The 72089-nt window shown below is 43.7% G+C and overlaps 1 protein-coding gene across 9 annotated transcripts; it reads right to left on the bottom strand.

Moving 5' to 3' along the window:
* Positions 1 to 20819: 20819 nt before the first annotated feature.
* LOC147627807 (serine/threonine-protein phosphatase BSL3-like) lies at positions 20820 to 60705 on the bottom strand. 9 transcript variants are annotated; one of them, XR_015268331.1, is made up of 22 exons: positions 59318 to 60567; positions 59122 to 59182; positions 30956 to 31034; positions 30789 to 30868; positions 30611 to 30705; positions 30413 to 30512; positions 30160 to 30229; positions 29795 to 29896; positions 29588 to 29669; positions 29088 to 29258; positions 24063 to 24261; positions 23711 to 23951; positions 23449 to 23619; positions 23120 to 23358; positions 22944 to 23028; positions 22773 to 22871; positions 22453 to 22652; positions 22294 to 22369; positions 22039 to 22174; positions 21808 to 21947; positions 21330 to 21523; positions 20820 to 21235 (listed from the first exon to the last, which is right to left on the bottom strand). XR_015268331.1 is itself a non-coding variant. In XM_086814778.1 (22 exons), the coding sequence occupies exons 2-22, from the start codon at positions 59793 to 59795 to the stop codon at positions 21440 to 21442; spliced, it is 2988 nt and encodes a 995-aa protein (XP_086670904.1). In that variant the 5' UTR covers positions 59796 to 60477; positions 60605 to 60705; the 3' UTR covers positions 20820 to 21439. The 9 variants fall into 9 exon arrangements, 4 of the variants coding, with proteins under 4 accessions (XP_086670904.1, XP_086670906.1, XP_086670905.1 ...); XR_015268333.1 differs by having other exon boundaries at positions 21330 to 21520; XR_015268336.1 differs by having other exon boundaries at positions 22039 to 22170.
* Between the last annotated feature and the right edge of the window lie 11384 nt (positions 60706 to 72089).

The following is a 72089-nucleotide window of genomic DNA, read 5'->3' as shown; positions in this document are numbered from 1 at the left end:
AGGGGCGGCAAAGAGGCAAGGGAAGGGAAGGGGGGCGACAAGCGGGGAGACTCAAGGAAGAGAGAGAGGGGGGGAAGGGGAGGGTTAGGGCCTAACCCTTACCCCCTTCTACCAGGCCCACTGGCTGTTGACCGAGAGGGAGGTGTGATGAGACTTAGGAGAGGCAGCCCCAAAAGAGGCGGCCAAGAAGGGGAGGGAGGGAAAGGTGATAGAGAATACACACACACACACACACACACACATATACATATATATATACATACATATATATATACATATACATATACATATACATATACATACATACATACATACATACATACATACATACATACATACATACATACATATATATATATATATATATATATATATATATATATATATATATATATATATATATATATACATATACATATACATATACATATACATACATACATACATACATACATACATACACACACACACACACACACACACACACACACACACACACACACATATACATATACATATACATACATACATACATACATACATACATACATACATACATACATATATATATATATATATATATATATATATATATATATATATATATACACACACACACACACACACACATATATATATATACACACATACACGTATATACATATATACATATACATATATGTATATTGTTAGATCACCGTAACACCACTACGCGCGTTACCACAAGAGGGGACGGCCTCTGGCTCACCACCCAGCCATAGAGGAAGAATGAGGATTGCCCCTCATCTCCTAGGCTATATAGTGTGTGGCCTGCCATCCACACTAGCCTGGCTGCCCATGACTCCGCATGGGCGTCCTCTCCCACTGAACCCCGGATGGCCACGTCCTCGGTGCTCCGGTCGAGGCGTTGACACTAAAGCCCCGTCTGGCCATGCGGTCTGCCGCCGTCGGTCTCACAGGCGTTACAGCCTACGTGACATTACTTCCCCCTTAAGAAGAGTTTTCGTCCTCGAAAACAAACTGGGGAAACCTCTTGGAAATTGCACTACGGCGTTCCCAAGTAGCTGCCTCCTCATCCCTGTCTGTCCATTTAACAAGTACCTCCTGGTACACTTTATGTCGGGTTTGTCTATCACGATACTCTATAATCTTTTTAGGTTCATGTGGTATCTTTGGTGGCTCTATCAAGTCCACCAAAATCTCTGGAGAAACTGCGTTCTCAAACCCGTGAGAACTGATTTCTTCAGTTTACTGACATGGAAGACAGATGGACTTGATAACTCTCCGGTAACTCAAATTTATATGCTACGTCCCCAATCTTCTTAAGGATTTTAAAAGGACCACAATATCTCATCGGAGAAAGTTTATCACACTTTCCCGTTTTCATGGTTTCTGACTGCGCAGGAACCTTAAGGAATACAAAGTCACCTTTTGCAAAGGTCACCTTTCTACGTCCTTTATCCGCATAAGTTTTAGCGCGATCCTGAGTGCTACGAATGCTCTCACGTGCGGCTCTGAGCATATCATTCATATCTTCAAGGAAATCCTTGACAGATTGAATCTTCTCCTTTTCTAGGCCTACAGCCATCGGAGATCTCGGCTGGAATCCATACATTAACATGAATGGTGTAAATCCAGTCACTAAGTGTTTGGAGCTGTTATAGGCAAACTCCAATAAGGGCAAGTACTCTTCCCAATTAGATTGCTTCTTACTAACATAAGAACGTAACATATCCTCTAGAATTTGGTTAACTCTTTCAGTTTGACCATCAGACCTCGGATGATCCTTGTAGAGTAAGTACCCGTCGTCAATGGAGTAATTAGCATATTTCTCCCCTCGACGAAGTTTATCACTCCCCTTTGAAGCCGTGGTAGTCAAAGGTGATAAAGGGCCTATGTCAGAGCTCTCCGGCTCCAAACTATACCCAAAAGACACGGCTAGTCTCTCCGGACTAACTCTCGCTTCCCTTCCCGCTGCACCTTCGGCCAGTCTCTCCAGACTAGCAATCCGTGCCAACGAGGGAGGTGGTCGCGTCTGTGAAGAAGTGCGTACGTGTATAGCGTGCCAGACCTCTGTAAAAGATGGATCATGCTCACATAAACCACGTAGTGAGTCCAAGAAATCATTCTTGAAGACTGTGAAACTAAGTTCATTAATATGTGGCATGCGACTAAGTGCATCTGCCACCACATTATACTTACCTTTCTGGTAATGTATCTGAAGGTCAAACTCCTGTAGAATCTCCGCCCACCGAGCTTTTCTACCCTTCAGCTCATTTTGATTTGAAAGCCATTTTAGACTTTCATGGTCCATCCGGACCTCAAAAGAAGCACCATATAAATAGTGTCTCCACTTTTTCAGTGCATGAACTATCGCTAGTAACTCTCGCTCATAAGCCGAGTAGTTACGCTGTGCACGATCTAACTTTTTACTCTCAAATGCAATTCGGCGTCCCCTTTGCATAAGTACGGCCCCAATGGCCTCATTACTAGCGTCTGTTTCCAAGACAAACGGCTCATTTGGATCGACAATAGTCAAAACAGGTGCAGCTGCTATGGTCACCTTGAGCTTATCAAAGCTGTTCTGTTGGGCTTCCCCCCAATTAATGTTTTTAGTTTTTGACCGTAACTGGTCAGTCAATGGGACTGCGATCTTCGCGTAGTCCTTCACATACTGTCGGTAGAACCCCGACATGCCAAGAAAAATCTGCAGTTCCTTGAGATTCTTCGGCGCGCTGGCCATTTAAGAATAGCCTCTACTTTTTCTAGCTCCATCCGCGTACCATCGGCGGATATAATATGGCCAAGGTCATGAATTTTTGTTTCAAAAAAATTCACATTTGCTCTTCTTTGCAAATAGTTTGTGCTCTCACAACAACCCAAACACTAGACGCAAATGCTCTGTGTTCTTTTCGTGTCTTATTGTACAAAAGAATATCATCTAGGAAAACTACTACGAATTTTCTCAGATATGGACGTAAAATGCTGTCCATCAGCGTCATAAACATCGCTGGAGCATTGGTTAGCCCAAATGGCATAACCAAAAACTCAAAATGCCTGAAACAGGTCCTAAATGCTCTCTTCGCAACATCTTCTGCTTTAATTCTAACCTGATGATACCCTGATCTCAGGCCTACTTTTGTGAAGTATCTCGATCCATAGAGTTGATCAAACAACTCATCCATGCGTGGCATTGGATACTTGTTCTTAATCGTTATCTGATTAAGAGCCCTATAGTCTATGCACATCCGCATAGATCCGTCTTTCTTCTTTACCAGAAGAATAGGCGATGCCCACAGACTTGAACTAGGCCGAATGAAGCCTTTGTTCAAATATTCCGTCAATTGTTTTTCCACCTCCTGTGCCTCAAAGTGGCTTAATAAGAAGGTTTGCTTATAGGTTTTGATCCTGGCATAACTTTGATGCCATGGTCTACTTCTCTAGATGGTGGTAAGCCATTTGGCAAATCATCAGGAAAAACATCCTGAAATTCCTCTAATAAATTCATTAAAGTATCTACGTACTTTTTCTTTAATGTCTCTTTCACCTTGGATTTTTTCTTGTTTGAATCGCATGCCAAACAGGGTTTTCAAACATTGGGTCTCGTCCAAGGCTATTTTGTTTTCCTTGTTTGTCTACGCAAACATCATTTACAGTTTCATCTATGAAAACAGAATTTAAAAGAGAGTAACAAGTATATACCTCTACTATCTGGTCTCTGCGGACCGCTGTGCACAGCTCCATGGAGGAAATAAGTGGTGTGGCGGGGACAGTACGATCTCCCTGTAGGGTAATGACTCTACCTCCATGCTCAAAACATAGCGTATTATGTAGGTAATTCCGAGCTAGCCATACAGCCACTCCCTGTCTAGATATATGTCTGCTCTGGCTAAGTGCATGACCTGAAAGTCAAGCAGAGCCTCGTAGTCCTGCATAGATAATGGGACCCCCAATACTACGGTATTCCATACCGTTTTGTCATACCCGTTGGCTAGGCCAACAGTATACTCATGATCGCTCCGGGTCTCAGTCAACCCCAACTTCTTGACTAACGAGTAGTTCAAGAAGTTGTGGCTAGCTCCATCATCGATAAAAACTGTGACTCTATGGCCACCTATGGTGCCATACATGCGCACCATGTCATACGGACCTATAGTAGGCTGCCACATCGCTGGTGTCACTGAACAAGCGTGATGCTCATCACAATGACACACTGTCACCTCTCTGAACTCTACGAAACTGAGAGGGAGTTTCTGCACTGTATGCAACTGCCTAGAGGATTTACCATCTTTTTTGGGCTCGTTGCCACTCGTGCTGGCTTTAGGCTTTGGACACTCAGCCTTCGTGTGCCCTACATCATTGCAATTAAAGCATCGATTTTTCTTTCGCGCTTTAATATACTGCTCTTTCTTTTGGATTTCGCTCTCTTTTCTTCTTGGATGGTCGCGGTTTTTTTTTGACCAATGACCACCCTGTCCTTCTTGGTCCATCCTATCCCCCTGCTTATCACTGCGGAACCCTTTTCTTTTAAGTCCTGACCTCCTCTTCTCACTACCCTCGGCCCTGCTAGAACCACCACGCGCACTATGGCACTTGATGTCATCAAATATCTGTGCATACTTAATTGCCTCTGCTAAGTCTTTAGGCTGTAAGGGCTCTACGTACTCAAGGTAATCACCTTTGAGGCCTCTTTTAAAGCCTCGCAATGTTTGGAATGCATCGATCCCCTTTAGCTTGAGTACTATCTCCCTATAGTCTGAGATGTACCGAGTCAGGGATTTGTTCTCCATCGAGCACTTGTCCCATAACTCCCAGCTTCTCTCCGCCTCATAACAGGCAAAAACTCTTTTCAAAACATCGTTTCAAACTCCGTCCAAGTGGCAGGACGAGTTGTCAAACTCATCCACCACTTGTACGCTTTGCCGGTTAATGAGAGGCTAGCCTCTACGGGCTGTATCCGGCTAGGCTGCTATTGCAGCGCGTGCAAGTCTGACCACTTCGCTAGAAACATGTTGACCGAGTCCTTGTTTCTCTCCTTCTCCTCGCCACCAAAACTAGGCGGCTTCAAGTCTTTCAATAACGACGAAGCCAGAGCTCGGGTACCACGAGGAGTCGAAAAACTAGCCGAGGCGACTGTCAGTGCATCTAACCGTGTGGAAATGCTCTGTGTAGCATCGTGACTAAGTCAGCCTGGACTTTATCCATATTATTCAATTTTGCATTAAGATATTTAAAAAGTCCACTAGAGAGCTCCGTCTCTGTTAGGACGTCGGCAGGGTCCAATAGGTCATAATCATCGTCATCATATTCCAAGAGGTCCTCCTCGGTCCCCTCGGTGACGTCGGTGTTCATGTCATCTGGCTCATCGGCCAGAAAGGGGTCATCTGCTCTATTGCGACCATTCGCTGCGGGCTCGCTGGGTCCTAAGGCGGTGTCAACAGACGAGGAGGGCGCTCGCGGATCACGCGTGATTGACAAGAGTACTCCGGACCGGACAGCGATCGGGCACATACGGCCTGACAATTCGGTCAGGGTCAAACCCGCGACCGAGGAAAAGAGACCTAAAAACCCTAGAGAAGTAGAAGGCGGTGGGGACACACTACGCCTAGCAGACATCTTTAATTCTTGCACAAAAGACAATGCGAGAACTCGAAAATTACCAAAAAAATGCTAATAAAATGAGCAGTGGTGGAGAGAGAATAGTCACCCCCCTTATGGTCGCCTGCGACTGTCGTCGACTGTCGATTTGTGTTGCGCTACGAGCCTCTACAAGCGTCGCTACTCCGGGATGCTCCGATCCGAGAGAAAGATGCCTGAACTCATAAAAAAAATTAATCTCCTCGGGATCCTGTGCCTGAACCACCTAGGCTTATCCCTTTACCTCTGGGATTATCCCTCCACTGCCGGGAGAGAGGTGTTCGTTTGGTTTTTTTAAATAAAATAAAATAGAAATATAAAATATATAAAAATGGCTGGCCGCCGGCTGTGCTGGCTTTGGGTGGCCGCCTGCTGCGCTGGCCGGCTGGCCGCCGTCGCGCTGGTGTGGCTGGCCGCCGCTACGCTGGCCGGATATGGTCTGGCCGCCGTCGGCGCACTTCACAACCCCAAACAGCGACCTTCAGCTCCACAGCTCAATGACCTTACTACTAGCACCGAGGCCACACAATTTGACAAGCTCTAGCCGCCTCTCTCTTCACAGCCGTTCTCTCACTCAAAGTCGACACCATTCTCTACATTAGACGAAAAGCTTATCTTTCGCAGACAAGCTCCAAAGCAAAAACAACGACATTGCTTACCTGCAATGGAGCGATTTGGTGTGTGCGACGTAGAGAGAGAGAGAGAGAGAGAGAGAGAGAGAGAGAGAGAGAGAGAGAGAGAGAGAGAGAGAGAGAGAGAGAGAGAGAGAGAGAGAGAATTCTTCCTTCCAGCTATGGCCACCTCCTTATTGTGGAGATAAGGATAAGAGTTTTTTGAATGGTTGAAAACCATTGAGTGGGCTCCGATCCCCGGTCACACACGGACCCTGACCCAATCGAAACTCACGCTTTGATACCAGTGTTAGATCACCGTAACACCACTACCGCCGTTACCACAAGAGGGGACGACCTCTGGCTCACCACCCAGCCATAGAGGAAGAATGAGGATTGCCCCTCATCCCCCAGGCTATATAGTGTGTGGCCTGCCGTCCACACTAGCCTGGCCGCCCATGACTCCGCATGGGCGTCCTCTCCCACTGAACCCCAGATGGCCACGTCCTCGGCGCTCCGGCCGAGGCGTTGATGCTAAAGCCCTGTCTGGCCATCCAGTCTGCCGTCGATCAACAGGCGTTACAGCCTACGTGACATATATATATATATATATATATATATATATATATATATATATATATATATATATATATATATATATATACATATATGTATATATATACATATGTGTGTGTGTGTGTGTATACACACACACACACATGTATATATATACGTATACATATATGTATATATATAAATATAACCATATAACTATATATAAATACATGTGTGTGTGTGTGTGTGTGTGTGTGTGTATATAAACACACACACACACACACACATATGGCGGGGAAAGGGAGGGAGTGAGGGGCAGCGGGACCGGTGGTGGCTGGTCCCCCCCCCCCCTTAGGCCTCCTCCCTGCACCTTAGAAGGGTGAGGTGAGAGGTGGGGTATAAGGGGGAGCCCTACCCCTTCCTCTTCCGAATAGGGCATAACCCGCTAGAAATTGGGTCCCTCCAAGGAGATAGGCAGGAAGGGACAGGAAAGAAGAGAAAGGGGAGGGGAGAGCAAGTAAACAAAAACACAAATCAAAAAAAGAGGAGAAAGGGATGTGTATGTTTGTAAAGTAACATACAACAAACTGAGAAAGCCCAGAGTGAAGAACAAAAAAGGAATTTAAGTTTTAAAAAAATAGATCCAAACAAATAAAGAAAGAATTGAAATGTAATATATTATAATTGATGATAACAAAAACATCCTTTCAATCATTGTAAGTGATGTCATCCTTATAAAAGTCTAAAATTTGCTTTTAATGAGAATATTTGATATTAAATGCATAGATAACTCTAACACATTTATTATTTTTATTGTAAATATAAATTATTTTTTATATGAATTTCAAAAATTTATTGAATCTATTTTGTAATCTTATCATATATTGGTTTGTGGTGATCAATCTGTAGTTTTTCTAAATTTCCACCAATTGTTGTAACCTTTTTAGTCTCATAGGTCATTTTGGCCTTTTGAAGACGTTAATATATCATTTCATTTCATCATCTCTCTCTCTCTCTCTCTCTCTCTCTCTCTCTCTCTCTCTCTCTCTCTCTCTCTCTCTCTCTCTCTCTCTCTCTCTCTCGGGTGGGAGGGGCGACCAGCAGCCCATCGAGAGGGAGGGAGGGCCCTCCCTGCCCTCCTAGCTGAGAGGGCTGGGAGCATTAGTCGAAGCCCTGCCTCCCTCCCAACAATGAGTCTTGGCAGGGGCCAACCGGCCAGTCTCCCTCTGCCGAGCAGCCCTCCCTTCTTGCCCACTAAGAGGGACCACCATCAAGCCATTCCCCGCCCCATCGTGGCAGATTGGGCTAGGGAGAGGTGGGTGTAGGGAGGGAAGAGGGGGTGTGGGAGGGAGGGTTGTTCAACTAGCTGGGAGGGAGGGATGGTCGGGCCCCTCCCTACGCTGGTGGTGGGAGGGGCGAGGCAAGCGGAGAGAGGGGGGCAAAGGGGTGGAGGAGAAGTGCGAGAGAGGCAGGCAAAGAGGGGGAAAAGGGGCGAGGGGGATGGGGGGTGGCAAGCAAGCAAAGAGGGGGTGGGAGAGGTAACACTAACCCCTCTCGAGCCTGAATATGGTCATTAACGTTCAAGCGATCCCCAAATATGGCCAATGACCATATTCAAGGGGGTTACCCTAAGACCCCCACCCCACCCACCCAACCCAAAATATTTGAGGTGTGTTGGGGGGATTAGCGTTAGGCCATAAGCCTCTCCCCCCCTCTCCCATTCCCCCCCCACCCCCCTTTTCTCCCCACTCTCCCCCCCCACCCCCACCCCCGTTTTTGATAGTACTTTACAAACATACACATCTCCTTCTCCTCTTTTTTTATTTGTGTTTTTCTTTATTGAGATGGAGAATACAACATTTCATATTTTTGTTAGGGTTTAAAATCTGATCCTATTGTTAGGACTGTGCAAAGGCATTTTTATATTTCCAAACGTGGCGATTATGTTAAAAATTTATCCAACCAATCTAGTTTAAAATTAAAGGCATTTGTAATCAAACCAAAGGAGGATAGTGTAGATCATCTTATACCAATCCAACCAATCTAGTTTAAAATTAAAGGCATTTGTAATCAAACCAAAGGAGGATAGTGTAGATCATCTTATACCAATCCAATCAACGAGAGAAACCATATTGTATCTTTTGATAAGGATCTAAAAATAGAATCTTGTTGTACAGACCACGAAGGTTTTCATGTAGCACTTCTTGCAGTGGTAGGTGACTCAAGATTTTTCTTGGTTTCACGTGGAAATGAGAGAGAGCTAGAAATTGAGAGGAATACCTTGGAGCTGCAGTTGGAAAAAGCCCATAGCCACTCCATACCTATGGGCTTTCATATAAGGACCTTTGCGTTACCGAAATTTGTGGATACCTTGTGATTCCATTAGTAGGGGAGTCGAATAATAATATAATATGCAACCCAAATCAACCAATAATTGATCTCACAATAGAAGAATCTCCTACATTCTCTAACGCATATATAGAGACACCCTATCTCATAAGAGTGTGGTGAAATACTTACTCTCTATGGAATCTCATATACTAGATGTTTTTTGTAAAATGTTATTAGCATGCACACTTATTGAAAAAATGGATGAGATTCCACAAATTTACAATGGCAATGTGGCTTTTGAGTTATTTAGGGTACTTGATCCTTCATCTTCATCGCCAATGCAAGAAATGAAGGAAGCACAATGGTTATTATTGGTTGAAACCTATGGAGAGTCATGTAAAGTTTCTCAGAATAGTCTAAAAGAGTTATTGGTGGAGGTTTGTTTAAGTGCATTTATGCCTTGTGTGTGGAAGTAGGACTATGAATGGAACACTTAATAGAACATCATGTGGAAAAAGACTTGGACCAACTAACTTGGGAGCTCCATCTTTCTAGTAGAGAGAGAGAGAGAGAGAGATCTATTGATCCAGGTGCTTGATCATATTTAAAGTGGGTGGTGCCCCACTGCTGTAGATGAGACCTGTTGGATTAAGGATTGGACTTGGATCAATGGTGTTAAGCTAGTAAATGGCAAAACCAAAGATATTTACTCTGTGATGAAAAGAGGGGAAGACAATGCTAAATACTGTGATGAAAAGAGGGGAAGGTAATGTTGAATACTGTTGGGGAGTGAGATGGACTTCTGATGTTTGGAAGAAGAGATGGAAGCTGCTGTGGGAGAGTCAGATCCCAAGAAGATTTCAAGTGTTTTTGTGGAGGATTAGCATGTGGGCCCTTCCTATTGGATCTAAATTGCTTCAAAAAAATATTTCTAGTGGAAGCTGTCCCAGGTGCAGCTCTGCATTTCTGCATTGGAGGTTGGTAAACATGCTTTTTGGGAGTGTCCAGCCATCAAAGGAGCCTGGGGCAGGATTGCTAAATGGGTTGAGAAATGTTTGGGAATTCAGCTTACTGGGGGGATTCAATTCTTGGTAATTGGACCTTCAATGATGAAAATGCAAGGTTATTGTTTAACATAATCAGAGCATGTTGTTTGTGGGAAATCTGGAGCATTGGAATGCTATTATTTTCATAAGGTTTCCCTTGTTGGTATTGACGTGATAGATGTAATGCATAAATGTGTTTGCATATGCTGGTCTATATGTAATTTGAATAAGTTGAGAGGAGATGGGCTGGATCAACTCCTACTACTGAATCTACAAAGGAGCATTACCTAATTTATGCCTTACTCTGGATGGGACCTTAAATGTAAAATGGAGGGTTCTTAACCCTTGGTTTATATTTTATAGGAGAGATTTTATGAAGGTTGGAAATGCAGACTGCCCAGATTTGGGCCTAGAACAACCAGAAGATGGTACCTCAAGGAAAAACAGATTGATTATACCTTTGTTGCATTCATAGAGGACCAGATTTGGGCCTAGAACAACCAGAAGATGGTACCTCAAGGAAAAACAGATTGATTATACCTTTGTTGCATTCATAGAGGACCCAGTGGGAACCACATGCCCACAGTAAAAAATTGGTCAAAGAAAGGGGGTAGATTGGAAAAACAATCCCCACCAAGGGGTTGCACCATAGAGGCAATGATGGAGGCTTGCATTATGTTGGGCTATCAGATTTCTTGGGAGAAGTCTAGCTTTCTATTGGAAGAGGAGAGATTGTCTTTACTTTGTAAACTCTTAAATGAAGTCAAGTGTGAAAAATAGAGGACCGTAGAGAGGAGATTTTAGATGTATATGACTTAAAAGTGTACTTGACTTTTTTCAGCACATATATATAAATATGTACTATTGATCCAAAAAAAGAATTTTATATTTTTTAAAATAATAGGAAAGCTCACACAAAAGCTTCCCTTGCTTGGTTTAACATCGGATGGATATGGCTCTCTAGCTTGCTTCTACTATAAGCGTAGACCTATATGCACGAGCATGTGATGCTATAGTGTACTATTGTATGCCCAATGACCTACATGTGAATAGACAAATGATACATGAAGGGGAACATTTGCATGAGGTCCAAAGAGGCACACCAAGGCAAGCACTGCAAAAGATAAGAATACTTGAACAAAAGGCAATGTTGGAGGTTGCCTACAACCGGTCCAAGGAAGATTCAAATGGATATCACAAAACAACTAGTATTAGATGCGATTTCTAGAAAGCATATAAGAGGTGAATCAAATATTAACAATATGGAGTTATCACAATTATTAGAATACATGCATCCCCTGGTTCGATGTCAAAGGTAGTTACAATAACATACAAGAAAATAAATTGGAAGTTCGTGTGAGTGGTCATGTCTTTTTCATTAGGAACAAAGTTCAATATATACTCAATAATTTTCAAGATGAGCACAAGTAACTTTGCCGTCAGTGGCATTGTGCATTGAGCAAAGAAGAGGCACTTTCAAAGTATAATTACATTAGATCATAGCGAATGAATGGAAAAGTTCCCGATGGAAACTTACCAACCATGGATTGTTGGCTTAGTTGGTGGCATATAAGATACTCCCATTGGAGGAAGCACCTTGTAGGGGTAAGTAGTACTTTTATTTTCACAACATGGAGCCTACACTTTGAATCCTCATATGTTAATCTTTTTTTATAGGATGTGGATGATGCCGCTTTGTTACAGATGCCAACCACCAATCTAGTTGAAACTAAACATGCAAGATAGTTTGTAAGGAAAGGACTTCAAGGGAATCATCAGTATCTAATACAGCTATTTCAAATCTCGCTAATTCCCTCTTGCAATCCACAAAATTCAATGGATCTTCTTGAAGCTCTAAGAGAGTACTCTAAGAATATGTAAACACTTGGGCAAGATACAAAATATATGCGCACCAAGATGATAAGGTACTTATTGTAGTTTGATATCATCTTGGACAATCTAGTGAATGCCTTTACCTTTAGAACCATACTTTATAATGTTACTTAATAAGGTTTCATAGATTAAATACATCTTACCTTAAGTATGATGTATTTTGATGGAAAACTAGTGTTGGGGCCACTTAGTGTCATCTACAATAGCCATCTATAGCCTGGCCTATGCACCCCATTGTGCATAACCTCTAGCGTTAGATTAGGGTATTACATCCCCTCAAATGTCATTTACAGCTTGACTATGTACCCCATTGTGCACAACCTTGAGTGTCATCATTGTATTATATTATACAAATACACATAATCGGGAGGAGGAAGATTTTATACTGCTTGTTGAAGTTCCCCCAAAACAAGATACATGCATGGTATCGGAGGGAAGTCTTGAAATAGAACCTAGTGGAGACAATTGGTTGGAGCCTTACACAAAAAACTTATGTGCATTTTTTAGAATCATCCAAACACATTATGCTAGCCCAATGTTGTACATATGGGTGTACGTTATGATACTATTAGGAATTAGGTTTAGGGTTTTCTCATAGAAGGCAGGCTTTAGAGGGTTGAAGAGTTGAAAAGATATATAGCTTGTGAAGAAGAAAACATCATTTTGCATACAATAAAATATTCTTGCTTATTAAATATAGCAACAACAGTCCAAAGCATATCATTTCGTATAGAAGTAGCAAGTAAACTAGTAATAAAATCCATAAAAAGTTCTTTCCAAGTACCATTAGGAATAGGCAATGGCATGAGTGAGCCATGCTATTTCCCATGATACTCATTGAAAAATAAGGTATTTAGAGATGAATTTGGAAACATCATTATTCACATTAGACAAATAAAAATCATCTATTATTGATTTCAAAGTAGTAATTATATCTCTATGACTGATGTAAGAAGGATTATGCAATTGACTATGTTCTATAGGACCATAAAACCATAATTCAACCAATATATATATCTCTATGACTGATGTAAGAAGGATTATGCAATTGACTATGTTCTATAGGACCATAAAACCATAATTCAACCAATATATATATCTCTATGACTGATGTAAGAAGGATTATGCAATTGACTATGTTCTATAGGACCATAAAACCATAATTCAACCAAAATTGGTTGGGTTTGTTTTGTGACTATTTACATAGCCTTTTAGTACTCTCTAAAGGTTATGTCTAGAGCCGTCAAGATCCCAATTCGGGTGCCGTTTTCTATCCTAACCGACAAGGTCAATCGCAAGTAAAAATCCTAATTCAGTGTAATAGCCTGCTAGGGCTAGCTACTTTTTTGTAGTGTTTATCTCCTCAAAAAGATTAGACTTGCATCTGTAGGTTACAAATTGTATGATCTAGAAGAATCAACAATCTTATAGTTTATCCTTCTATAACATGGAGGTAATCACATTATCTCATTGTTTTATATGTTGATGATCTCATTGGTGGCAAAATGGAAATTTAATAAAGAAACAGTTAGCAAGGGAATATGATCTTGGAGAACTTCTTAGCATTGAAGTGAGAATATGAGATGCATATAAGTATTCCTTCACAACAAAAGTATGTTTTTTATCTTTTGAAGAGGTTCAATTGTTGATGTAACTTGTGGAATGTGGTAAATATGATTGTCAATCCATAATTATCAATTGTTTTAGAAACAAAATTTGATTAAATGGTATTGAAAAAAATAATTGGATGAATCACATATACAAATTAAATAATTGGCAAAGTAATGAACAAGATTGAGAAGACCCAAACCGCTTGTATTACTATGAAAGATAAATGCAATGTGAATTAAGCTCACATTGTGAATACACTCTCTTAATTTCTCTAATTGACCTTATAACACTTTGAATTACATTGGAGTTATGTAATTCTCCACACAATTAATTGTTGCCTAAAATTATTGAATTAATTGCTAAGGCAAATTACATAGTTAATGTCTCCTTGACCTTGATGTTAGTGTTGATGATAATAGTTCTTATTATCCTCTACAACTTTGTAGTTTTTCTCAAAGCCAAATTCACCAACAATTTTGAGCTATCAGCTCACTATCGTCTATGGGTGCCTTTTATGCAATTTAGAGAAAGCTAAAAAATAGGAGTTTCCTCCCCTTGATTGAGGTGGTCATGGAATTTTGGCATTAAAATAGTTATGAGTGACCCTTACATGCTATGTGAAACTAATGCAGAAGCGATTGGAAATAATTGGGCCTTATTCCTAATATAGTAAGAAATTATCATGTAATTTGGCATTAAATTAAATGTGAGTGACCCTTACATGCTATGTAAAACTAATGCAGAAATGATTGGACCTTATTCAAATGCCCTATCATCTGCCTAATGTACCATGCAACTATCTAGTGAAAATGGCCAAACTTTAACACACTCTCTCAAGTACAAAACTGAACTTGCTCAAGACCAAGCTTCTTCCTAAGCATGATTAACTTGTTAGCTGAGGGGATTTATTAAGATATTTGCAAGTTGTTGATAAGTAAACCAAACCAAGTCCTCCTGTATCCATAGATTTTTGTTTGGTAAAGTGAGTGTATCTCAATATGTTTTGGCATAGCATGTAAAACTGGGTTGTTGGCTATAGATATGCTAAAAAGATTATATTGCAAAACACTTCAATAGGTTCTTCAATATGAATATGAATATCTATAATGCTCTTCTCAATCGTACAATTTATTGCTCCTCTATATTCATCTATAGTGAAACTATGGGTTACTTCTTGCTTCACCAAACTGATCATGCCACTTCCAAGTTAACAACAATAGCCCAAGATAGACCTTTTATCTTACCTAATGAACATTTGTATATGCAATTAACTTCATAGGAGAGTTAGATACATAAACAATCCATAATGAACTGTCTTTCTAAGGTACGTAAGAATTCTCTTAGCTAAACCAACATTACCTGGGTGCATGCATAGATTGAGTCACAACACTCAAAGAAAATGATAAATCTAGTCTTGTGATTGTGAGATAAACATCCAACCAATTGCATATACAACACTCACTAAGAATGATAAATTTGGCCATGTGATGTGAGATAAATCAACCATCCAACCCAATTGCTTATACCTTAATTAAAGGAAGGTAACTCCTATTTTTCAACTTACTATGTAACTAGCTAAAGATGAGCTACTAGCTCAAAATTGGTTACGTAGACCTCACTAGGCCAGCCACTCCTAATTCCTTCAACAATAACTTCCATCATCATCCGTAAACAAAAGAAACCTAATCAAATGAATTAACTAATGAAATGAATTGGATGAATCATAAACAATAATTAAATAATTGACAAAGTATTGGTGGACAAGATTGAGAAGACCCAAACTGCTTATATTACTGTGAAAATATAAGTGCAATTAAAAGTGTCACTAAGCTCACACCAAGGAGACTTGACTCAATCCCCAACTCATGAAGTGACTTGATTCAATCCGAGCTCACAAAGTTGTGAATACACTCTCGTACCTGCTCTAATTATCACATGACACATTGAATTTATATATTTCTCCATACAATTGATTGGAGCCAATTCTCCATATAATTGATTAGAGCCAATTTTGCCTAAAATTACTACATGACTGGTGTTAACTATGGAGTAAATATCTACTTGATCTTCATACTAAGAGTGTTGATGATTTTGTTGGCCAGTAGTTCATATTATTCTCTATGTCTTTCTAGTTTTTCTTAGAGTCAGATTCACCACCAAGATAATAAGTGGTGACTAGCTCAATTGTGTCAACTAAGGCTCTCCACACAGCTACGTGGTCTTCTCAAGAAAACTCTAGCTCAAGATGAGTGGGTTTCACCATTATATTGATTTTAGCTGCTCCTTAAAGGTCAGCTTTGTTTACATAGATTTTTCACACCTCTTCCACTTGATGGGGCCACCAGCTTGGTCCAACAAGGAGTGATTTTGTTTTAGTCAATTTTCCACTGTTTATTAATATATGTTCATGTGAAGCAATGGCCTTGACGTAGCAAAGCCAATGAAGCTCCATTTCCATGGATCACACTTCTTACGCCTTCTATGTGGTTTCCACTTCCTTGGATGAGTATTCGTGGGGATAGTGTTGAAGTTAATTCTTACGAAGAAGGAATTTTACTAGATGAGTCACTAGCTATCCATGGTTTGAAGTCATTGTTAGCTTCCAAAAGGAAATGCTACACTTACCATCATAAACATGGTTTGAGGTCACTAGCTTCGAAAAGGGAATGCTACACTTAGCATCAGATGTTCTCTATCCAATCCATTCTAACAAACCTTGTTCCAAGCTTCTGTGGAGAGTGTCCATGGTTTCCAAGACACAAATCAAATCTTCAAAATGGTTTCTAAGACACAAATCATTAGGCTATGGGAGTAGCTAATAGTCTCCTCACTATCCAATACCTCTTGCAAGATCTATAGATGTTGATCGAAGTAGTTTGGGTGGTTATATCTATGAGAAGGTCTCAACTAATTGGGTACGTCTTTTGTGATCTTAAGTCTATTTTCAAGGCATAGTCAGAGTTTAAGTGCAAGGTGCATGAGTGTAAGTGTGAGAATTGTGAATCTACGCAAGTTTGTGGAGAACAAGGCACAAGCCCCCTCCACTTTCCTCCACAATTCTCACACTCGCACAAGTGCAAGTGTGATAATTGGGAATCCACCCAAATATGTGGATTAAGGCAAGCCCCCTCCACTCTTCACCAAGAACCGCAACAAGGAACAAGAAATTGTGAATCCACCCAAGTTTTTGGATTAAGGAAAGCCCCCTCCACTCTCCTCCAAGAACCACGACAAGGAACAAGGAATTGGGAATTCCTTTTCCCTAATGTATTGTAAGAAAATACAATAAACAAAAGAAAAATGTTCACAATACAAAGCACTGAATTGCAAAAAGAAGTGGAGAGTAAACAATATTACTATTTGAAAACTTTAATTACACTGAATTGATGGTTGTTTGCCACAAGCTGCAATGAAACCTAGAAGCTCACAAAGTACCATGGATACATGAGAGTCCAAGAAAGCACACACAAGCATGAAAACAAGAACATCAACAAGAGGGAAGAGAGCTCCCAAGTTAAAAATATCATGTAAATGTCTATTGAGCTCTAAGATTATATACAACTTAAGTTATGGACGTTCACACTTATCCATTGCCCAAAGCTCACTTAATCTCTAGTGTATTCTCTAATGTTTAATTCAACAAATAAGGCCTAGGTGCATACTTGGAAAATACCGCCATCATGGGCAGTATTCAACCTCTAGTGTAGTCTCTAACTCCTAATTCAATAAAGAAGGCCTAGTTGCATACTTAGGAAATACCGCCATCACACGGGCGTCTAGTAGTCTTGTATATTTACCCATTTACATGAAGATTTGAGCCAAAAGCAACTTTCCATCAAGTTTATGGATTTCCATCTTTGAGCATTGGAACCTTGTAGACCATCAATCCCCATCTAATCAACATATTTGACCTTAGTATTATTCCTTTTCATTAAAGCGAGTGCTCTACCGTGAGTTAGAGAATGCCCATGTGCTTAATCCTTTTGATAAAACCTTCCACACACATTGCTCATGTGGTGGATGGTCCGTTTGTGCTATTATTAGCAATCTATACAAAGCACTTAATATCTATTGTAGTATTCAAGTTCTATGTAGTGAGGATTTACTTTAGAAAAAAACAAAACTTTACAAATTCGTGCTTTTTTTCCCCCTTTCACAAAAGTTATAAATAGCACACATTTCTATTTAGGCTTAGCTATTACATTTTAAAAAGTGAGGTTTAGAGACCATGCTTGTTAGCAATTGATTTAGAAGGAAAAAAAACATGTTATTAAAAGAAATGTAACAATTTGCAAACTAATCTATAAAGCACAAAAACACCTAGACAATATTTTAAGCATTACGTAGATCTACGAGCCAATATTTATCATATTTATAGAGAATAGTCACTATTTATTTGCATTTTAGAAGTTTGAAAGGTTAACATTTGCATTTTAGAAGTTTGAAAGGTTAACATTTGGATGATGTAGCATATCAACTTATATCCACAAAACAATGACAAGATCACTATCATAACAAATGTGATATAAACACATATGCAAGCTCAATGCTTGCACTTAAGTTATGTTCAACTTTCATGTACTTTTTCAAAGAGTGTATCAAGGTTCATCATAAAGAAGAATTCTCTATAAGAATCGCCCAAAATTTTGTCTTTAATCCCTAATCATTTAGCTATTAAAAATAGTGAAAAACTTGCGTCATTTGGAGCAACACACACAATTCAATGTTGTGATAATAAAATGGCAAAAAAACACACATGTGACAAAACTTATGACACACCCAACGCAAGAAGGATTAAAAGAAGTATAATGTATTTTAGACAACCAACTCAATCATACATGATACACTTGACATGAAGCTTAGGTAGATTGTCCTTTATTATATATATGGATGCCCTTGACTTCAACCAAAGCATCTAGTTATGAACATAGATTAAAAAAACATTTCATCAATGGAGGTACTTACTTTCAAAAGCACAAGTCAAAAGTTGGAGCAAAGAGGAAACTAACGTTCATAATTTCTATCATAATTTTAAAAATACTAAGTCTTGTGATGTTGTCCATCTTCACCCAAGGATGTATATAGCTTGCCAATTCTATTACTAACACCTCATCCTCTTCCTTGACACATGGAAACCCAAGTGCCACTATACCATACATTTATGTCTTTTTAAGTGGTTATCGTCAAGAAACCCAAGTTATCTATGAAGAATCTTCACATGCTACCTTTTGCATCATGTCTTATACCTTGAATCCTATCACAAAATAATATTTGATTTGTAGTAAGAGAAACATACCAAACTCTATAACGTACATTCTTGGTAACAAAAACAAGGCCCAAAAGATGAAAAAACAAAGCTTGCCCAAGTCGTTTTTTTAAGCCCTTCATTTAAATCAATCTTACATGATTCAAAGGCTCTTATTAGCCAAATAACTTGGAGGATTTCATGTTGTGATGAGTTCCATAATCCAAACTTTCTTTATATGCTACTCTTTACAATAAAAATAATGACCTCCATTTAAGTTCTATTTACATCAACAAGTTCATCTCTTTATGCTCAATTTTTCTAAATTTGGTGCTATGATGAGTTCCATAACCCAAACTGTCTTTATATGTTGCTCTTTATAGTAAAAATAATGATTATGAGTTCTATTTACATCAACAAGTTCATCTCTTTATGCTCAATGTGATGAGTGTTTTTATAGTTTCTTAATGGACTAAGATATGAAGGCTCTAGTAGCATTTTCAAGACGTACCTAGATGTAATTACATGATTGAAATCTTGTGCTAAGTGATATGATTTACAAGCATACAATAGGAACTTAATATTTATACTTGGTATAATTCTTACTTCAATTTTAGGGAGATGCAAATTCGTGCAAACCTTGTTGAATGGTTGTTTAGTATCCATCCTCGTTTCTAATCTTGCTTGATTTGGAGATGATTGAATTAGAAGGTACTTAAGGTTTCTCGTTCCAATGTGAGATGATTGAATTAGAAGGTACTTAAGGTTTCTCGTTCCAATGTGAGATTTTTAGTGTCTATACTATTCAAGCTTTCTATGTAGGCTATAGTTTTGTACAAAGCTTGCAAATTTATGAAAATATAGATTTTTAAGCTGTACGTCTTTGACTAGACTTAACATATTCTAGCTTGTAGAAATAACTTTGAAATTTACGAAAATATAGATTTGAAGCTCTAAGCCTTTGACTAGGCTTATTCTACATCTTTGAGTAAGCTTGATACACATGCAAACATGTACACAAAAATATAGGTTCACAAGCTATTGATCTTTGACTACACCTAGTGCATATGCTAGCAATTCCAAATATTATTTTCTATGATATAATGACTTGAAAAAAAAATAGTGTAGCATCTAGATTTTTGGTAGACACTAGATGTTGGGTTTCGAGTGAATAAGGCGATATGGTACCCCTTCACTTGTTGAGAGAAAATAGGATGCCTTATTTTGAGCCTTTTTCTTCTAATATTTTATATTTCTTTTTAGTAATATATGCCACCCTGAGGAAATTTGACATTAGTGAAACAATCACACAACAAAAAATATATATTTTCTCTAACCTCTAAATATGGACATTTTTTTGTCATGTCAGGTCATGACCCAAACTGGCATTGAAAAAGCAAAGAGACTTGAAACCTCATGTGGTGCATGTTACATGTTTTAACACATTATCCACTTCACTCCAAATGCCACATCATTCTTACATGTCATCGAAACATCCACCATGTGAACTGACATAATCATGGAGTGGTGAGACACATATAGGCATGTATGTCATGTCAACAACCTACCCTTCCATGTAGTTACCATGTCATCACCACCCATGCACGGATGCATCCATTCATAGTTTTTGCATGCTTATATTTTTTTGAAAAGAAACCTACATATTTAATTTATAGATAAATCTATGCTATTAAAAAATAGTTTTTTTATTAATGTTATGCACACAAGTGCACACACACACACACGCACACGCACACGCACACATAAATATATAATTTCAAGGTATACTTTATTATTCTTATAATTTAAAAATAGTATTTTTAAATTAGAGCTATAAATCAGTATTTATTCTTTTATTTTAAACTTCTACAAATCTAATGAAATTACGAATTTTAGTTCAAAAAATAAAAATATATATAATATTAAAAACTAATGAAAGATTTTGTGTAATTTTTTAAAGAAATTATACACAGGCCAATGCAAAGGCAGACACACCTTCCCTTACCACCATGTTTCGGATCAAGCGGCCGTTTGGTATCACGATACATAGCTCCTCCATGTACACAGAGAACTTCCTCTGAGCTCCTCCTTTTATTTTGAAAACAAGTTCATGGACATTATTGTGCAATGACCTCCTCATTAACTCCCAAAGCACTGAAGAAAGACCAAATACAACAGCAGACAAGACATCCCCACTTGATAGGTTAGCTGCCGGATCCTTCATTTCAGAGACTGAACCACAAAAGTTGTACCATGTGTGGCACCAGACTGACGTTTTGGGCTCTCACTATAAAAGAAGAACGGGACTGACAAATCCAAATGAGGGAATCAGAACCAATATATTGACCAACACTGCCAAGATATCTCCTGTGGCATCTTACTATCAGATTAAACCCATACCTTCACAACCCAATACTAAAAATAATCGATGCCATGGTCACCAACCAGCAACTTGTAATCATCCAAAGTCACTTGGATACTATAATGTACAGAACTCAAAAACCACCACTTTAGATCCAAGCCAAAGAGCTGCGATCATTAGCCGTATGAGGCCGTCCTCGCGTTGGTGTTGGTGGTCTTTGCACATTCAGCTGCTGAAAGTTTTTTAATCAAGCATGGAATATAATGAAAATCGTCTCAAAAGATTCACCATCATCCTTGGTAATAGCTCAAAATACCCTCCTACATTATCATTGGTGATCTCAAAACAAGAACAAAGGGTGTTTGTGTGTGTATGTGTAGGTAGATACCTGCACGTGTTTTGGTATTTTTCTCAGGGAAGAGGGATTATTTATTTATTTATTTTTGGGAGGGGGTTGGGGGGGGGATTGATGTTACTCTTAAGAGCACACGTTAGTAAAGATGAAGTGTTTTTTACCTGCATCCAAGTCTCCTCAGTAAATCCATCCGCAGGCAATTCTTGAGACCCCACAATAGGGGGAATAGGATGAATAAGCTTTGGCACAACCACCAAATCTCTACCCAAAACAAGCAGTGCTCCCGCATTGTTGGCAGTTCCTGAACGAAAGGTATCGAAGTTGGCTAACAATTTATCCACGCAACGGATGTTGAAATATAACAAAAGCAGCTATCAAAAGCTTCTACTTACCACAGTAATTGGTAGCAGAAAAGAGTGTTATTAGATGGCCTTGAGCAAAACGCTCAAATCCATCCATCACACACTCGTGAGCCCTCACAATCAACTGCAAGTTGTTATTCTTACAAAAAGCAATCACGCGATCTGGCTGTAGACAGAATACAATAATAGATTATAAATACAAGTTAAAAAGAAGGGACCAAGTACCTTTTTAAAGTGAGTACTGCTAGATGATTGTTTCCCTAGTAAAGCAGATTTTATACACACCCCAAATGTGACCAAGCCAGGACCTCGGGCATTTGGCCGGAGCCCTTCAACGCTATCATTTTCTGTTGGGTCAGACCTGATAAAAAAAGTGATTCAGTTCCTTGCAGCATCTCCCAAAACAGGATGACAAAGGCTAGCACTAACGAGCAAGTATGTTACCATAGAAGATCCATTAGAACAACAGATCCACCATCCATGGTAATTGGTCGCTGTAAGCTCTCAATTTGAGATACATAGTTGATTGATCTACCAATCCCACCATGCATGCAAATGATTCGTTGCTCTATCAGTGCTGCTAGAGGCAGCCAGTTGAAGAGCTGATTGAAACGATGCCATGCCCATATGCCATCTCTCTCACCCTGTTTGTATAAGAATCCATCCACCAAGAGACACAAAAGAGCTCAATATAACATCTGTTTCATACCCAAAGACCATTGCATAATTCAAGTAAAGCTAAAGTAGGTGGCTTAATGAAATACCATTCGCTCAATGCATTCAATGCGAAATCCAAAAAGGGCATTGATGTCAGCTGCTTCATGATTACCACGAATCAGATGTACATGCTCAGGGTGCTCAATCTGCCATGAGACATCCAATGAGATAACGGAGCACTCTTTACAACTTCCTTTAACAGCAGTGGATAGTCTTACCTTCAAAGCTAGTAGCAAAGTGATTGTTTCCAAGCTATGCTGCCCCCTGTCCACATAGTCCCCTAAAAAAAGGTAGTCAATATACCTGGAATAGGGACCACTGGTTAAATGTCCATGCATGGGAGGTGTGAGAGTGGTCGATCTTCAAAAAAAGCAAGTTGTTCAAAAGAGCTCACGTTATATCCCCTGCTGTAGAGGGGTGCCCATACTCATCAAAAAGCCGCATCAAGTCTCCAAATTGACCATGCAAATCTCCGAAAATTTTTAGAGGTGCTCGTAGCTTCAATACTGTAGGCTCCCGTTGAAAAATTTGTTGAACTGTGTCACAGAGCTCTGCAACATCATTGGCATCTAAAAAGAATTGCCGCCTAACAGGGGGTTTCCAACAACGGGGCAATAACAAGTGAGAGATTATCTGCAAGTCCAAGGCAGAGAAATTATACATTCATTTCTGCAAAGTCGATCCTTAACCACTCAAAGAAACAAAAAGAGGTATGGTGGGCACCTTCTTATGCAAGCCCCTAGTGGACATCTGCCTGTCCAGTAACCGTCTTGCAGCAATACCACTATCTGCAGTTCCATAGCTTACTCGGCGACCCTCATTCTCAAACTGATCTAGAGAGAGCTGTCTGACCAAGCCCCCTAAGGCCCCCCCAGGCTCCTGAGCAACCACCACCTGGTACAATCACCAAATTTATTGAGTTCACAAGCAAGCAGCTGAGGATTGTCGAGCTATCTGGCCCACGCAAGTTTTGAGGGAAAATTACCGCTCTATGGTGCAATCGCACATCTGAATTGGGGGACAATGTGCCATTTGATGGCAGTCCTAATGCCTCATCTCCATTGGTGTCAACAATTGGAGCACTTTCTGCTTCATCCATTGACTGATCTGCTTCGCCCTCTGTCTTAGTTGCTGCTGCTTTGGCTGTTGCATTTGCATATGTTGCCCTCATTGCCTCAGCTTCAGCAATGGATGCCTTCAACAATTCTTCCTCCCCTCTTGCCAACCTTAAAAGAAACCACAATTTGGATAAGTTACACTAGCTAGGTCATCCATCGTGCTCACATCAGTCAATGGGTTAGTGGAACAAGGACAAGGAAGATGAGGCAGGCACAAACCTCTCAGCTCTGTCAGCACTCTGGTCCATTGGAAGAGCTCCATTAATAAGGGGTACCCCTGGAGCTGCCATTGTAATTTCCTTATTGGTGTCTGGCACAACCTGGCTATCTTGCACAGAAGTCCTTGAAAAGGGCAATACTGTTGCACTCTCTACTTCTGGTGGGTCTTCAGCTACTTGAAGATCACCTAGCAGGAATTCTGCAGAAATAGTAGGATAACAGACTTCAAACGTGATTTTCAAGACAACCAAAGTTTTAGTGCAAGTTACATATTCTTATACCTATGCACTTGAGATCTTGCTTAGAATCAGTATATACTCGAGTTATACTCAAGCACAACAAAAGTGCGAGTTTAGGGTAGTCGGTTGCATGTGCCATAGAACTCCACACTAGATTTCTCGCTTACACCATGCAAATGTAAGAGGGCAGCTAGATATCATTCTAGCCAAGCATCCGACAAAATACAGACCCTCATCTGTCACCAGGCAATGACATAACTTACATTCTTTGCAAGTGCTTCTCAAATGAAGACAAGCCCGACTTGTTTTCGAGAACAGATAACTAAAAACAATGACTCATGCGTTGGGGGATTTGTGTGAATAAATGTCCTTTTTTTCCCCTAACTGGCCTTAGTTAGGCCCAAGATCCTCCCATAGTTACCAATTTTTCACCATCCGTAGGCGGTTCTTATCCACCCATAGGCGATGCCACCGAGGAAGCACAATGTGGGGTTTTGAACCCAGTAGACAGATATTGGTAAACCATGAATAGAGTTTCTATCACTTCTCAGAAGATAAAAAGTCAAACCATAATGAAGGCAAGCACTAAAAAACTTGGGCGGATGTGTGTGAGCTTCAAACAGGTTATCGCCAAATTCGGATAAGAGAAGAGGATGTTTACAGACGGCGAATAAGGTATGGGCATTATGAGTTCCTGGTATTGCAGCAACTTTCCAACAGATCATGAACGGTCATTATCATCTAAATCTAAGAAAGTTTATTGTTATTTTTCTTGATGTGAATAGTAATACTCTTAAAGAGCATACATAGCATCTCAAGATTACTTTAACAATCCTAAGAGGTCGTTATGCTAAAATGAGTAAATACGAGTTCTTTCAAAAAAAGAATTGCTATCCTTGGGCCATATCAGCACAGTTGATGGTATTCCAATCAATCCCAAGAAAATTATTGAATGGCCTATTATGGGCTTTGTTCAATTCTTTCAAACTTTCATACAAAAAAAGACAAACTCAAGATGTTGGCAAGGACAAGTCGAGTCCAATGGATCAAACAGCATCGAAATCAGAGCACTCTAGCATGTTCCACAGGCACGTGTATGCAAAACCAATCGTGGTCCGATAGGAGAGTGCCCACACGTATGCCCACCATGCCACCCTTAACGCATGCCCACTCATCTACATAGAAGCGGTCCAAGCCGGCCACTTACGCCCCTGCTAATGTCTTCTGAGCTCGAAAAGATAACACTCTTTGAAGGATGGCCGAAGATGGGGAGGTGCCATGCATCCTTAGGATCCTTCATTAGTTAAAAATCAAACAGCCAACAAAGGCTACATGAACATAATAAGTGCCTTCAAAAGAGGTGAAGCTAATAGCTGGGGCTCCATGGCCGGCCACTCTTGGAGGGAAACTATCATATAAACGGGCGGGGAGCGCCCGAGCGCCGGACGCAGGGGGGGGGGGGGTGCAGGCAGGTGTAAAGCCAAACAGGAGGCTTGCAATGCCAAGTGATCTCGCCATCCCGATCAAGGAGGAAAGGACCCTGGCCCCATGTCTGTAGAAAAGCCTCTAACTGCCTATGCATGCGATCCGAACCTCCTTGAAGCTCCCCCCACTGGCCACTGAGGATATGAATGATAATATCAGTCCAAATGGAGCGGATGGACTCAGTTTTTTTTTTCTTTTTTTTGCTGAGGAGGAGGAGGAAGCGGGCGGGCGGGCGGGCGGGGCAAAGAGAATGTCCTTGATGGTCTCGCTACATTGGGCCCGCAATATAATGCTGCTGATGATCTCCCAACTCTGATGATAGGTCAAGAGAAGGAACTGCATCTCCCGTGATAAGATAGTCAGAGAGCGTTGCCGTCTTGCTACCTCCTTGTAGAAGAGGGCGGGGCTGACCTCTGTCACCCAGGCAACTTCCCTCCGCACCGCTGTGTAGAGGCGAACAATCCTCTGCCAAACCTGTTGCGCTCTAGGACAGCCCCAAAGGCAATGCTGTTGCGACTCCAGGGGGTGGCTACAACACCCAAATCATCCACTGGGTGCCGTCCTATCACATGCATTTGAATCTTGTGACCCATCCTCGCCGTGTAGTGAAAGAAGCCAAAGCCATAGCCGCCAAGAGCTGTCATGGGCCACCTTGGTCAGGAGGGTCAATGTGCCTTTGATGATCATAAAAGCCAAGAATCCTCACCGGAGTACCCCTCCTACCCACAACAGCGGTGAGGGTAGTGGGATTCCACGACCCCAAGTGGAGGTTGCCAACCGGCATGGTGACCCTGGCTCCACGAGAACCACCCCCTGGCTGAGTTTTAGTGGGACGCAGGAAAGTGGGTCACAGCAAGCGCTCCTTCCAAGGTGGTACTAATGGGTTGTATGCACTAGGAAAAAGGGGTGCACATACAATGGAAGGCAGACTGATTGACATTTGATATGAAAGGAGAGCTACAAAATACCAACATCCTCCTCCAGGTCCTAGATTATCCAGGCAAGGTCTGGGAACAATTGCACATGGCCTCTTTTGAACCACGCAGGGCTTATGATTTATTGCGGAAATATTGTTAGTATGACCTACTCGCAATATTGTTAGTATTCTTGCTTCTACATTTAAGATCAATTTTGCCAAAAAAATTGGATACACAGTTAACTACGAGTTCAGCAAATTATCCTAAAACAAATTGGCAAACAAAAGGGGTTTATCAGATCCTTGAGCACATGCTTTGTTAGGAAGCAGCCCTTTTAGAATCAATTCATGTTTTTTCTATGAATATCAACCTAAAGCTAGGTGGACTACTTGTTTACCGAACATTAAAGTGAAATCGGCCTTAACAACAAGAGATTATGTAACTTGTGAGAAAACCTTTGCACAGTGCACGCATCTTATTATAGAGCTAAATTTGGTTGGGTATTTCTGAGTCTGTGTGTGTGTATCCATCATCTACATGTACCCCTGTCTATGTCTATGTGTGAACAATCCTTATATATGTGTGTGAACAACTTCTTATAGCCACTAGAGTGTTTGTATATGTAAGCAGTGATGTCATTAGTTTAGCCAAGCGTCACTGCCCCATGAGTAGAGTGTTGAGAAAGATAAGGCATTCAGCCTATAAAAGCATTGTACTTTGTGAACTTAAGCACATCAATACAAGCATTACATTGTATGGTGCAATTATTATCCCTCTCTTCAGTTTGTTACGTCCCTCACTTTCTCTTTTACTATACTAATCACCATGTTCATAATGCCAAAATCAAGAAGTGGTGATAGTCTTGTCTCTAACAAGAAATTTGTTCAGTTAGAACGTTTGTTTTTCATGAAAAAATCTGGAATATCCTGGAAGGCTGCTCTGAAACACACGTTCCTAAGATGCTCATCAAATGAAAAGATAGATTTCAGGTAGATACCTCATGGCAATCAACAGAATCTCTCAGGAAGAATTTCTTATGAATAACTTCTTTGTTTGAAGGGACTTCTCAGTTTAAGCAAGGAAATATATTATGTGCCCAATAGACTCGATTCCCATTATGATGAGTGTCACAAGCGATGCTTCTTAGACATGATGTTATTTATCACTAAGAGATGATCCCACGTATGAATGCAGAATATACCAGACTGCATGAATGGACCAAGCAAATCACTGGCCAAATTACACTTGATGTCAATAACTCTTCAAGACGATTGTTTTGAGAGCACTTCCAGTGTTGGCCAATTCATTCAACGCAGAGCAGCGTTTGAAAAGTGTTAACCAGTCTTGACTTGAGTTGACGAACTCTAAAATAGGGTTCCATCAATGTTTGACCAAGATGTGACAATAAAGGACTTGCTTATGACAATTTTCAGTTCGAGAAGGCACAATCATTTAAGCCGCCTGCATGCCCCCCACCCATCAGGTAGGTTCCCTCTGAGAGCGGCTAGCCATGGAGGGAACCACTCTCCCCAGTTCCTAGTTTGCATCTTAAGAGGATTCTGGGCATGTACATTTAGCCTATGGCTGTCTGTTCCCTGGTCAATAGAACCATGGCCCCTGCCAAGAAGTACTTGAAGGTCACACAAAGCTCCCACCAATGCCAAAATGGGGTACACTATGCCAGACCTCTCTAAGGTATATCCCACCCAAAAGATCACTCCCTCAACTGCCTCCATAACCACTACAGTAAAGGGGATAAAAAGCAAGGTGTGATAGCATCTCTACCTGCACCGTCTGCATGAGTTTCAATTCTTTGATTTATTTGCTTGTGAATTAGTTATGTTGTCGAATGAGTCTCTAGATATGGAATAAAGAGATTAAGGTTGCTTAAGATAGAGATAAAGTGACCTTAAGATTAAGGACACCCTTCTCTCAGCTGCATCATTGGGTGGTTGTGTGTGCACCCGTGCGTCCTCTCAGCTATGTCACTGGGCAGTTGTGCATGGTCCCCTCCTTCAACCCTTCGTGTCAAATTGTGCATCACATGTTGACTACTCTGCATGAAATACATAGATGAAACGGCTTCAACTGATTCCAAATTGCGCCTTGACAAGCTTGACATTCAAAAACCTCACCTGCTTCACTGCCTTACATCCAATAAGACCTGATCACAATTAGCTGCCTAATTCATAACAAAAAGGGTTGCTCTTCATGAATAGCAGTTGCCTTTTTTGACAATTCTCAGTAGACCTTTCATGCTTTACCAGTGTTGGGGCATGCAGACCTTCCCACAAAGAAATTGGGCTCACATCACATCACACTACAAAGGATAATAATATTTTCCAAAGAATGAAATTTTGGCATGTAGGATATGATGAAATTACCTCCTCTAAGCCCACCATAGAGGTATACCTTACTGCCAACAGCTGCTGCTGCATGACGGCAACGCCTTGTGGATTCCACATATGCATCTGCATCTGAATTTGTTCTACTTATTCTTGGACTTGTGACTACTCCATTATAATCAAGCCAGATAGCAGCATTTGTGTCCAAAACTGCAGGTAAATATAGATTATTAGAATCGACCCTCATTTTGGCACCGCCAAATTGACCTCGTAGCCAAACATGTTCAAGCCCATTAACTTTCCCAGAGCTTTGACTTCCCTTGCTAATTTATGGAGCAAAATGTTCTCTTTCAAAGCACTTTATGTATTGCTTCATCAAATCAAAAAAACTGCAAAATTTATTGGAGTGATAGCAGGAAGAGAGAGGACCCAATGGAAGGAGAAAGAGGGAGAAAGAGAAGGGGAGGGGATTGGGAGCGTTGGGGGTTGTGTTGAACATTTATGTCATCAACAAAAATGCAAAATAAAAATCGGTGCACCAGCAGCGCTTGCAGCTCCCTCGACCATCCTGCCCCCTCGGAGCGTACCTCCAGTGACATGAAGCCTCAAGTGCACAAAAACCTATACTCCCAAATCATTACAAGTCACCACTTTAGAAATGTATTAATTTTACCTTCAGCAATCCATCAAAGTGCAGAAACGTGCATTTAACAAGGGAAATGCAAACTTAAGATTATGACACATACAGCTGCATGCTGGTACCGTGGTGAAGGAGCAACTCCAGGGGCACGAGCCCATTCCCATCTCCCATCCCGATGTTTGATTAAGGCAAAAGCACTGTCAAGAGGCTGCAAAATGTACAAATTTATAATAAAAACTCATCGCCACCGAGACAAAGTACTCGAGTTTATAAAGCACATTACCCAGACAAGAAAGACGATATTTTATAGCAGGAAAAAACATGAAAGAAAGAAGAGGAGGTTATCTGGCTGGGCAAAATGCATGGCTCTAGATAGCAACAGCATCAACTAACAACAACAGGTTGGCAAGTTGGGCCTTGCATCTTACAATTAAACCTTGCAAGTACATCAGGGACCCCAAGTTTACATACCATACCACTGGCATCTCTCCCACCACAAAGCAGAAGTAAACCATCTGCACGTGCACTTGCTGTTGCATACCTGCAAGCATGCATTGTTGCTTAGTTCAAAAACCAAGCAAAATCAAAACTAAGGAGTCCTGAGTGGACAAACAAAATTCAAGGCACATTTCAAATATGTCAATGATGGAAACCACACAACTAGCTATTAGATTGTGTATACAACTTAATAAGCAAAGAATGTACGAAATCCAGAAGATATTACATGCATGAAGGTAAGGAGTCCCCTTCTGGTTCAAGTTTCTTCCATTCATAAGGTTTGGTTACTGTGTCCAAGGACCAGGCATCAGAAAGATACTTTTTCCCTGCAACAAAGAAAACAAAAACTCATATTATGGGAGCCTCACATTACAAACTCTCAGTCAGGACACAAAAGACAGCTATGAGGTGCTCACAAACTCACCATCATTTCCACCGACGGCAACAAGAAATCTTTGTTGAACTAGTGCCATGACATGCCCATACCTGGGTCCTGGGCCCGGCCCCTGAACCACCACCCTAATAACATGGAGAAAAGCAAGAACAGTCAATAGTACAGTCATTTTGTACCCGCTCTTTCCAAATTTCGAACTAATAAAGACCTATGCCACTTTGGTTTCGTATGAGTCAAGTCAAGAACATGCAAATCTTCTGTCGAATGTCCAGCAGGTCCAATGCCTCCCTGTCATGCAATTGAACCAAATTCAGCTAGACAGCCATAAGCTCACAAGGTACTTTCTGGACTAATAAAGAGGAACATCTAACTCACCTGTGTCACAACCATTGTGCCAACCACAGTTGTAGCGTGCGCTGCACGTGGAGAAGGCGGTTCTCCAGCAGGATGCAACCTTCAAGCAAGCCATTTAATATGTGAACCTTAGGAACGCCAACCATGACCATTTGGTTTTCCCCAAACACTAAGAGGAGCATACAGAGCATCTAGGACACGTATTGAAACCGTGGAAAAAAATGAGTACATCAACAACAAAAAGTATTTGTTCTTTCTAGAGGAGGTTTCGTGTTTGGAACATATGACTGGTTAGACCAATTTCTTTGGATACAGCCAAGGTAAGGTAGACCGTATGGTTGGGTCTTGCTATCGATGTACAAAGAAACCATGCCATCACTTCCACTGGAATCACGAATCCTTCAAGGTGCCATGTAGTCCACACCTCACAAATACATAGGCACCTTCAACTTTCATGTATTTTCTATTTGTGGGCATTTGGTTTTTCTGTTTGGTGAGATGGATCCAAGCCAATTGAAAGCAAGAACAACACCAGGATTTGGCTTTGTAGGCATTTGGTTTTTCCCTACCTACCCATTGTTTGGTGAGATGGATCCAAGCCAAGTGAAAGCAAGAACAACACCAGGATTTTAAGACATAGAGGAGTTGCTTACAGTGGCAAGAACAAAGCACATTTTCCATCAAGATTGTTACCATCAACACTAAAAGAAACATTTTTTCCAAATTTAAGACTTGAAGATGGAACTGGATTTGAAGATAGAACTACTTGGGCAAAGCATCAAAAGCATCTGTTTGAAGATAGGCCAGATCTCAAACCTTAGATGTCACCATTTGGCTGCCCATGTGGACTTTCCCTGTTTTGTGCCAAGGAGCTTCATGTGAGGCAAAGACTCATGTCACCTATGGGAGGCCAGGGAGCTTCATGTCAACCGTAGTATGGCCACGACGTGGAAGGGATCCCAGTTTTAGACTTTTTATTGAAATAATTCCGTGCTCGGGAAGCCTTGCTATCTACAAGCTCCAAGAACGGGTGTCACGTACACCAATGCACTGTGGTACACAGTGACAAACTGGCTCATCAACAGTGAAAGAATCATGTACAAGAGTAGTACCTTTTAGGATATATTTGGCGTATGCCATGGCCCAGTCCAGGACATGTCTGGCACCAGCTACGTAGGTCAATCTCCCAGCCATAGAGGTCAGTGTCAGGTCAGTCCTCTTAACCCACTATGGAGAATTCAGCAAGTGTTCATCATTTAGATGCATGTAGATGTCAGCCATAGTAGTAGGATGCATGTAAGCTTTAGTTGCATTTGCATGTAGAAGGGGCCAGCCCAAGGCAGCCCCAAAAGGTGGGCAAGCCTTGCAAGGGGTAGCCAAACCCCTAGCCATGCACAATGGCCAGTCGACAGCCTCTCTTGAGGGCTATTATGCAGTCGGCTAGGTCCTTTTAGGGCTTGGGCCCCAGTCGGCCAGGTCAGGCAGCCAGCCGACCAGGCAATTAATGCCATGATGCACCAGTCGTGGACATTTACTGCTGGCCGACAGGCTGTAGGGGCAGCCGACTTGCATTCCTGAGCCATATAAATATGCAAGACATGTTCAGTCCCAAAATCAGCAGATACAAATCAGAGATTATCATCAGAAGTCAAGCATGTATGCCTAGGCTCTTGCCTGTGCATACCTACAGCCATTCTTGTGTGTTCAGCCCAAGGCAAAGAAGCTCAGTCTCTTCAGGATTATTCAGCACACCTATTCTCAGTCTCGGGCCGGTGTATTTCTCTCGAAGATAGCTTCACAGTCGCCTAAAGCTTATGCACAGTTCTGCCCAGCGTTTGGTTGCTTTGTCCTTGTGTTTGGCGGTCAGTCAGTCAATTTGTCCGCTCAGTCTCGTGGACACGGTTCAGCTTGTATACAGTTCTCCAGAAGAAGAAATAAAGCAAATACTTTTGCTTGTAGAGAGAAGGGGGGGGGGGGGGGGTGTTTTCAGTGGGTAATTTAGGACCCCATCTGGTGTCGTCTCTACTACATCTCTTTTCAGATTAATGAACGTTGTTTTAAAGGATTGCTAAAGACTCACTAAACACAAGTTTAAAGAAAGGCTTTGTTTGTTTCACACGGTCCTAGCTCGATGCATGCTACATTGGTATCAGAGCTTGGGACGTGATTCAACCAAACAACCTAGGGTGAGGGCATCCTGTGGATGGTAAAGTCGAGATCAGGAAAAACCACTCGCCCATCCACAATGGCATCAAGCTCCGAAGACATCACTAAAGAAGAAGAGCCATTCAAAGAAATGCTTCCGCAAAAAGAAGGCGAAGACAACCAAAAGCTAAAGGAGCTTGGTTGTACATCTCACTTCTAGCTACCTCTGTTCGACAACTTTGGTACCAAATTGCAACTGTCCAGTGCATTCCATCCCCAGATCGATAGCCAAACCAAGATTTACAATCAGTTGGCTTTTGATGTGCTTAAAGCGTACTACCATGATCAACAGTCGAAGTAGGAGCTTCATCTCCCATTGGTAAAGGCGATTCTCAATGACAACTCACTCATCCAGTGTTGGCAGAACTCCATACGAGGCAACCTTTGGTCGAAGATTTTCATGCCCTCTCACGAGGATGATCTCTCCTTCCTTGGAAGCCAACAAGACGACAGAAACTTTTTCAGCCATCATTAAGTCCGTCAAAGAGCATCTTACCAAAGCTCAAGAGGCTCACACTAAACAGGCAAGCAAGTCACGAAGAGACATCAACTTTAAAGAAGGTGAATGGGTATATTTAAGGATCTGTCAGAATATGCAGCGGAGATGAAGATAAGATCTGAAAACACCTAGAGCAAGTGCACAACAGAAAAACGCAGAAATGAAGAGAGAGAGAGAGAGAGAGAGAGAGAGAGAGAAGCGTATAACTCTGCTATATACACAAGAGAAATTCCGGATACAATGATGAGAAGTGTGGGGGGGCAAGGGGCCATTTTATTGTCAGAATACGCAGCGGAGATGATGACCAAAACTGGGAACACGAGAGCAAAAACGCAGGCAGAAAAACAGCACAAGAGAGAGACAGATGTAGGCGTGTAACTCTGCTCTATATACACAAGAAGATCCCGAGGAATGATACAAATGAGGTATGGGGGCTGAGGACCTATATATACCTCCCTAGAGGGCAGTCGGCCAGCATAAAGAAAAGCCCACGACTGATAAAAAAGGTCCACGATTGCATAAATGCAGTCGGCCAGCAATTTGGTGCCCACGACTGATCAAAAAACAGTCGGCCAGCAACAAGAGTGCCCACGACTGATAAACACCCAGTCGGCCAGCACTGTACTGCTCTTGGCACCCTCTGGCAGCCCTCCCAAGCCTCAGAAAAAATGGGAAAAATAGGGGAAAAATGCGGAGAGTGGGGAAAAATGGGAAAACACCTCATAAGGGCGGGCACACCCACAACAAAGGCCCTGGTGTATAAAACTGGACAGGAGATGACTTCTAACACCCCCTCTCAGCTCCTGGCTGTGTAACCAACCACAGGGAGCTGGGGTGCCGCCTGAGCAAATCCAGAGAGAGCGACTTCGTGAAGAGGTCCACCGTGCTGTCCTCCGTCGAACAGAACTCTAGCAAGATGTCATCAGCAACGATCTGTTCACGAACAAAGTGCCTCGGGATGACCATGGGTTCCTCCGGTGGAAGCCCAAACCTGCAATGTAACCTCCTCCTGCTCCGTAAAATTGCTCCTGGGCCATAAGTAGATCCCCTCGTGTCCGGATCTCCTCCCCAAACCGAGTCACTCCAACCGTGGAGTCGGACTCCATCCAACAATCCCCCTCCTGTGTACAAGAGTCCATGATCCTTCGCATGCTGCAAAAACCACAGGAAACGCAATCCTGCCTCACAAAGAGACATCTGCAACCAAGAGCTCAACTGCCTCATCAGGAAGCTCCCATCCAATCCGGTGTCCATCAACCAGATCAATGAACCATACAGCTTCTGAGTCATAGAGACATCACACTGCTCACAAGGATCAACACCTGTTACGGTGCATAAACAAGTCCAGGAAACCTGATGAAACCTGTCAACCACCCCCTCTGAATCCGGAACCACAAAGCCTGGAGAAAACACCTCCTTCTGCAAGTAATCACCTGCTACCTGCCTGGCTTTCCGAAAGGTCCCCGTGGAAAGAACATCCTCAACTACTGGAAGTTCTATGTCCCGAACACTACGAGACATCAGAGCATAAGTGACCTGTTCAGCTTCCTCTGACTCACGAAACAAGAACTACCAACCTCAGTACTGGAAAGTTCCTGCCAACTGCTGCCATCTACTGGCAAGCTATCCACCACCTGGTCTCGAAAAGCCCGCACCTGCAGCGTATCCACACTTGAGTAGCCATTACCAGACTGCCACTCATCACAATCCGGAGGACCTGGGAGAGAGAGTGCTGAAAGCCTGTAGACTCCATTCTCCACTCCACCTTCCCAAACCACTTGGCCTGTTGCTTTGTCCCGGAGAGCAACAAAATGCTCATCAAACTCCACCCGTACGCCAGTCTTGCAAACCTGATGCACTGACAACAGATGAAAACCAAGTGCCGGAACATACAACACTTGGGAGGAATGCTTCCCTCCTCTGCCATCGGGAACTATCTCCATCCTGCCCTCACTGTGAACTGGGATAGTGGATGTATCACCAGTAAGAATATGACCAGAAAGCCTGCAGAGATCCTGTAAACCAGAACGGGAAGGAGTCATGTGCCTGGAAGCACCACTATCGAGAATCCACTCCCGAGAAAATGAAGCATCAGTGTACATCACCTCCAGGTGCACAAAAGCCGGAGTCTTCATGATTGTTGAGGAGTCTTCACCCTTCTCAGTCTTCCGCTTGGGACACTGCCTCCAGTAGTGGCCTTTCTCGCCACAATCATTACAAGTCCTCTCTGCCTTCAGTTTCTCGCGGTCAGCGTCGGACTTCTTCTCATAAGACTTCTCCGATGAAGCCTTCCCTTTGCCCGAGTTACGGCCGTTCGACCGTTGGCCAGTTAAGGCCTCCGAACCTCCACCCTGAGGAGGGTTCGTAAATCGTTCCTCCTGGTCTAGGACCATGGGCACAAGCTCCTCCCATGTGACGGTGCTGAGCCTGCCACTGGTAATCAACGAGGAGTAAAATGCTAAGTACGAAGAGGGCAGATGTGACAGCAACGTTATGGCCATGTCCTCTGACGATATCTCCTTCCCAGCCTGGAGAACTTCCTGCTGAAGAGCCTGCAGCTTGTTAATATGCTCCCGCATCGTCGACGACTTTGCAGGGCTCATAACCCGCATCTGTACTTCCAAGGAAATCCTCTTCATGGGCGATACCCTGTTGTAAAGTGAGGCCAAATGCTGCCATATACCTCTGGCCAGCGTCATGTGCTTTACATGATTGATTACCTGTGGTGTGCAGTTGAGGAAAATAAACGAACGGACCCTGGCGTTGACACGATCCCACATCTGTGTCTGGGCCTCCCGGTCCTTTCGGGTTGACGGTAACTCCCCTTCCTCTACTTCCGGCCGTGGAACACCAACAACGACGAAATCGGCGAGGTCGTACGACTCCACAACAGATTCCATCCATAAGCTTTATCCCTTAGAAAAATTGAGATTTATCAGTCATAGCAGCGGAGCTATGGCAAAATTTTTATAAAAATTATGCAGCCCTCCCAAGCCTCAGAAAAAATGGGAAAAATAGGGGAAAAATGCGGAGAGTGGGGAAAAATGGGAAAACACCTCATAAGGGCGGGCACACCCACAACAAAGGCCCTGGTGTATAAAACTGGACAGGAGATGACTTCTAACATTTATATGGCCCTAGATGACCATTCGGCTTGCTGAAAAACAGCCGACAGCCACCAGACCCGTCGGCCAGCATCTAGAACAGCCAACAGGCACAGGACAGCCTCCCACACCAAGGAAAAATGGGGAAAAAATATGGAGAGTGGGGAAAAATGAGAAAACACCTAAATCGGGAGGGCACACCCACAACAGGGGCCCTGGTGTAAATATACAGACAGGAGATGACTGCTAACACCCCCTCTCAGCTGCTGGATGTGGAACCAACCCCAGTGGGCTGGAGTACCGCCGGAGCATAGCCTGAGGTAGAGACTTCGTGAAGAGGTCCGCCGCATTGTCCTCCGTCGAACTTTAAAGAAGCAAGATGTCACCAGCCAAGATCTTCTCACAAACAAAGTGATATTGTATCTCTATGTGCTTGGTCCAAGCATGGAAGACCGGGTTCCAAGCAATAGCGATACAGCTCTAGTTATCGCACTGGATGACTGTGGGCTCCTTCTGTGGAAACCCAATCTCGCCAAGCAACCTCCGCAGCCACACAACCTCGCAAGCAGCACCACAAGCAGCCCGGTACTCTGCCTCTGTCGATGACAAGGCAATAATTGGCTGCCTCTTACTGCTCTATGAAACCGCTCCTGAGCTGAGGGAAAAACTGTAGCCTAATGTGGAACTCCTCGTGTCTGGATCTCCTCCCCAATCTGAGTCACTCCATCCTTGGAGTCTGACTCCATCCATCAATCCCCCTCTTGTGTAAAAGAGTCCAAGATCCTTCGTACCCTACAGATACCGCAAGATCCACAATCCTGCGTCCCAATGAGACTTCAACTGCTTCTGCATGAATGAGCTCAATAGCCCCACAGAAAAGCTCAAGTCCAATTTGGTGTTCAGCAACCAGATCAATGAACCAACCAACTTCCAGTACAGAGAGGCATCAACTAGCTCACAAGGATCATTCACTATCAGCTTCGTGTTCGGGTCCATCGGCGACGTGATAGGCTTGCAGTTCTCCATCCCAAAGGCCTCAAGCAACTCATGAACATACCGTTGCTGAGAGACAAAAAAACCCCTCTGGGTCTGCTAGATCTCCAATTCCTAGAAGAAGTGGAGTGCCTAAGTCGGTCATCGCAAACTCCTTTGACAAGGCAGCCTTCGTCATTCTAATGTGCTCCACATGACCGCCGGTGAGAATGAGGTCATCCACATAAAGGATGATTAACGTGACCATGCTGCATTCCCGAAAGAGATATAGGTTGGGATGTCCAACCAATCTCTGAAATCCAGTCTGGAGAAAGAAGGAATCAATCTTCTGTTTCCAAGCCCTGGGAACCTGTTTAAGACCATACAAGGCCTTCCTCAACCTGTAAACCATAACCTTTGATCCTGGAACCTCAAAACCTGGAGGCTGCTCAACATACACCTCCTCCCGCAGGTCACCATTAAGGAACGCAGATTTGACATCCATTTGATATACGGGTCACCGCTGAGAAGAAGCAAGGGCAAGAACGGTTCGAATTGTGGTCATCCTCGCTGTCGGTGCAAAGGTATCCTCATAGTCAATGCCTAGCCGCTGAGCATAACCCTTAGCCACAAGTCTGGCTTTGTGTTTGTCCACTGACCCATTTGACGCATACTTGGTCTTAAAGACCCACTTGACACCAATGACTGACCATTTTGACGGCCTCGGTACCCCAACTCCCAAGTGTTGTTCTTCTCAATGGCATCCAATTCCACCTGCATGGCTTTCCTCCAAGTATCTTGTGCAAGGGCTTCCTTGACGGAAGTGGGCTCTTTGTCCCACATGATACGAGACATCAAAGCATAGTTTACCTGTAAAAGCTCCACTAAATGAATTTTATCACGGACTCTGTGCGATCTTTGAGGTCCGTCCTCTGTGGTCCATTCGCAGGGAAGCTCCGTGACACCTGACTCCCGAAGGGTGTCCACTAACCACCTGGGTACTCGAACAAAACGCGGAGCCTCCTGCTACTGCAAGGACTCATCTCCAGCTACGAGCTCAACCTCCTCAACTGATTGAGGCTGTCCAGCTAGAACAATAGACTGGGAATCATCATCAGAATCCTCTCGGTCTCCAAGAAGTGGCGGCTCATCAATAGTGGAAACCGGAACATGCTCATCAAAGACCACATCCCTGCTGACAACAACCTCGTTCCTCTCTGGATCATATAACATGTATCCCTTGGAAAGAGAGTTATATCCCACAAAGATAAGCTTTTGGGACTTTGAGTCGAGCTTCCCCCTCTGCTTCTTCGGAATGTGAACATACGCATCACTCCCAAACACAAATGGAAGACATCAGGTTTCCTGCCAAAATATGCCTCAAAGGGAGTCATGTTCGGTACTGAAGTCGTCGGAGACCGGTTGAGGATATGGACAGCCGTAGCCACAGCCTCTCCCCAAAGTGGACGAGGAAGATCACGATGCTCCAGCATCGTCCTCGCCATCTCCACCATGGTCCTGTTCTTCCATTCAACTACTCCATTCTCTGACAACGAACCTGTATTGGCCAGCTCCCTCTTGATGCCATGTTCCGCACAAAAACTCACGAAAGCATTAGAAGAAAATTCACCTCTTTTGTCAGCTTGAAGAGTCTTCACCTACAAGCCATACTCTTTTCTCCACCATCACATGCCACTCCTTGAACCGAGCAAAAGCTTGGTCCTTCTAAGAAAGGAAATAAACCCATGTGAACTTGGAACAATCATCAACAAGAAGCATGAAGTACAAAGAACCTCCCAAGGATGTTATCTGCATAGGTCCACACAAGTCAGTGTGTACCAACTCCAATGGTTTCGAAGCCCGCCTAGAAGCCTGCTTCAAAAAAGATTCCTTGTGCTGCTTACCACGTATGCAAGAATTGCAACGTCCTTGCCTGTTGCCAACATCTGGCAAGCCAACCACCATCTAGTCTCAAAAAGCTCGCCGCAATGCATCCACATTTAAGTGGCCAAGCCGAAAGTGCCACAAGTCACCAACCTAAGAACCTGTCAAAGAGGAGAGTGAAGAGAGTTTGTATATACCATTCTCCACACCGCCTTCCCAAACAACCTGGCCATAGTCTCGCGGTCCCGTAGAGCAACAGAATGCTCCTCAAACTCCACCCGGAAGCCAGTCTTGCATACCTCATGCACTGACAATAGATGAAAACCAAGTGCTAGGACGTAAAGAACATGAGGGAAATGCTTCCCCCCTCTGCCATCAGGAATGATCTCCATCTGGCCCTCACTGTGTATCGGAATTGTGGAATTGTCGCCAATGAAAATGTGACCTGACTACCGTTTCAGATCCAGAAAGAAGAAGTCACGGGAAGGAGTCATGTGCCTAGAAGCACCAATTCCCGAGTATCCTTTGCGGTGAAGCCAACTGCCTCCTTGCTCGAAGAAGATGAAGCATCCGTGTCCATCATCTCTAAGTGCACAAAGGTTGGAGTCTTTGCAGCTGAAGCTGAAAAATCAACACTCTTCCCAGTCCGCTTGGGACACTTCCTCCAATAGTGGCCTTTCTTGCCACAATCCTTATAGGTCCTCTCGGCCTTCAATTTCTCTCAGTCTGAGTCGGGTTTCTTCTCAGAAGACTTCTCTGATGAAGCCTTCCCTTTGCCCTTGTTGTTGTTATTACGGCCTTTCGACCGTTGGCTAGTTAAGGCCTCAGAATCTCCACCCTGTGGAGGGTTCGTGAATCGCTCTTCTTGGTCCAAGACCATGGACACAAGCTCCTCCCATGTGATGGTGCTGAGCCTGCCACTGGTAATCAACAAAGAGTAAAAGGCTGAGTACTGAGAGGGCAAATGTGACAGCAACGTTATGGCCATATCCTCTGATGATATCTCTTTCCCAGCTTGGAGAACTTCCTGCTGAAGAGCTTGCAGCTTGTTGATGTGCTCCTGCATCGTCAACGACTTTGCCAGATTCATCACCCGCATCTGAACTTCCAAGGAGATTCTCTTCATGGGTGACACCCTGTTGTAGAGAGAAGTCAAATGCTGCCAAATACCTCTAGCCAGCGTCATATGCTTGATATGATTGATTACCTGTGGTGTGCAATTGAGGAAGATGAAAGAACGAACTATGGCATTGACACGATCCCATAACTGTGCCTGTGCCTCTCGTTCCTTCCGAATAGAGGGTAACTCCCCTTCCTCTAACTCCGGCCGTGGAACCCCAACATCAATGAAATCAGCAAGGTCGTAAGACTCCAAAATAGATTCCATCATTACCTTCCATATGCCGTAGTTGTTCCCGTCCAACTGAAGGTCCACTAGGAACATGGGGAGTGTCGGGATCTTCACATGCTTCTCAGCCATCTCAAGTAAATCTGCCATTGCGGGGGTGTAACTGAGAAAGGAGGTGGGTGGGAAAAATGAAGAACTAAACCTGCGAGTGGCTGTCCAGCAACAAGGCCCGCCTTTCGCTTGCTTCTCCTCTTCCCGTACGGCCCAAAATAGTCCTCCAATCAATAACACAAACAACCCCCCTTCCCGTACGGCTCACGACATGCTCTCCTCCAGTCGGCCAACAAAAACACATGTTGACCAGCTGTAGTCAGTCGGCCAGCATACAAGGGACAACCTAGGGGCAGCAAAGTCCAGTCGTCCAGCATCTAGAATAGCCGACAGGCACAGGATAGCCTCCCACACCAACGAAAAATAGGAAAAAATGGAAATATATGGAGAGTGGGGAAAAATGAGAAAACACCTAAATCGGGCGGGCACACCCACAACACAGGCCCTGGTGTAAATATACAGACAGGAGATGACTGCTAACAGGATCATGAAGCAAAGACTCAAGCAAGTGGGCAAGCACTGTCCAAAGTTGTCATTTAGAAGTTTTGGTCTTTTTCCCATCATCAAGAAGACAAGCGATGTCGCCATGCAACTCATATTGCCAAGACAGTTGGACGATACACGTCTTCCACCTCTCTTGGTTAAAGCCTTATATTGGGCCTTCATTGCAGAATGTTACAGAAGAGCAGCAACCAGAAATGGTTAATGAAGCAAAGGTGATAGAGCCTGAGCAGATCCTTCTACATCGCTAGAAACATGGTTCTGGACAACGTCTTCGCCAATTTTATGTAAAGTTCAAAGATCGAGGGACCCATGAAGCCATTTGGTTAGATGATGAATTCTTCCTCGAGTATCCACAATTATTGGCGGACTATCTCAAAGCTATGAACCAGCCGCCAAACTAAGCAAGAGGGAAATGTCACGTGCACCCATGCACTATGATACAGGATGACAAACTGGCTCATCAACAGTGCAAGAATTATGTTCAGAAGTAGTACCTTTTAGAATATATTTGTCTTATGCCGTGACCCCTTTGTGAGCCCAGTCTGGGACATGTCTCGCACGAACTACGTAGGTTAGTCGCCCAGCCATAGAGGTCAGTGTCAGGTCAGTCCTCTTAACCCATTGTGGAGAATTCAGCAAGTGTTCATCATTTAGATGCATGTAGATGTCAGCCATAGCAGTAGGATGCATGTTAGCATTTAGTTGCATTTGAATGTAGAAGAGGCCAGCCCCAAGGCAGCCCCAAAAGGTGGGCTAGCCTTGCAAGGGGTAGCCAAACCCCTAGCCATGCACGATGGCCAGTCGACAGCCTCTCTTGAGGGCTATTATGCAGTCGGCCAAGTCCTTTTAGGACTTGGGACCCAATCCGCTAGGCCAGGCAGCCAGCCGACCAGCTAACCAGCCAACCGACCAAGCAATTGATGCCATGATGCACCAGTCGTGGACATTTACTGCTGGCCGACAGGCTGTAGGGGCAACCGACTTGCATTCCTGAGCCATATAAATATGCAAGACATGTTCAGTCCCAAAATCGGCAGATACAAATCAGAGATTATCATCAGAAGTCAAGCATGTATGCCTAGGCTCTTGCCTGTGCATACCTACAGCCATTTTTGTGTGTTCAGCCCAAGGCAAAGAAGCTCAGTCTCTTCAGGATTATTCAGCACACCTATCCTCAGTCTCGGGCCGGTGTATCTCTCGAAGATAGCTTCACAGTCACCTAAAGCTTATGCACAGTTCTGCCCAACGTTTGATCGCTCTGTCCTTGTGTTTGGCGGTCGGTCAGTCAGTTTGTCCGCTCAGTTTCGTGGACATGGTTCAGCTTGTATACAATTCTCCAGAAGAAGAAATAAAGCAAATACTCTTGCTTGCACACACACACACACACACACAGGGGGAGGGGGGAGGGGGGGGGGGGGGGGAGGGGGGCTTTCAGTGGGTAATTCGGGACCCCATCTGGTCTCGTCTCTACATCATCTTTTTTCAGATTCATGTATGTTGTTTTGAAGGATTGCTAAAGACTTACTAAACTCGGGTTTAAAGAAAGGCTTCGTTGTTTCACACAGTCCTAGCTTGGTGCATGCTACAACGTGAGATATATCCATTGTATAATACATGTGCATGCATCTCTGCTTGCTTAAAAGTGATTAAACCTAAATATTTTCATGTGACTTCCTACTATGATGTCCAGTTCACAGGCAAGGGACACCACCCCGTGAACCGTGCGAATGCTCTGTATTGTGGCATGTGAACAAGTGGTAAGTATCTTGTTTAACCCTTTAAATTTTGGGAAAGGTTTTATAGCCTTTGGGCATTCAGACTTCACTAAAGATGCCCACCATTAATTTAGGTGGGCTATGCCACTTGGCCTAAGAGGACTTGACCCCGCTTCTCTCTGGCTCTACCCGCCTACACTTGCCATGTACCCTACTCTAGTACCCAACTGCTCGATATTGCCGTACATGGTACCCACTGCACTATCTGCTATACCCATACAGTACCTTTTGATGTGCTCGACAACAGTACCTGTTGCACCTTCGGTTGTACACGCCTATATTACCTACCGTACCAGTCATACCCTAGCAAGTGTTATTACATTAGATGCATGTGTCATTGTAAGGTGTCCATAGACCTAACCAAGGATTTTATTTTTATTACCAAGAAAAACAGCCTCAAAGGCTAAGTACAAACTCATCTCCTTATATGGAGCGAGAATCAAGGAACAAAATGAGGGGGAAGGATGCACTTCTCCTCCGGTTGGCCGCTCTATGAGGAGAAGGCTATCTCATACAATGGGGGGAGGGAGAAATAACCACACAGGTGGTCTATAGTGCCAAGTAAGCTCACCATCACTATCTGAGAAAGGGAATAGGCTGCCAGATGCTCATGAAGGCTTCCCGATGCTTATGCATGCAGTCTTAACCACCCTGAGGCTTGCCCCCACTGGCCACGCAGGGTATGAATGATATTAAGCTAGATGCTCCTCATGGACTCCGCTTGCAGAGCAAGGGTGCCTTCGATGGCTTCACTGCATCGAGCTCTCCAGATGTATCATGCGGCAATATTGCTGCAAATCTCCCATCTCTGGCAAGAATCTGGAGTCCAATGACAAGTAGATGGAGCTGGGACTGGCACTGCAAAAATACGAAGGTGACCCTCCTCATATGCCATGACAGCCTTGGCCTCAATGGCCCAAGTAACAGTTCCCCACGTTGCAGTGTGGAAGGGACGCGGTCTATAGTAAAGATGCGGAGGATCCACTACCAAATTTGCTGAACCTTCGGCAATCCCAAAGACAATGACGTTGGGACTCCTGGGGATGGCCACACCTCGAACATAATGCTGGCCTACCTCCAATGGCCAACCGCCAAGCTCCTATGCGCCAACTGCAACATAAAGAGAGTGATCTTCCGCGGCCGAAAACTATCCCACGACCTCTTCTAGAAATCTGAGAGAAAGTGCGGCAAGAGGCCCTGGGACTACCAGTGTCATGTTGTTGTTGTAGTGCCCTCAACCTCTGGCATCTGAATCCTACAGCCTAGCCGTGTGGTGTATGAAAAAAAGGGGGTACCAAAGTCTCCTCCCTATCCTTTGGATCATGCCATGTCCACTCCCCCGTGTCCCACTGGAGATGCGTGAAAGGCTGGCCCTCCCAAATCCACAAACGCCGAAGTCTCTCTCTGGCCACCTTGGCCAATGGAGGGTGTTAGAATTTGTGCATCTCGGTTTATTTTGGGGAATACCTATTTATTGGGTATTTAATTTTTTCCTCCTATTTTAGTCGTGGAGCAATCGGCCAACTCCCTCACATCACTATCAAAGGGGTCTCCCATTATTCACTTGATGTAGTCCAATCCAAGCACAATGCAACCTCTTGCTGGCTATTGCCATTGTAAAGCTTCATGCTATTATAAAAGGTGATCTTGTCCACAAGCTCTCTATCTCCTTCGCTCTTCTCTCTTGTTTTGTCTACGCTCCCGCCTGTGCATACTCCAACATGGTATCAATTGCTTAGGTACCCGGCTGCATTCTACATTGCGACTAAGTCTTCTTCATCTGCTAGCTACGTTTCTGGCTCCTGAAGGCGACCGTGTCTTCTTCATCCGCTGGCTACGTTTCTGGCTCCTGAAGGCGACTGTATCTTCTCCTTCCATCTACTGCATTTTTTGGAGATCCAAACAGTGGCTGCGTTTTTTCTCAACATAGCTGCGTTTTCTGCTTCCGGTGCTCTTCCTCATCAGTGTTCCACTCCCCGAGCTGCCCTGCTGCTGCTGCTTCGTACCAAGCGTCATCAGCAAGCTTCTTGGTGCTGTTTTTCAGCGTTTGATCGCGGTGAAAGAGCTGTTTTCTCTGTTTTTACAACGTGGACAGCAGTGGAAGGTGTTCTCTTCACATGTGGTGCTGTTTTTCAGCGTTTGATCGCGGTGAAAGAGCTGTTTTCTCTGTTTTTACAACGTGGACACAGCAGTGGAAGGTGTTCTCCTTCCATCTACTGCATTTTCTGGAGATCCAAACAGTGGCTGCGTTTTTTCTCAACATAGCTGCATTTTCTGCTTCCGGTGCTCTTCCTCATCAGTGTTCCACTCCCCGAGCTGCCCTGCTGCTGCTGCTTCGTACCAAGCGTCATCAGCAAGCTTCTTGGTGCTGTTTTTCAGTGTTTGATCGCGGTGAAAGAGCTGTTTTCTCTGTTTTTACGTGGACAGCAGTGGAAGGTGTTCTCTTCACATGTGGTACAACCTGACAAGCTGCCCGCTTCTTCCCCGGCTTCCCCTCCCTCCAATTGGGTGTTTCTAGTGAGTTTCAGTGGACTGTTTTGCTACTATCCAACCTCTTTCTCTCTCAGATTTGAGAGGGGGTTGATTGGTCCTGGTGCGTCACTCCGTTGGAAAGTGCTCGAGAGGAGTCTTGGAGTGTTGAGATTTGTGTACTTTGTTGTTGTGGATATGGCTCCCCCCTGTACGAACAAGGATGACAAGTTGGACGGAACCAACTATGCCCATTGGAAGCTCAATATGCGGATCTAGTTCATCCACAAGGGTTTGTGGGACATTGTTCAGGGCAGTGAGAAGAAGCCCGAGCATCCTCAGAACTCGAGGAGGTAGACCCACGATCAAGAGGATGAATTCCTTGCGGAATTACAAGACTTGGAAAATCGTGATTCGAAGGTGTATTCAGTTCTTGTGCAGACCATTACACAAGAGGTCTCACCGACCGTGCAAACTCTTACAAGTGCTCATCAAGTATGGTCCAAATTGGAGGATCTCTTTGCTCAAGATTCATCAATGCGTGCAGTTGTGTGAAAACAGCTTTTTGTCCAGCCCTAAAAAGCAGATTTTTCTAGGCTTTATTTGGGATTTTTGTGTCTTTGCTGCTGGGCAAAAGCCTTTAGGCTAGCCAATCAGCACTCCCTCATACTATATATAGGTTAGCCTCATCATTCATCAGCTTGTACCACTTTATAGAGCCTATCAGGTACCACGATTTGATCTGCTGCTGCTGTCGGCGCCTACATTGCATCTGATTCATCATCCTCGCATGTCAGCTCCAGCACATCAACGTTTCATATCAGTTCATGGGACAGCAACCCTCTCTGCTACATTCAGCACTTTAGCATTTTTATCTTCAGTTCATGGGACAACAACCCTCTCTGCTACACAAAGTACAACACCTCAACGTTTTATCATCAGTACATATCTTGGGACAGCAGCCCACTCTCTACTACAATACTTCATCGTTTTTCTTCTACAGTTTACCTTGGGACACAGCAGCCCACTCTCTGCTACAGTTTATCATCGTTTTTCTTCTACAATTTACCTTGGGACAGATGCCCACTCTCTGCTCACCATCTCACACCACTCGAGACGGCAGCCCTCTTTGCTCACCACCACCACTCAGGTATTGGAGCACCCTGGTCACCAAAGCTTGCACCACCACTTCTCGGGACGACAGCCCTCTCTGCTCTTCATCACCCCTCAGGTACAACAACACCCTTGTCACCAGAGCCTGCATCACTTTTCAAGGGACATTTGAGGCAGAGGACCCACTGCAACATCCCATTTATCAGCTCTTTTTCGTGATTCCTACTCATTCGGTGGCTCAGAGGTTGAATCATTACTGTAACAAATTTTTCATCTTAACCCTTTGGGAAAAATTAGGGTTTTTTAAAAATTAGGGTTTCCCAAAATATGGGGTTTTCCAAAAATTAGGGTTTTCTGAAATTGATGTTATAGGAGGCTGTAGCACCCCTTTGATGCTTGTAGAGCACCCTCAATTTTTTAAAATGATGAAAAATTTGAGAGTAATGCCTTAATTTGTCTGGTCTGCAGAAAAAAGGTGAAAAGCCCCAAATTGATTTTTTTTTTTGTAGCTCTTGATGATTACCTGCAAGTGCTTGCTGATCTTTTTAACTCTTCAGATAGCTTGTACGAGGGCTTCTATTGCACCAGCTTCTTCTTGCACTCTTGCTATTATTGACTCTGAAGCGCTTTTTGTACCTTTTCTTGAGAGCACACCAAGGCCAACAGGAGAGAGCGAGGCGATTAGCAGTGGGTATAGGCATCGGCGGCACAAAGGAGAGCTTCAAAACTGGACAAAAGCTCGTATGTGGTTGACAGACAGATATGCGACTGTTGGACCTGAAGTCGACACAGGCACGCAGCACCAACATATTGTTTAATATAAGCTTATTTAAACCTTTGAATGGGGTAGCAGGTCGAATACAGTGGCAATGCAGGCATCAAAAGCGCTGCAAGGACAAGCGGCTAAGCAAACAGCGCACACGTGATGTTGGTCTCGACAGTGGCCAGAGGTTGCATATCCGTATTGGCATGACCGAGAGTAAGGTAAAGGGAGGCTAAACCTAGACACACAGAGCATAGTGGCATGAGTCGTCAACAGGACTAGATGGATGCGATAGGCTGGGAGGGCACAATACAGCGCAAGTGTTGTTGGCGACTATTGATAGTACTCAACTGCTGATAGGGTCGAGGCTCTGATACCATTGATGAATCAGGCTCAGCTAGAAGGTGAGAGATGAAGCTATGGGGGCTCATATATAAGAGCCATGATTACTTGTTGAAATCGACTGAGAAAGAAGAGAAAGAAAAGCACAAGACTAGAGAGAAGAAATACACAATTCAATGATGTGATGCATTCGTTGTTTCTTCAATGAAAGTACAAGACCTTTATAGGCCAAAAGATTCTTCTCCTCACAACATTGCATATGTCACATCACACACAAATATCTAGATATTATTGTGACCCCTCTAAGAGGTGGTTCACACACACACACACACACACACAACTACTAGATCAAGTCCACACATACAACCCAGAGATATGGCCTTGCTTCCAACACATACAGGGAATGGGACTTCTTCCTCAATGGAGAGTCCCCTTCAAGATCTTGCTTTGGGAGACAATCAACCCATCTACATCACCTCACCTTCACCACCTTTGCATCAGGATCACCCTCTCTGATTTTATTAGATTTTGTTTCCAGAGGGGGATACATTCCTTCTTCCAATGTGTCAATGTGGGACCCTGGCATCCTTTGCCCGTCTGTGTTGTAGTCGACATATAGCGCTCTCCACCATGCCTAATGTAAAAAAAGTAGAGTGAGGAGGTCAAGGCCGTGGAGGATATGGCTGGGGCAGCTGGGGCGGCTGGTCCAGTACATCATATAGTGATTGGGCATACATATCAGTGATGGTGGCTGCATCAATTGCAGTTGTGAGGCTAACCTATATATAGTATGAGGGAGTACTGGTCGGCCAGCCTAAAGGCTGTCGGCTAGCAGCAAAGATACAAAAATCCCAAATAAAAGCAATAAAGCCAAGAAAAATCCCCTTTTTAGGGCTGGACAAAAAGCTGTTTTCACACACCCCCTCTCAAGCCAAAAAGGTCATTCATCAGCTTGTACCACTTTATAGACCATATCAGGTACCACGATTTGATCTGCTGCTACTGCTGCTGGCGCCTACATCGCATCTGATTCATCCTCCTCGCCAGTCAGCTCCAACACATCAGCCGTTTCATATCAGTTCATGGGATAGCAGCCCTCTTTGCTACACAGTACAACACCTCAGCGTATTATCATCAGTACATATCTTGGGACAGCAGCCCAGTCTCTGCTACAGTACTTCATCGTTTTTCTTTTACAGTTTACCTTGGGACACAGCAGCCCACTCTCTGCTACAGTTTATCATCGTTTTTCTTCTACAATTTACCTTGGGACAACAGCCCACTCTCTGCTCACCATCTCACACCACTGGGGACGACAGTCGTCTCTGCTCCTCACCATCACCAAAGCTTGCTCCACCACTTCTCGGGATGGCAGCCCTCTACCCTTCATCACCCCTCAGGTACAACAGCACCCTTGTCACTAGAGCCTGCATCACTTCACCTTCCGCTGCCACTACCACCTCGGAATGCCTCTGCATCCACCAACGCGAGCCTTCGTCATCAACCATGCTTCAGCTCTGACATCATCTCTGCTTCTGCACTGCTCTTTCTACTCAGAGTCACCTCACATCAGAGGGCTCTTGTACATATGTTCACTCACCATTATATATAGATTCACTCACCTATTTCATGCGGCGTTGTTTTGCTATGATCTCTCGTATATCTGGTCCTTTCTATTAGAAGTCATGTCTTGTCTATACATATACACCAGGGCCTTTGTTGTGGGTGTGCCTGCCCTTATTAGGTGTTTTCTCATTTTTCCCCAAGTGTTCTCATTTTTCCCCACTCTGTATTTTTCCCCCAATTTTTCCTATTTTTCTTGGCATGGGTGGCTACCCTGTGATGCCAGGAGGACCCAGTTGCTGGCCGACTGCATCAGCACGTTTGTGTTCACATCATGGAGCTGGCCGACTGGTCTGGACAAGTCGTGGACCTTTTATGCTGGCCGACTGCTGTTTGCAAATCGTGGGCTCCTCTGGTGTCCTGTCGGCTGTCCTACAGCAGGCCGAAAATGGCCCCACACCCCTTTGCCAGTTTTGTATCATTCCGGGATTCTTCTTGTCTATATAGAGCAGAGTTACACGCCTTTATCTCTCTCTCTCTTGTGCTGTTATTTTCTGCATTGCGTTTTGCTCGTGTTCCCAGATCTGGTCATCATCTCCGCTGTGTATTCTGACATGGTATCAGAGCCTAGGCTCTAGATAGTTCTTGGGATTTGTGTGAGCAAGAGGGGGACTGTTGTGTTGCTGATTGGTGGACTGTTCGGGACTGTTCGGGAAGAGAAGCAAGAGGACGGCGGGCTGATATGCTGGACAGCCACTTGCAGGTGAAAGTTCTTCTTTGTTCCCACTCACCCACCCTTTTTCAGAGTGCATTCCCGCAATGGCAGATCTGTTAGAGATGGCCAAGAGGCATGTGAAGATCCGTTCCCGGTGGACCGTCAGTTGGACGGGAACAACTACGGCATATGGAAGGTTATGATGGAATCTGTTATGGAGTCTTACGACCTCGCTGATTTCGTCATTGTTGTGGTTCCACGGCCGGAAGTAGAGGAAAGGGAGTTACCGTCGATCCGAAAGGACCGGCAGGCACAGGCACAGATGTGGGATCGTGTCAACGCCAGGGTCCGGTGGTTTATCTTCCTTAACTACACACCGCAGGTAATCAATCATGTAAAGCATATGACGCTAGCCAAAGGTATATGGCAGCATTTGGCTTCTCTTTACAACAGGGGAAGTGGAGGACCAACAAGAAGATTCAATGTAGGTATTGCAAAAGAATGGGGCATGTGAATGGAAACAATTTTCATGGAGGCAATAGTGGTCATCCTCATAAAACAAAGAAATCAAGAAATTTCTCCATATACTTGTAACACGCGGAAGCTCTGGAGTCTTCTTTTAGCCCTAAACACTCTTGGAAAACATCTGATGCAAAACGCACATATAGAGAGAGAGTAGAGAGAGAGTAGAGAGAGAGAGAAGTGCTGGAAAATCAGTATATTGCTATAGTACAAATAGGTACTTGTCTGCAGCCCTAGGCTGCCTTCTTGAAAAGGTGGAATACACCAAAACAGTCCCCTATGGGACCCCTAATGACTCAAACCCCTAGAGGGAGTGAATACCTAGAACAATGAGCAAGTGGGCCTATTTATAGCCCTTGGAATCCATGGGGAACTGGCCCACGGCTGGTCGGCCAGCAGCATTGCCATAAACACAAAACGCAAGTCCTTGTTGGTCAGCCGCCTTGATAATGCGCTTCAGTCCCTTCTCCCACTGGAGTCAGCTGACAGCCTTCTGGAACCAACCGACTGCATCACCCCTCCATGATCCCAATTGTCCTGCTCCAAGTCCACCACAGATGCTACACCTGAGGTTCCTAAATTCTGGTTCTTCCTATCTTTTACTAGCTGCCCCTTCTGGATTAGCCCGGAGAAGGTACATGGCATTGATCATGCACATGACATCCCCCTCTGCGAAACTTGTGACGGGAATCCAACCTGCTCTTGGATGACTGTCATCATCCCAATCCTTTCACCGAAGTCCCTCTGTCATCATCCATCCCTGGCAACCCTTTTTCTCTGAAAACCCGGCCTGTTCTCCAAACCACTCTGTCTCTGACGAAGATCTATGCATCTGTTTCCTCTAGTCCACAATCCATTCTTGCCCCGACTCTGAACACTGTCTTGGTCTTCATTCATGAGAAATGAGTCTAGCACTCTCACATCACCCTTGGAGGATAAACCTCCCTTGGGACCGTTGCCCGAGAACCTATCTGGCTCACAGGACTGCCATCCCCTCTGGCACTGTGGAACACCAACAAACCTCTTGGGAGTTCTTCCCGCTTCTGTGCTCCTCGCCTTGGGCTTCGAATCCGTGTACTTTCCTGTACCTTGGACCTGTACACCATCATATGGGACTGAATCAGTGTTTAGCTTTGCTGAGCTTGATGCTCTGATACCAATGTAACACGCGGAAGCTCTGGGAGTCTTCTTTCAGCCCTAAACACTCTTGGAAAACATCTGATGCAAAACGCACATATAGAGAGAGAGTAGAGAGAGAGTAGAGAGAGAGAAGTGCTGGAAAATCAGTATATTGCTATAGTACAAAAAGGTACTTGTCTGCAGTCCTAGGTTGCCTTCTTGAAAAGGTGGAATACACCAAAACAGTCCCCTATGGGACCCCTAATGACTCAAACCCCTAGAGGGAGTGAATACCTAGAACAATGAGCAAGTGGGCCTATTTATAGCCCTTGGAATCCATGGGGAACTGGCCGACTGCTGGTCGGCCCATAAACACAAAACGCAAGTCCTTGTTGGTCAGCCGCCTTGAAAATGCGCTTCAGTCCCTTCTCCCACTGGAGTCAGCCGACAGCCTTCTGGAACCAGCCGACTGCATCACCCCTCCATGATCCCAATTGTCTTGCTCCAAGTCCACCACAGATGCTACACCTGAGGTTCCTAAATTCTGGTTCTTCCTATCTTTTATTGGCTGCCCCTTCTGGATTAGCCCTGAGAAGGTACATGGCATTGATTATGCACATGACATCCCCCTCTGCTAAACATGACATCCCCCTCTACTTGTCTGCAGCCCTAGGCTGCCTTCTTGAAAAGGTGGACTTGGAGCAAGACAATTGGGATCATGGAGGGGTGATGCAGTCGGCTGGTTCCAGAAGGGGCATTGATCATGCACATGACATCCCCCTCCGCTAAACTTGATACTCCTCTCCCCGCCTCCCTATGTGAGATCTCACGCACCTCCTGAAACGAGACCCAAGCAGGGGTCACCCCTTCCTGGACTCACTTCTCCAGTTAGCACTCTATTATACACTCTTAAAAGACAATAGCACAAGACAAAATAGCAAAAAGTAATTAACAACTCTGAGCATAGATAGATGACACCACACTGAGGCCGGAACGGCCGGCCCCCCCCAAGGAAATGATATTATTACTTGGGAGAATTTGTTACAAGTACACGGGCCCAAGGCCAGATTTCCAATAAGCAATGCACAATGAAAACAAAGTATCAAACCCAAACATGTTTGTTGATGCCGAGTCTGAAGTCACCAAGGGCTGCCCCGTCCATAGCACCTTCCAGAGTCACACTTCGCGTGCAATCCACCCGTCCCTGGCACTACGGATCACGCCGTGCCAGTCCTAGCGATGGGGCACCCTCACGGAGTTGACTCGGTGAATGGAAGAGGAGTCCAGACATAGGAGAGCAGGAGAATTCCTCATTCTTCGCGATGAAAATCTTCTGGAGCCACCGTACCTGCTGTTGTACCTGCTGTACCTGCTGTACGACCAGAATCAGCAATTAATGAAGGTACTGTACCTGCTGTACCTGCTGGTGTACCTGCTGAACCTGCTGTACGACCAGAATCAGCAATTAATGAAGGTACTGTACCTGCTATACTTGCTGTACCTGCTGGTGTACCTGCTGTACCTGCTGTACGACCAGAATCAGCAATTAATGAAGGTACTGACACGTACTGTACCTGCTGTACCTGTTGTACGACCAGAATCAGCAATTAATGAAGGTACTGTACCTGCTGTACAACCAGAATCAGCAACTAATGATGGTACTGTACCTGCTGTACCTGCTATACCTGCTGTACAACCAGAATCAGCAATTAATGAAGGTACTGTACTTGCTGTACCTGCTGGTGTACCTGCTGTACCTGCTGTACGACCAGAATCAGCAATTAATGAAGGTACTGTACCTGCAGTACCTGCTGTACCTGCTGTACGACCAGAATCATGAGAATAATGAGTGCTCCAGCCTGTTTTTTCTAAATCCCAGCCAACAATGCCAGGGATGAGGAAGGACATTGAGGCTTATGTACGTGCTTGCCTTACTTGCCAAAAGGTCAAGTTTGATCGTCAGAAGTCTCCTGGATTGCTTCTACCATTGCCTATTCCCTCGCAGCCATGGGAGAGTATAGCTATGGATTTCATCATGGATTTGCCTCGCACTCAGCAAGGTAATGATGCTATATGGACTATCGTTGACCGGTTTAGCAAGCAAGCTCATTTCTTGCCGGTCAAGAAAACGATCAAGGCAAATCATATGGCAAAAGTTTTCTTATCACAGGTATTCAAGCATCATGGTATGCCTAAATCTATTGTGGGTGACCGTGATCCTCGAACTACCAGTCTCTTCTGGAGAGCACTTTTTGACAATATGGGCACAAAGCTGAATTTTTCATCCGCTTTTCATCCTCAAACCGATGGTCAAAGTGAAGCAGCAAATTCAGCCGTATTGGACCTTCTCAAATGCTATGTAGCTGATCAAAAGACTTTGTGGGAAAAGTATTTGCCACTTGTGGAGTTTGCATACAATAACACGGTGCATGCTTCTACTGGGAAGGCTCCCTTTGAGATAGTTTATGGCAAAGTGGTATTGCCTCCCATCCTACGTACTAAGGATGAGATTTTTGCTGCTGATGACTTTGTCAGGGACTTGGATATTGCCTTTGCACAGGTACGGACCGCCATAGCCCGTTCTCAAGAGAAGCATAAGAAGGCTGCAGACAAGCATAGAAAGCATTTGGATGTCAAGGTAAATGATTGGGTATTGCTGAAATTCGAAAAAGCTAGACTCCGTAAGAGATCTGGTAAGGAGGGGATGTTTCCCAAGCTCTCATCCAGGTATTATGGGCCTTTCAAGGTCATTGAGCAGATCAATGAAGTTGCTTTTCGTTTAGCATTGCCATCCCATTGGAAGATACATAATGCTTTCCATGTTAGCCTCTTACGAAAGTATGTGGGTCCGGAACCAAGTCTTCCTATCATTGAGGATCCACCAGAAGTGGATGAGTTGGAAGAGATTTTGCAACCAGAGCAGATTGTGTTTCATAAAGAGCGTAAGCTATCTGCAGGCAAGCTTGTAAGACGCTATTTGGTGAAGTTCAAGAACTATCTCCCCATTGATGCTAAGTGGGTTGATGAGGACTACTTCAAAGATTATCCGCAGCTTCTCTATGACTATTTGGAAGCTTTTCAGTTGCGGACAACTGTTTAGAAGACGGGGAGATGTCACCATTGAGCTATCTAATGGTCCTCTTATCTTCTTGTGTGAGCTTTGGGCTCTGGATGAGCATACTCCGTAGTGGTGCTCCATCGCTAGGACTGGCACGGCGTGATTCGTAGTGCCAGGGACGGGTGGATTGCACACGGTGTATGTTTCTGGATTACCACCGTTAGGACTGGCACGGCGTGATTCGTAGTGCCAGGGACGGGTGGATTGTACACTCTGTGTGTACCTGGAACTGACTTTCCGGTGGGCTTGTTTGTGCCCGGAAATGTCAAGTATTGTGCAAGTACATGAACGGAGATTATCCTTTAACAATGTTGCATTGTGCACTCATGTTTGCCTGCCTTTGAAATGTTTTCGCGTGAACTGGTTTCGTTTGCATGCTTGACATGTGTGTCTAGCTCAGGGGTCGGGGACGCCCTCCCGTGAGCCGTGGAATGCCTTGTCTTCTGACAGGTTTTGTGGCGTGTGAACAGGTGGGAAATCCTTATTTTAATAAGAGTTTTAAGTTATAAGTCTTATAACTTACAGGTTTCATACTTCATTAAAAGTAGGTGGACACTTTATAAGTGTGGGCACCTTCTTTTGGCCTGGGCACCCTTTTATAGCATGTGGGGTGGGGGTTGGCCACCTACCCCACCTACCACACCCAAATTATTTGCATGGGAGGAAGGCGCCTCACTTCCAACCCTCTCCCTTGCATTTTGGAGGAAGAAAACACAATTGTTGGCTGGGATTTAGAAAAAACAGGCTGGAGCACTCATTATTCTCATGATTCTGGTCGTACAGCAGGTACACCAGCAGGTACAGCAGGTACTGCAGGTACAGTACCTTCATTAATTGCTGATTCTGGTCGTACAGCAGGTACAGCAGGTACAGCAGCAGGTACAGTACCTTCATTAATTGCTGATTCTGGTTATGCAGCAGGTACAGCAGCAGGTACAGCAGGTACAGTACCATCATTAGTTGCTGATTCTGGTTGTACAGCAGGTACACCAGCAGGTACAGCAGGTACAGTACCTTCATTAATTGCTGATTCTGGTCGTACAGCAGGTGCAGCAGGTACACCAACAGGTACAGCAGGTACAGCAGGTACAGTACCTTCATTAATTGCTGATTCTGGTCGTACAACAGGTACAGCAGGTACACCAACAGGTACAGCAGGTACATTACCTTCATTAATTGCTGATTCTGGTCGTACAGCAGGTACAGCAGGTACACCAGCAAGTACAGCAAGTACAGTACCTTCATTAATTGCTGATTCTGGTCGTACAGCAGGTACAGCAGGTACAACAGCAGGTACGGTGGCTCCAGAAGATTTTCATCGCGAAGAATGAGGAATTCTCCTGCTCTCCTATGTCTGGACTCCTCTTCCATTCACCGAGTCAACTCCGTGAGGGTGCCCCATCGCTAGGACTGGCACGGCGTGATCCGTAGTGCCAGGGACGGGTGGATTGCACGCGAAGTGTGACTCTGGAAGGTGCTATGGACGGGGCAGCCCTTGGTGACTTCAGACTCGGCATCAACAAACATGTTTGGGTTTGATACTTTGTTTTCATTGTGCATTGCTTATTGGAAATCTGGCCTTGGGCCCGTGTACTTGTAACAAATTCTCCCAAGTAATAATATCATTTCCTTGGGGGGGGCCGGCCGTTCCGGCCTCAGTGTGGTGTCATCTATCTATGCTCAGAGTTGTTAATTACTTTTTGCTATTTTGTCTTGTGCTATTGTCTTTTAAGAGTGTATAATAGAGTGCTAACTGGAGAAGTGAGTCCAGGAAGGGGTGACCCCTGCTTGGGTCTCGTTTCACCTCCTCATCTTCTATGTTCGCCTTGCTGCCACCCATTTCTCCCTCTATCATACGCGGTGCAACCTCGTGGCTACGCCATACACAATTGAGGCTGGCCTGACCTGGCTGCTTTGAGGCTGCACCTCCTGGCCGCCCCTTGGCTTGCATGCACATGACATCCCCCTCTGCTAAACATGACATCCCCCTCTACTTGTCTGCAGCCCTAGGCTGCCTTCTTGAAAAGGTGGACTTGGAGCAGGACAATTGGGATCATGGAGGGGTGATGCAGTCGGCTGGTTCCAGAAGGGGCATTGATCATGCACATGACATCCCCCTCTGCTAAACTTGATACTCCTCTCCCTGCCTCCCTATGTGAGATCTCACGCACCTCCTCATCTTCTATGTTCGCCTTGCTGCCACCCATTTCTCCCTCTATCATACGCGGTGCAACCTCGTGGCTACGCCATACACAATTGAGGCTGGCCTGACCTGGCTGCTTTGAGGCTGCACCTCCTGGCCGCCCCTTGGCTTGCATGTGCACCCCTTGGTTGACTGCCCTTCCACGCCTCTAAACCACGTGCCCAGGCCCGGTGACTGCACTGGCCGGGGCTGCCCTCTGCGCGCCCAAGCCGGCCATGCACTGGCCATTCTGGTCGTGCCCCTGGCTGGCTCCAGGCCACCTGTCTTGCCAGCCTGATTCAACCCTATCTCTGGTTGCACCAACCAGCCCATACACCCTGCCTTGCCCCAGATTTCGTGTTTGCACTCTTATGACAAAAATCAGATCTCAGCCAGGGGTAGTGTTGCCCCTAGGCGGCACCATGGCTTTCACGGATCAAAAGGTTAAATCCACCTGCATATACAGGGTGCTTTTTCCTCTTTCCCCTGCTCCTTGCACATCCATCCATAAAGCTCTCCTTTCCTTGCTTCTCCCACACATCCATAAGAAGAAACCATGGCTTTGTTGCCAAAAGCATCCAGTAAAGGCTCTGTCTTGTGGACTTCCTGGGTCAACCGATCAATCCCCACATCCATGGGTTCTATCCTTCTCAGATCCAACTCTGATACCACTGTAAGGTCTCCACAGACTGAACCAACGATTATCTGACATAGATCCACAGAGGGCTAGGGTTAGACCCACGTACTTGAGAGGAGGATTTATACTATACCTGAGGTCATACGCATCGCATGACTGCGACTAATTGTGGCTAGCAACTGGATACCTCAATCCTCCACCACCAGGCCTCACCACCCACTCACAGCTCCATGGACCTGAGGTCCTGAACACCCTTGGCGGCTCTCCTGTCTGCCACTGGATACCTCTAATTATTCATAAGTGGCCCCAAGGTCACTTATATAGCAATACCTATTATTGGCCCTTGCTTTATTTATAATCTTTCCTGCTTTATTTATAAGCTTTTTAGCCATAACTAACCCATGGCTATTATTTATAAGCCTAAGGCCAATCTAGACCTCATCCTACTAGTGCCCTTAGCCTACGTGTGAACCCTCCAGGTCCCTACACCCTACTAAGCCTTAACCCTACTCTAGGGTTAACCCTAACCCTAATCTTGGGTTAGCACATGTCCCTAGCCCCGGGTTAACCTAACCCTAAGCCGGTCGGGACATAACAATCATCCCTTGAGGCTTGCCCAGGCTGGTCTTGGACTGCCCAAAGGCTGTAGCCCGCCCTCCAAATGGTGCCCCGAACCTGCATCACTTCAATGCTTATTTTTTGGGCTGCAACTTGGACACATCCACTACTACCCTAGAGCACCCCTACCTGTTTGTACACTCAGTGGTAATCTTGTCGTTAGGTATGTCTCTCATGTGTACATGGCATCAAAAGTCACCAGCGACTGTGCACCCTTAGGCCCAATATGAACATAAAATGAGAACTTTTGATGTAAAAAGCAGTCCTCTACTCCTGACCTGACAGGCCGACCAGCTTTGGAGGGGGGAAGTGGGGGATATACAAACAAGGGACACTAAGCAAACTACGTTTTCATGCCAATGGTTCCAGCAGCCATTACTAAGGTGCTCAAACATTGTTGTAGACTTTATTTTCTGTTTTCAAACTAATGATGTTAACGCCCTTTCATTTCTTTGGACCTTTGGCCCGTTAAGTTCATAACAATTGTTTTATGATATATAGCAAAATGCTCCTCATCAAGCTGCTGGACACTCATGCATGCATTAAACTACATGCTAGCTAAGTTGTTTCCCCATGCATCAAAAGATAAATATATATAATTACCACAATTTCGTTGCTACAAACCTTGTCCATTTATTCGAAACTATGTCATAGCAATGCACATCATTGGTGACTCCTGCCAATCCTGTGATTGCAAATAGCAAAATCATATGAACAGTTACACTGCTGAAGATGGCAACTTACACCTATGATTTTGAAAGTTTTTTTTTTTAATTGATCACATCACCTCAAAAACTCTTCATTAAACAAGAAGAATTACTAATGCCAGCGCCTCCACTGATGGACTCTGGACCAGCTGCCTGAGAGCCATCCTGGATTGAAGTAGCACCCCCGAACACTATAAGCCGAGGGCCAACATAACCAGGTGTATTCTCGTCCCCCACAGCTAGTACTTCTGTCAAAGTGTGACCACACCGCGGGCCCGGATGGTCTGCCTCCGTGTCTGAGAGTGAGGTAATGGCAGTGTAAGCCGGGGCGGGCTTAGGCCCCAAGGCCGGTTTTGATGATGGAGGAGCTACATGGTAATGCCGGTACTCATTATGCTCAAGCTCCTGGCAATCATCATTGTTGTTCTCTGAGGCCTGAGATGGGGAAGAGGTGGGAGGAGGAGGGGTGAGGGGAGACAAGTCTTGTTGTTCCTGTTCCTGTTCACGTTCCTGCTCTTGTAGCTTTTCTTGCTCTTGATGTTGTTGTTCAGAAGCACTCGTGTTACTTGCCGTCCCAGCATCTTCTTCCATTTTAGGGAAATGCAAGCAGCATGATCTTCAGGTAAAAAAACAGCAATCCTCCAAAAAAATCACGGGTAGCTGGCAGATGGATATGACGAAAAAATTTCCCAGGGTAGTACAGTTAACCAGGGCTGAGATGTTTAAAAACAGTATAGTCTTTACCAAGACCAAAAAATGTCTGGCACAGTAAGCTTTACAAGACCTGAGATATGAAGTAAGCAGTATGGGAAAGCAGAAAAGAATGAAAAGCGAAAAAAGAACTTCCCAGCTGATAAAAATGAGAGAGGAGGTAGGGTTTCTCTGGCAGAGAGATGGATTCCAAAAAACAACCAACTGCATCAAAATGAGCGGCTATGGCGGAAAAAAGGAAGCATGGAATTAATAAATCCCCAAGCGAAACCTAAAGGAGGATACCTTAAGATTCAAAAGGAAGCAAAACAGACTAAAAGCTTCAATGGCAAGATTAAAGCTTCTGCAGGAGGAGAAACCCGAATTTTTCAACACCAGAGCAAAGAAAAAGAAAAGGATTAAACCCGAAAAGTGCACTTCACCACTGTGTTTGGAGACCTCTCTGCAATCAAGCCGGCTATGGCGAGGTTGAACTTGGGATGGATCGAAAGAGAGAGAGAGAGGGAAAATAAAAAAACTTGCCGTTCTCCTGCCAGTACGTTTTTTGCCCGCAAATGGAGTGCTGCACCAGAAACACGATTGTTGATGATGACGATGATGAAAGCCATTCCAATGAAAAGGAGGAGAGAGAAAGAACTATATATGTATAGAGAGAGAGAGAGAGAGAGAGAGAGAGAGAGAGAGGGGACCTTTTTTCAATTTTTTGAACGGTTTGCAACCTCCGGAGCCCCTCGTGTACTGACAATTCTATGAAAGAGAAAACCTACTATCGACTGATAAACTTTTAGAGAGAGAGAGAAAGAAAGAATTTATTAAATAAACACCCAAAGGGTTTATGATACCAACAGTAGTACAATATCTCCATGAACATGGGGAAAACCCAGACTACCCACCTATACCATGAACATGTATTCTGAAAAAGGTTGTACATGTAGTCGGTCAAGATGTCAAAATGTATAGTGGGGTGAGAGGGAAGTATGCCTCATCCAATAATAGTACCATCCTCCTCCATGGAGAGCTATGATGATGTCCCCCCTCCTATGGTAGTAGCTACTCATGCTACCACAGTATGTCCACCTCATGCCACCAAAGTCTGCCTTGGATGGTTTAGACCTTGGTTTCAGTGGTTTGCAATAAATATTTTAAATTCAATGGTTTGCAATAAAAATTTCTCTTTTGCATATTGAAATAAAATTTTGTTGGCATATTCACAAAAAATAAAAAGATAGACATTTTCAAAATTTTATTGCATATATTCATCAAAATTATTGCTTCAGGTATGTACAAGGTTTTTGATTCAAGTATGTACAACTATTTACATTGCATCAAACGGTTTCTTTCTTCAACGTCACATGAAAACAGCATCTTTGGTTGTCTTGCAAGCATGGAACAAAGGCACATAGTCGGAGCCATCTAGAAAAGATCCATGATTCCCTTCTTCAGACAAGGAACTACCCTCTCCATAAAACAATACATCTTCGTCACTTTCAAGATTGATGGGGTTGCTTCTCGAACCGGGCTTCCCATCATCTTCTTCATTTGCTTCATTGCCAGGATCCACACTCGGATAATACCTGCAATGAGGAGAATCCAAAAAGAAAATTTGATCAACATCAATTAGTTGAGTGAGATGCGATATCTTCATCACTTTCCATGATGTGGCTGCTCTTTTTTTGTCCATCCCATTTCCAGTTTTAGGGATCAACCAATGGGCAAAGGGGTAGTACTTCCCCGTGCGTAGCATGCACAAAAGCGTTGACTCCAATGTTGCCCCAAGCCTATTAGGAATGTAGTTATCCATGTACACATATGCTCAGTCAAATATATTCACTGACGAGACATAGAGACTTCATTCTTTAAATCTCCAGCCCCATACAATACATATTGCTCCCGCCCCCTTGTAATTTCTTCCTCCATTACATTGTGACAAAAAACTTAAAATGAGGTTTAAACATATCTTTCATGCAATAACCCAACATGCCTTCGAGTGTGTGCAAGCGAACTTGTTTCAAACCCTTGCACATGACAATGCCCCCAGCTGGTTTTGATACATCCCATGCAATATATTTTTTGATAAGGTTGCCTACAGAGATCAAGGAAACTGCCATTATTTTAATAACCATTTGAAAGTGGATATGATTCAATGTTCCACCCTTCTCAAGAGCAAACAAACTACTAATACATTCAGACGGAACAAAGTCTTCCAGTGGTTCTCAGAATGCAATATCTATGTCACCACTTCCAACACCTACAATCACAGAAACCTCAAGCAACCTGGTCAAAACGAGCGGCGCTTTAGGGTCAGAACCTACAAACCTTGCCCTATGAGGATTTGTTGAATTTGCCACACCCTTGCCTTTGTCACGGGCATCCGTGGATGCAGTAACCTCCAAGACTTTCCCTTTTTCCCGTGGATGCGTAGAAGGGCCTGTTGTATCTTTACCTACATTTGTGATGTCTATAAGCCCTTGAGGACGGCAAGGTGCCATGGCACCAGAGTCAATCCAACCAAGCCCCAACCCAACACACAAACCCGACCCAACAATCCGACAGACCCAGCCCAACCAACCCTAGCCCACAACAACAGTGAGTTCCCAGCCCAGAGCCCCCACATAGGTGCCCTTTTATTGCCCCAACCAAGATTTCATCATCCATACCTAAGCTGTACGCGCCCTCATGAGGCCAATGTACAGAAATTAAGATTGAGAAATTAATCTACAGAATAGGAAAGAAGTGTTCCGAGCCGCCCCATGCAACACAAGAGCAAGGCCCCCCTAGAACGAAAGGACCAGCATGAAGAAAGGAGCAAAGGATGCCCATGCAACACAGGAGCGAGCACCCCCACATCATGAAGAAAGGAGCAGCACCCCCTTAATTGCCACCCAGCCCCCATGCATGCACACTGCCCCAAAATTTTCACACATGCTAAATCGTACCCAACAACCTTATAAACCTTACATTAATCAAGCATTAAACAAGATTAGCAAGGTTTAAAGCATCAAATCGAACCAACAAGTAAACACAAACAACAACTAAACAAATCGAACCAGCAAAAGTAAATAACAACTAAACAAGCATTAACAACTAATCAGGGTTCTCACTAAATCGAACCAACAACAGACCATCAGACGACTCCATGCGGATGCTCTGAGCAACACGCAGGAAGAAGGGAGTGACCCGCATCTCACCTCCGAACAGAAGAGGTGCACAGGATGCCCACGACCAAGCCGCCCCATGCAACACAGGAGCGAGGTGAACAAAAGAACCAGCAGAGAACGCCCACAACCGAGCCCGCCCCATGCAACGCAGGAGCGAGGCAAACGAAAGGAGTAGAGGACGCCCACGACCGAGCCCGCCCCATGCAACGCAAGAGTGAGGCAAACGAAAGGACTAGCAGAGGATGCCCACGATCGAGCCCCTTTAATTGCCACCCAGTCCCATGCATGCACACTGTCCCAAAAATTTCACACATGTTAAATCCTACCTAACACCTTTAGCTTTAGCCTTAGGGGCCCTTCGTAGAAATTAATCAAAAGACATGTTCCTTAGACATTAATAGATAGATTATGTCTTGGATCTAGATAGATAGATCATGTTACCATCTATTGAGGTCGAATACGACGACCTATGAGACCCATACAAAGGCATGGTGTGCATACACAAAGGAGAGTCAGGGAGAAACTATCTCTCGAAGGCAAACGAAAGGAGTAGAGGACGCCCACGATCGAGCCCCCTTTAATTGCCACCCAGTCCCATGCATGCACACTGTCCCAAAAATTTCACACATGTTAAATCCTACCTAACACCTTTAGCTTTAGCCTTGGGGGCCCTTCATAGAAATTAATCAAAAGACATATTCCTTAGACATTAATCAAAAATGCTCTAAGGGGGCTTATATAGGGAGAGAGATAGATAGATAGATTATGTCTTGGATCTAGATAGATAGATCATGTTACCATCTATTGAGGCCGAATACGACGACCTATGAGACCCATACAAAGGCATGGTGTGCATACACAAAGGAGAGTCAGGGAGAAACTATCTCTCGAAGAAGGCAAAAGCAATGACTTTCCCCTTCTATGAGAGGAAGGTGTGAATGTTGTGTTCTTCCTCGAATATATAAGTGAGGAAAACATGTGAATATATAAGTGAGAGGAAGGTGTGAATGTTATGTTCTTCCTCGAATATATAAGTGAGGAAAACGTGTGTGAAAGGTAGCATAGGTTGGGCATTCAAATAAAGTGCATTGCTCTATCTCCCATATCCCAAACATTAAGAGAACAATGTGTGCATGTTTGTTGGGATTCTAGCCCCCTACTCAATCATCTAGTCTCACATCGTAAGTTTTGGGAGCTGAGTCGAAAGGCAACAATGCTATGGATAAGATATTTAGGTATTGGCTCTCACACATTTTGGGGCATCTGGCAACCTCTCTTAATAAACAAAGAAAGCTTCTTGGTAGGATCGATTATTGACATTTATTAGTTAGAGAGAGAGAGAGAGAGAGCCTCCACACCCCATCTTACCAATTTTGAGCGCCCATGATTCTACCATCACTCTACGAGATGCAAAGACATGATGTAGATTACAAAACGCCACGTGCACAATATCTTATTGAGCAAATCTCATTTTTTAATTTTATTGTTATAAATAATTAAAACTGCATTTCAAAGGTTGTTACCTTGCCAATAACAATCTTAGAACTCATAACAAATTTTTCAGAGGTCCTCATAATTATCTAATGTATCAAAGAAAAACATTTTGGGGCCCTATTATTACACATTTATCTCAAAAATTCTATCTTAAATACTTCATTTTTCTTGCATATTTTCCCCCACAAAATCTAATAACATAATGTCAAGCATCAACTTTGTGTCTGCACAATGAGAATCATGATTGATTTTGAAGTCTAGGCCTCTAGCATGAGCATTAATACAAATCAATAATTGCAATGAGTATGAGGCTCTCAACCGTTGTTTTTACTCACTTGGAAACATACTCATACACAAACCTGTAAATATATGCCCTTGGTATGGTTTAAAAGAAGTATCTTGTGTCCGAAACTTAAAAAGGTACACATCACATATGATTGTGCATGTGTTGATAGATGATAAAGCCTTCCTCCACATGAATAATTACATTGTCATAAAAAATCCACATTCTATATAGAAGAAACAACATATGTTTGTGAAGGTGAAAGACAAAGCCCTCCTCGTGAATAATAGCATTATAATGAAGCATTGAAATGAAATAATTATATGTGCAAGGAAGATTCAACACATGATTAAATAGCATTTTTAGCCCATGCTTTATGTTTTAAATCCAAAAAAATAAAATCTTAGAAGTCGCTTTTTATGAATCAACATAATATCATACGTTTTTCCATTTTTTATTATTAGTGGTTGTTGATATTGAGGCCATGTACACAATCCATGAGGAGGAGGACACATTATGAGCCCAAATATAGGGCTACGAGAGCCCCTTAACTCTTTAAAATGAAGTACTCAACTACATTATGCATATATATCATACAAATTATAATATGAGTTCTAGTTGACCACCCAACCATAGCGCCAATCAAACCACCCCCAAGTCTAAGCATTTACCAACACCATTAACACTCCTTGCTTAAATCCACTCTCTCATAACGTGAAAGCATTAAACAAGTTTATGGCTAGAGCTTGGCTAAAGCATTGTATGGGTCTTGTCCATCCATAAGTATTTCACATGAAAGTCCTCAAGCACATGAATATATATAACATACACATCATAACAAGGTTGTTATCTAGGCCATTGCCCACAACCACGGCTCTAATCGAATCACCCCCAAGCCCACATCTTGACCACATCAACAGCACTCCATGCCTAAATCGATACCACCAAAGCTCACTATTCAAGTGTATGGGTAGAGCTTAGTCTAAGCTTGATGTGATGGCTCATGTGCTATGGAAATCCTTGTAATAGAGAACCCCTATTATGAGAATCCACTCACTTATAGTCTTTGGGTTACTAATGAAATTAATGTCCTACAGAAAAGCAATATGCTTTAGCTGCTTTACATTTAGCGATAACTTATAGCTTAGCCCCATTTTAATTTATGCACTTAGCATATTTCTTGACTAGAATCACCATTAGATAATGAAGTTCCCATAAAGGAAATCACAAAATTATTACTTGAGTGACCAAAGTGTCTCCCAAGGGCCATCCTGCTTAGATTGGTCCCTTGATGTAAAAAGAAACTCAAAAATAGTTAATCCCTAACAGCTTTTCAAAAATTTCAAAATATCTCCACATTTATTTTTTTTGGCAAATTGAGCTAATTCACGGATTAGATGAGCTCCCATAATAATTTAAACCATCTCCAACCCTTAACATCTCTTTTATCAATTTGACATCAAATTTTGGATGAACACTCATTCTCAGCAACAATTCCAATGTATAAGTAGTCTTATTGGATGGACAACCTTAAAAGGTTTGCTTTGATTAGTGTAATAAATGCTAATAAACTAAAATTTATAAGGTTTGCTCTAATTAGTGAGAGAAATGTGAATTATAAGGTTTGCTCTAATTAGTAAGAGAAATTCTAATAAACCCTTTCAACTGTCATTAGGTGTGCAAGCTCTTCAAAATTCTAAGATCCTAGTATACTAAAGCTGACTTCTAAGCTCTCCAAAATTCTAAGATACTAGTATACTAAATCTGAATAGCCAAGGTGGATTCTTTTTATTTATATAAAACTTACCATTATCTTGAGTTATATGAAAACTTTGTGGAGCAACTTATTAGGAAATTTTTGGACCCAAAGAGGGTCTCTTGGATTAACTTTTGATTAGGAATGGACCAATAAGAAAAGGGCTGGGTGCACATTTTTTACTTCTTTGACCCTAGGGGGCCTAGGCTTTGGTTTGCTAATGGGGCCTAATTACTACTCTTGTCCCCTTACCTCTTGGGCCCAAACTTAGAGGTCCCCCCACCTAGAATCACGTAGATTAAAAACCCTAAAAATTGAAATTTTTTAATTTTTTCCCAAAAGTGTGTTTTCCCTCTCAAACTTCCCCCCAACATACTCTAGGTTTGGAAAGCTCATTTTGAACCTCTTTCTTCCTCTTCTAAGCTCTCCATTGCTGTAGAACCTCCATACCTCTCAAGCTCTCCCTCCTTCTCAAGCTCCCTCAGTCTCAAGCTCCCTCTCCCTCTTTCTTCCTTTTCTAAGCTCTCCATTGTTGCAGAAACTCCATCCCTCTCAAGCTCTCCCTCCTTCTCAAGCTCCCTCCCTCTCAATCTCCCTCTCTCTCTCTCTCTCTCTCAAGCTCCCTCCCTCTCCATTGCTGCAGAAACTCTATACCTCTTTAGTCTACTCTAGGTTCAGGAAGCCTATTCTCAAACTCTAACCCTCTTTTAAGCTTTCCATTGCTGTACTAAAAACCCTGAACTTTCTCTCCTCTCCACTCCTCTGTTATAAAACAAGCTTTTCTTTTCCCTTCTTCTCTTTTCTTACCACCATGGTCTCTTCCAGTAATGTGAGAAGACCTAGGGAGAAGGTGGAAGAGCTTGTGCTGCATAACACAAGAGATGAGAATGGAGTTTGGGCTCCAACAAGAATTCAGGGTTGGGGCTTGGGTCTACATGCAGCCAAGCTCTAAGGGACCACATCGAGTGCGTCAACTGGGGAATATGCTACATCATTGGAAGGGGCGGCTACAAGGCTTCAAGCATACTAAGAAGGAAGGACTGGTTGCCATAGTGCAACATGTGTATACCCTTGGAGACTTGTACATTCAAGGTCAACGACCAAGGTTTCCTTCAAATTGTCAGTGTAATATAAACATAGCTTTAACAACATGCCAATATTGGATTTTTTGTTTCAAATTTTCTTATGATTCTCCATTTTCTTATGTCTCTATCTGCAGATATTTTTCCCTCTAATTATGTTAAGGAACAACCACTCCAAAGCCTCACTAGAGTTTTTTATGCTATGCAAGAGGTAATGTTTGTATCTCAAAGCCCAAGTGATCTTGTACAGAACAATATCTTTTTCTTTTCTCACTCATATTTTGTAGATAAAAAACCAGGTTTATTTGGCAAGCTAGAAGAGATCCCCAACCCCCCTCCTAACAATCCCGAATGGCCCAAACATGATGCTTGGACCATCTTATGCTTAAAGTTTAAGATGGTAAGTGATATCAAGACATCACTCAAGTTTTCAAAGGCATCTAGTCAGTAGGGCTAAATTGGTTTTGTCCTTTACATGTTTTTATGCACATGTTTAATTCCATGCCAATGCACCAAACAAAAACAATGTATATTTATAAGGAGGTACGGTCTGACCTCATTCAAGAATTACTAGGAGAGGGTTGGGAGGTGGGAGGTTAATGAGGGGTCACATCAAGGTGATGTGTACAAGTGCAATGTAATAGATTCTACAATGTCTTTCAAGTTCTTGAAGGCACACTCTATTTTGTACATGTGTCTACACTACCAAAGATGGATGCAAAAGCACGGGACATGGATCCCACTTCAAGCCTCAAAAGAAGAAATTGTGCCTATTGAGGTAGCTGTGATGATGCAAAATGGATGGATTAAGCGAGTGGCAGCAAGCAAACATTGGAGCCTAGCAGACCTGCGTCAACACTTTAGCATCATGGGCTTTGACAATGTGGAAGAGTCAAGTTTCAAGTTGATGAGAAGGAAGGTATATCTGATTCCACTACATGTCTAGAATTAACCCTTACACTTTCTGGTTATTGTGCCACTTTCTATATTTTTACAGATTGGGAAGCGTAAGGAGGGGACAACCATGGTCTCATAATCATGGCAAATGGGGGACCTTGAATTTTCAGCAGCAAGGTGCATAGCCCTACCAACACATAGTAGGCATGTGGAAGAGCTTGAAGATGAACTGGGTATATGGGAAAATAGCCTCTCTTCTGCTGATGCACGTGAGGGGCAAGAGTTTCAAGATCAAGGTGAAGGCAAGATGAGCTTTCAAGTCAACAAGGAGATGGAGATCAACATGAAGTAAATGTCACAAGAGAGGCAAAAAATGAAGACATTATAACAATTTTAGATTAGATAACATGCTTGTAATTTTATAGCAGGCTCTTTTTCAACCAATCTTTATTTAATTGAAATTTTAATATTTTTGCAAACTGTGATTTTTTTGTCTAGCGGTCTAGTGTGAAAAGGCCAAACTTTAAATTTTAACTATAATTAGCGAAAGGTGCCTTCTTTCTCATTTTCACGCGATAAAAACCAAGCACGAGCTCACACTCTCTCTTTGCATTCACATGGCTACCCACTTTCTCTCCACCACCCCATGGGCAAGCAAGAGCGAGCTCTTTGTCATGTTCGCTTGTGAAGTCGACTTTGAAAAGTCGCTCGCCCTTGCATCCCAACATTATGAGACGCAAATTGCATACATGGAGCAATACTTGGCTCCCCACTCTATCTCCTTTTCCCATTGTCCCAATGATCGATGGGTGCCTATTGAGCTGCTTAAGTACATTCAACAATATGCCCGCCCCTACATCCAGCGCCTTGAACGCTTCATCGACATCTGCATTCCCGCAGGAGCTTAGTGTACCTTCAATAAGCAGGAGGTGAAGAGGTTGGGGAAGGGAAATTTAGGAACTAGGTTCCTCTCGTGGCTCGCCACATTTGCGTTCCTCATCAGCAACAATGAGGATTCGGATGAGGAGGTAGAGATGCCTACATTGCAGTTGGCAGGGTATTTGAGGGATGACAAGGAAGTGAAGGCACTAGGTGTACGAGTGCTGGTGTGGAAGAGCAGCTTGCATTAAAGCACTTTCCAGAGGGTGCACAATCTGCAGCTGATGAACAGCCCACTGTAGTAGAAGATGCAGGGCCATCTTCCCCACACGAGGAGAGCAAGGTGCTGCGCCAGAGCTTGAGATTAATCTCTTGAGCACCATTGTGGTGGAAGGTGAAGAATACTTATTTCTTCATGACCTTGAAAATGCACTTATGATTGCAGAGGGTGGTTGAAATTGATGCATTTGCTGCTGGGAGAGGCGGCGGCAACAACAGAGACCAGGCCAAGGTCCATGGACATGATGCTGCGTTGGCGCACTATCTTGGTCGGCTTCCTATGGATGGCATCACCATTATCCACAAGGACTACACCCCTCAATCTGCCTTCACTCTCTTCTTTTTGAAAGCCCTCTCTAAGGTGCTCTGTGTAGCCTCTATGGCGTAGAGCACCAAATGTATAGTTCTGATTAAAAATCCCTTGCCTTCGATGTTTTTGGTTCTAGATTTAGGGGTAAGCTTCTTGCTCGTATAGGTATAGCTAAAAGCATAGGCATAAAGGATCCTCAAGAAATAGGCCAATTCACTCCTTGAGCACACTCTGCCCAATAACAAGAGAAGTAAGCTTAATATTGTAAGAAAGCTTTTGTAAAGATGATGTATCACTTCTTATTATATGAATACAATACAGTTTTTGCAAATTTATTTTTATCTATCATTGTTTTTTCTAGTTTGTACCATCAATTTTTTTATAAATACATCAGAAATGACCCTGGGAGCTTGGGGGAGCAGTGCCAAAACAATGCGAATTTTGAGCCTGCACCGCTGCTGTGGATCCCAAATTTTCACTCTTTTGGCACAGCTTCCCCAGCCCTTCAGTAGCAATTCTAATGCATTGGATGACAAATAATGCATTTTTACACATGATTAAAGGTGTTTTTATCTTGTATATTTTTTTTCATAATCAATGTACTCAACTTCATTATAAATGCATCAGAAATAATCCTGAGTAGTTGGGGGAGCAATGCCAGAACAGTGTGAATTTTGAGCCTGCACCGCCGTTGCAGAGCCTAAATTCGCACTATTCTGGCATAGCTTCCCCAGTCCTCTAGGAGCAATTCTGATGCATTGGATGACAAACAATGTATTTTTACACATGATTAAAGGTGTTTTTATCTTGTAAACTACTGTTTCTCACAATTCGTATACTCAACTTCATTATAAATGCATCAGAAATGATCCTGAGTGGCTAGGGGAGAAGTGCCAGAACATTGCGAATTTTGAGCTTGCACCGCCGCTGCAGAGCCTAAATTCGCACTATTTTGGCATAGCTTCCCCAGTCCTCTAAGAGCAATTCTGATGCATTGGATGACAAACAATGTATTTTTACACATGATTAAAGGTGTTTTTATCTTATAAACTACTGTTTCTCACAATTAGTGTACTCAACTTCATTATAAATGCATCAGAAATGATCCTGAGTGGCTAGGGGAGAAGTGCTAGAACAGTGTGAATTTTTAGCCTACATCGCCGTTTGCAGAGGCTGAATTCGCACTATTCTGGTATAGCTTCCTCAGTCCTCCAGGAGCATTTCCGATGCCTTGGGTGACAAACTGGCACATGATAGACACTCCATTTTAAACAACATGATGACACCGAGACATTGTAAGAGAAACTTAAAATTTTAATTATCAGAGGTTACAAAATGAAAGCCAGATAGGCTTGTTACAAAGGGGGGTTTGAAATAAAAGAGTTGCTTCAAAAATAAGGTTAACATCTAAGATCTCTAAATCGTGTCTCGCTCGCCTCGAATACGCCGAGCTAGTTGCATGTCCTTGGTAGAAATGGTAATCCTCTTTGCCTGTATTGCAAGGAGGTTGGTGTCTTCAAAAAGCCCAACAAGCTCGGAGGCTTTTTACAATGCTTCAAGGGCAATCCCCTCCTGCACACGGAACTCTGTTCTGTATCGTTGGAGAATCTCCTTCATTGTGCAAGCGAAAGGAGATTCTTCTTATAAAACTTGATTTCTTGTAGAGCCCTATGCCCTTGTTGGTGCATCATTCTCCTTGGAGCTCTCTGTGTTGTGTTGGTGCGCTGGCGAGGTTGGGACTTCCTTGGCTTGAAGAGCTTGACCTTTCTATGCTTGTGCGCACTTGCAGGAACCTCCTCTTGGTCTCTCTCATAGTCTAAATCCTCCTCCTGCTGCTGCTGTGTTACCTGTGTATCAAGTTCCTCCCGGGTAGGTAGGGGACCCTATCTTGGTAGTAGGGTCTTGCCACCTATGGTGCTGCGCAATGTAGGAATGTTTTCACCTACCCAGTCGAACTGCTCATCATCGGCCTCTCTGTCTTGATCTCTGGGGTGGCTACATTATGGGGTCTTCTTCACGCACTTGCTCCCACTAGA

This window comes from Cibotium barometz, chromosome 20 (assembly GCF_041138505.1).
Source record: "Cibotium barometz isolate CiBa-2024 chromosome 20, ASM4113850v1, whole genome shotgun sequence".
Classification (NCBI taxonomy): Eukaryota; Viridiplantae; Streptophyta; class Polypodiopsida; order Cyatheales; family Cibotiaceae; genus Cibotium; species Cibotium barometz.
The sequence above is the reverse complement of the archived record's forward strand: the minus strand, read 5'-3'. Positions and strand labels throughout refer to the sequence as shown.

Bases quoted from the DNA above. Each gene is read 5' to 3' on its own strand.
- LOC147627807 (XM_086814778.1), bottom strand. From the start codon at position 59,795: ATGGAAGAAGATGCTGGGACGGCAAGTAACACGAGTGCTTCTGAACAA. The intron at 30,706-30,788 runs GTCTTTATTAGT...CCATGTTATTAG, and splicing joins ACGAAACCAAAGTGGCATAG to GGTGGTGGTTCAGGGGCCGG. The intron at 21,524-21,807 runs GTAAAAAACACT...AAAAACTTTCAG, and splicing joins CTGAGGAGACTTGGATGCAG to CAGCTGAATGTGCAAAGACC.